Source organism: Suncus etruscus, chromosome 3 (genome assembly GCF_024139225.1).
Source record: "Suncus etruscus isolate mSunEtr1 chromosome 3, mSunEtr1.pri.cur, whole genome shotgun sequence".
Taxonomy (NCBI): Eukaryota; Metazoa; Chordata; class Mammalia; order Eulipotyphla; family Soricidae; genus Suncus; species Suncus etruscus.
Window position 1 is genome coordinate 9,471,143 of NC_064850.1, and position 70,961 is coordinate 9,542,103.

Here is a 70,961-nt window from a genome sequence, read left to right on the forward strand (position 1 = left end):
TCTTAATTCTTAACACTATGTGCAGGGTCCAGAAACCCCCCAGGGGGGACCCGGCCAGCAGGAATTAGCTGGGAAGGCTTCTCAGACGACTGCACTCCTATTTTGCTGAGTAGAAGAACAACCACACTGTAAAAAATCTGAGAGAGGTTAATAATAAAGACCCAAGGCAGCGTCTCACTGTTCAAGGGTGTCTTTATTGGCTACAGTTCCTTCTTAAATAGTGAAGGAGAAAAAGGGGCAGTACAAAGGTGATGTCAATCATACTTTTGGCGCGAAGGCTCATAAGGAAGTGGGCAGTGGGCTAGGGGCTGGATGACCTTTAAGCTATACTGAACGTGCTGTTTCAATGGAAACTTCTAGTGTCCTTCTAGCTGCATTCCTAATTGCTTGACTATCAGGAAATGGTGCAATATGTGCTTGCCTAAGTGATCTTGAACAGACAATATAGCATATACTTATTGATAACAGCCTAAATTACTCCGGAATGTGGTCTTAAGGAATGGGGCCTAGTTTCTGATAACTGGACCAGGCGGTTTTTTCTCTCCTCCGGGCTTATAGCTAAATTAAGTCCTGCAGCTACATTCTTTTCTCTTAGCTCAGAGATTTACAGCAAGACTGCATATTGCTTTTAGGTGAAAAGCTGGGCTATGGCAGAGAGAACAGCAAAATGTCCTCAAACAAGTCAGTTCCCAACATCTATGAAGTAACTGCTACTATTATCCCCATTTTAGAGCCAGAGAAATTAAAGAGATTCGGGATATTACTGGAGGTCACACAGCAAGTATAGTGACTCCCCTTGAATGGTGGTTAGTAGTGTGTGTAAAAAAATGAAATGTAAAGGTCTGGCGGTGGGAGGAAATTTTGTCAGTAACAGCACTCTGAGAAATACATAGACTTGCCAGACCAAAATGATTGCTCTAGAAAGTTAAGCCAGCTGCTCCTACGAGATCAATTGTTTTATTCCTAGAAAATGTTTTCCACTCCTGCAAATCTATATCTGACCTGCTGAGGCAATTGCTTGGTGAAATGAATCCAGAAAGCAGAGAAAATGCTTCATTACTCTAAATAGCAGCACTAAACCCATTATAGCCTCTGAACCGTCCCTTCTTGAGATTTGCTAATGTTTCTAAGTTCGTCATTTGGAGCTCAAGAACACGAATTGTTATGCCCTACTGATAACCTCATCTAGTGCAGAATGTGTAATTTTTTTGGACTGTCCTGAAATCTTCAACACAAGATCTTGCCTTTATATTTTATGATTATTAAACCAATGTGCTGTGTTTGTGATACTGGGAATTTTCTAGAATTTTCTGTAGAGCTAAAAGAGTAAATGGGGCCAGCGAGGTGGCGTTAGAGGTGAGGTGTCTGCCTTGCAAGCGCTAGCCAAGGAGCGTCCCATATGGTTCGCCCAAGCCAGGGGCAATTTTTGGGCGCTTAGCCAGGACTAACCCCTGAGCATCAAAAGGGTGTGGCCCGAAAACAAACAAACAAAAAAAAAAAGAGTAAAGACTTCGGGTCTTGGAATGTGGTTCAGAGGTACAGCCGATGTCTCTTTTGTATGAGGTTTGATCCTGTACACCACACACAAAATAAAGGAAGAAGAAAGACCTTTTTGATCCTTTTATTGCTAGATTCATATTTTTCTGGTCAAATGAAAAGGATCTAGTAAAAGTGCAAGTCTTCTTTATTTTTCCTTCCGGAGATTGGAAAATATAATTTGTAGGTATAATTGGGAACATGGCTGTCCTAGCCAATCTGTTTATTCCATCATGTGCAGATCAAGGCTCCAAGTTAGGATCTTGGAGTTGTCGCTCAGGGCCTTAGAGGAAGAATGTAGTGGCTTAGATTTGGGCTTCTGAGATTGTGACCCCTTTTCACCAGAGAAAGCTAAACTGGGCACACACTGCCAGAAGTCTCTGAGAAACCCTCTATTGTTGCCAAGGTTTTCGTGACCCTCACATTACGATATGACCACATATGGGGACCACAGCCTACAGTTTAAGAAACTAGGTTTTGGGGAGCAAAGGGAGACATGGGAAAGAGAAATAGTATACCAGGTAATGTGCTGCGTGTGATCAAGCCAGCCTTCATTCCCAAACCACATATGGTCCCCTGAGCACTGACAAGAATGATCCCTAAGCATAGAACCAATTGTAAAGTTTATCTTAGCCAGTGTGGTAAGGTGCTTACCATGGATCCCCACAACCACATGGCACCTCACACATCACCAGGATCCATGACTCCCAAGCACTGTTGGGTAGGACTCCACCCTCCTCCCACATCCTCTCACAACAGCAAAATGAGAGAATCTGCCTTGCAAACTTAACAATCATGAATTCAAACCTCCAGTGTCCCAGTTGCATCATACAGCACAGTTGTGACACTCTGCTGTTACAACCTGTTCACTCTACTGTCTGCAGTCCCCGGCACCACAAAGAGGGGTGTGACTTCCCAGAACTGTAATTAAAAGACAGGGGTTGAGGGATGGGACAGTGGGTAGAGTGTTTGCCTTGCATGTAGCAACCTGAATTCTATTCCCAGCATTCCAGATTGTAATCTCTGAGTACAGAGCTAGGATTAAGCCTTGAGCACAATCAGATGTGGCCCCAAAATAACAACATAGGGCTGGAGTGATCGCACAATGTGTATTGCGTTTGCCTTGCACACAGCCAACACGGGTTCAATTTCTGGCATCCCATATGGTCTCCTGAGTCTGTTGGGAGTAATTTCTGAGCGCAAAGCCAAGAGTAACCTCTGAGTGCTGCTGGACGTCACCTCCAAACCAATATATATGAATATGTGTGTATGTATATGTGTATATATATATATATAATTGTTATTGTTGGAGGCAAAAGTTCAGTTCCTGTTACTTCCTGGATCCATAAGTACCACCAAGCATCTTACCAAGAGTAGTCTCTGATCATCGTTAGTTGTAACCCAAAAACAAGATGTCTGAGCACCGTGGCTGAGATTTGCACATGTGAGCATGGTCGTGATTTATGGCCTTTGCTAAGAGTGACCCCTAGCAATCTTGTGTGCAAGCACTACAACTCAAGGAGAGCAAAATTCAGTGGCCGAGTGTGTGAGCTCTCCAATGACTGGCAAGCCACACAGCTAAAAAATATGTTAGCAAAAATAATGTGGAAGCACCACAACAGGAATTTGTGCAATCCTGATCATTGCAAATGCAGCAGCAACAATAAAGGATGAGAAAAGACTGATGGGAAGGGAATTTTAAAAAATAAAATGTTTTTCAAGTACAATATGTTGGCTGTGTTGTTTTAGCTAGCTTTGTCTTTCTCAGCCGGCCTCGGATAAGTTAAATGATGTGATAAATTCTATAAAAATCTTTTAAATTTCATTAGTTGTGTGAGCAGGACAGCTACTTGGTAGCATTGAAGGCTGCTAGTTGGAAGATAATGTTTCTTGGCCTGCGGAGAGAGTTTAAAAGGTTGAAGCACATGCCTTACTTCCATAAGTCATTCCTTGAGCTTGATCCTTAGGACCACACGGTTCCCTAAAATGCTTCCAGAAATAGCTTTTGTTGTTTCTGAGGACCTCTGGGTTCGAGCAACACCATGTTGGCTGACAAAGTATTAAATCATCAGGCCAAGCATGCCCCAGAATGCCTCCCTAATTCCTCTGAGCACTTGCTCAGGAGCCACACACTTCGAGTACCAGTCTCTATTGCAAGATATAGCATAGTTGGATAGGAAGGAAATGAAACCTGCATCTTAAATTAGCTTTGCTATCTGTCTGTTAATGATGTCACTTACAGCAAGTCACTTATTCTGTCTTAATCTTTGTTAGGTTTTTTTTTTTTTTGCAGGGGGGAGGGGTGTGTGAGCCACACCCAGTGGCTCTCAGGGTGACTCCTGGCTCTTTGCTCAGAAATCGCTCCTGGCAGACTCAGGGGACCAAGTGGGATGCTGGGGATCGAACCTGGGTCAGTCCCCAGATGGCCACGTGCAAGGCAAATGCCCTACCGCTGTGCTATTGCTCTGGCCCTTAATCTTTGGTTTTTTATTTTGTTTTTTTTGGGGGGGTTTTGGGGGGTTTTTTTGTTTGTTTGTTTTAGGGTCACACCCAGCAGCGCTCAGGGGTTACTCCTGGCTCTACGCTCAGAAATTGCTCCTGGCATGGGCCTGGAGAGATAGCACAGCGGCGTTTGCCTTGCAAGCAGCCGATCCAGGACCAAAGGTGGTTGGTTCAAATCCCGGTGTCCCATATGGTCCCCCGTGCCTGCCAGGAGCTATTTCTGAGCAGACAGCCAGGAGTAACCCCTGAGCACCGCCGGGTGTGACCCAAAAACCAAAATAAATAAATAAATAAATAAATAAATAAATAAATAAATAAATAAATAAGAAATGAAATATCATCATTAAAAAAAAAAAAGAAATTGCTCCTGGCAGGCTCAGGGGACCATATGGGATGCCGGGATTCAAACCACTGTCCTTCTGCATGAAAGGCAAATGCCTTACCTCCATGCTATCTCTCCAGCCCCTGGTTTGTTTTTTTGTTTTGTTTTTTTGGGTTTTTTTTTTTTTTTTTTTTTTGGTTTTTGGGTCACACTTGGCAGCGCTCAGAGGTTACTCCTGGCTCTACACTCAGAAATCGCTCCTGGCAGGCTCAGGGGACCATATGGGATGCCGGGATTCAAACCACTGTCCTTCTGCATGAAAGGCAAATGCCTTATCTCCATGCTATCTCTCCGGCCCCTGTTTTTTTTTTTTAAACAGGAAAAAAAATTTCTTTCACCAAGTGTTTCAATCAAATGATAATGTAACTACAAAGGCTTTCAGATTGCATAATGCCGTGTACAGACAGCTACCAGCCATCTGATTAACTCTGAGAAGGAAGCCCTTTGTACCAGGCTTTAAGAGGAGGGCCCCCCCAACCCCCCCCCCCCCCGCCTCAAACTGACCTGGATTTGCTAGGTCAAATCTGCTGCTTAGTAGCCCTTTGTCCTTGGCAGTTGTCTTTCTCTATCCCCATCTCTTTAAAAGAAGAAAAAAATTCTCATGGGAAGACCAGAGAACAGGCCTTGAACATGGTCAAAGCTGATGAAATCCCTCACACTGCGTCTAGTCCCTAACGACACTAGATATAGCCCAACTTCTTCCCTCCCTAAAATTTCTCACAGGAAACCTTGAGCCGACTCTTGGGATCAGGAAGCTGAAGTCCCTTCTTTGCATGTGGGGACTCTGGGGATCAATTCCCCAGCACATTATCCCCCAAGCATAGCTGCAAATGACCCAAAAGCAATTTTCTCTTAGGACTAAATAATCTAATTTACATAAAAGCAAACAGGAATGTCTGAGCGGTAAATGTTAAATAAATGTGATCAATAAAAAGTTAGAGTTGGTCTCAGAGATCCTTACACGAAGGAGACATCAATGGGACAATAATCATGGATGGATTCATCTATTTTTGTCCAGGTGTACTGATTCCTTCATATCAATTCGAACTTAGTGATTTATAACAGCCACCAGATAAATTATTCTATGCCTACTTCTGGGAAAACTTGTTTATGAGATTTCTCCCCACTTCCTCATATCCCTCGGGAACTCTGATTAAAAGATTTAGGAGAGCTATATATCTTTATGACCATAGATTAATCTGAGGATCTAAATGAAGATAAGGTGAATAAAGGAAGCAAATTTGCATACTTTTATTTTAGCCGCATAGCTAGAATTTTAATTGTGTCCTTGTTGAACAAGTTCCTCTAGTCCTGCCTTGCTGGTTTCTCCAGAACCAAGCTGAATTTGTGAATTGTCAGGCGAATCTTCCCACCTTCCTCAGGCTAATTGAAGTTTCCTATTAGCACAATTGTCCTTTCTGAGTCTCTGCAAAGGCACTTTTACTACTATAATTCTCTTTCCTTTGGGAATCTAATTATTTCATGGGAAATCCCCACAGTGCACCGGCATATCAGGCCCTAAAATTGCCCTGGGCACAAAGCCAACATCCGGGCTAGCTGGCTTTGTTATTGGACATTACAACATTCTATCAGGCAGTTTAGATATTAACAGTCCATGCTAGCACCCAATATAAATGATGTGTTTCATTTCTTCAGGGAAGTAATGTGTCTGCAATTACTGTTTGAAAAATGACTTGTGAGGGGTCGGAGCAATGTTGCAGTGGTAGGGCTTTCTGCCTTGCATGCCATTAATGTAGGATGGACCACAGTTTGAACCCCAGCATCCCATATAGTCCCCCGAACCAGGGGCAAGTTCTGAGTGCATATCAGGAGAAACCCCTGAGCATCACCGGGTGCAGCCAAAAAAAAAAAAAAAAAAAAAAAAAAAAAGAAGAAGAAGAAGAAAAACAGCTTGTGGTTCTGATCTTGCCTCATCCCCTCACCAAATCAAATACTACAGCTGTTGACTTTAAATCTTGGGGTACAGCAAGTAGGGCACTTGCCATGCACACAGCCTACCCAGATTGGATCCTCAACACCCTGAGCCATACCATGAGAGACCCCAAAGTGTAGGCCCAGGAATAAGCTACTACCAGTTGTGGCCAAAAACAAGCCTCCAAATAATAATAATTATTATTTTAATAAATAAAAACAAGAATCTTGAAAGGTTTGAGTTTCCAGAAGTCAATTCAAGGGCAGCCTTCATTTAGCAGAAAGCCCTGCAGAAAAGGATACCAGTCTTCTGAGGCTCAGATTTCCCTTTGGAAATAAACTTCAATTGAGTGTCAGACAGTGGGTATCCTTAACCTCTATTTCATATTCACTTCTCTTGCATTTTCACCTTCTCTGCAAGTGCATAGAAAACAATTACAGGAGCATCCTAGGGCATGCATTTCCCCTTCAGCCCTGGGGCCCATTTAGCTGTGTGATCAGTTAGTTTGGAGAACTGCTCCTGTAAGACTTTGCTAAAGCAAACTAATTCATCCAGTGATCACAGAAAAAGAGGTGAAATGGGTTTCCAGGAAAAGACTTGTGGGCTAAAGTGGCAAGATAGTGGTCTTTCAGACACTCATTTTCCAGAGCATAACAGGCTCTGGTGATGGTGCTTTCGAGTCCCTCTATTCTCATATAGAGCTTGGGCACTGGTAAAGCCAATCAGCAGAGCCTTGTTCATTCAGGTTGACAGATGGCAAAGTCTGGCTCTTCTCCCCACCTTGATGGAAGAACTAATGAAATCCATCCCTCATGCCTAAACTTGCCTGCCCCATGCTTGTATTTGTGACTGTGTAAGCTTGAGAAAGGTAAGTGTGGAATATGAACTCTAGAAAGGGAGCATCAGTCTAGCAAAGGATCCATCACATGACTCAACAAGGCGATCAGGAAAAGGTTAAAGTATCTGTGAGTTCCCAGGAACTGCACCCTCCTGTCATTGTCACTAGTAAAAGTTAACTGTCTGAACTTCCCAGAAATGGCTCAAAATGCAGGTAATCTATCACCCAGATACCATGGCAATAGTGACATCTTCCTGATTTAAATTCCCTAACTCCTGGTCCACTCAATCAGCGACCAGTTGGCCCCTGTCTCTTCCTCCTCCTGACCTCTCTTTATCACTCACTCCCTTTTCCCCAGATCTTGACAAGAGTCATAAAGTGACTCGTGTTCACAGCTCTCTTAACTGACAGAGCAGACTTTGACTTAGACTAGGCCAGCTTTCCAGAAGTAATCGGTGCATCCAGGCATGATTCCTTCCACTCCCAAGCTTTTGTGTGCCGCCTCTCCTTCATCCCACCTGTGGTGTGTCTGTACATCCATCTCCCCCCACTCTGACAAGGAAGACATACAAAGCCGGGTTGTCTTTTCCACACTGGCCTTTATTAGATTCACTTAGCAGGCTGGCTCCGGGCCTTCACATGTCTCAACCACCACCCCATGGATTTAGGGAGGTGCCATCATTCTGTGAAGGCCCAGAGTTCACCCCAGCTTTGGGAACCTGAGCTGCATCACACACCAAGAGGTTGGGGCAGACAGACAGGAGACCGATGGGTGTCACGGGAACCTGAGTTCCAGCAGGTGTGCTGAGCAGCTCCTGCCTATATGGCAACTTTGAGGAGGCGCTTGATGTCAGGCTCTATGTCAATGGTCTGGAAGGTTCTGCTGTAGCGCCGGAAGGGTTCCCCTTCAGGCCCAATGAGGAACTTTTCAAAGTTCCAGGCCACATCCGAGCGCCTCACGGGACTCCAAATGATATGCTTAGGATCCGTCATGAGGGAAAAGGGGTCATCGTAAGGGTAGGGGAGCTTGTCCTTCAGGTAGGCGAAGACAGGATGTTCATTCTGACCGTTCACCTCACACTTCTGGACAAGGTTAAAGGTAGGCTGGAATCCATTTCCGGGACGGACGTACTTGAGGCTGTTCAGGATCTCCTCGTTTTGACAGTTCTCCTGGGGAACAAACAGATGAAGAACATGGAAGAGGGAATTGGGAAATGACAGGCAGTTCTCTAACCTCCTACACTCCCTTCTCTGGACCATTCTCGCCCTCTCTCCTTCAGGAAACATAGTGTCACTACATCACATCCACCTCCAGTGTGTCAACATCCTCCTCCTACACCACCAACACCACCACACCCAGAAAACTTTCTACAGGTCTATAAACAGACTCTGAGGGTCTTCTTTGGTTTGGGGGAGCCACAACTGTGCTCAGAGTGTATGCCTGGCTCTGCTCTGAGGGATAACTCTTGGCAGGCTCAGGGGATCAATATGGGGGTGCCCAGATTGAATCCAGGTCAGCTGTATGCAAGGCAAATGCCTATTTAAATAACTTCTCTTACCGTTGGCCTATGTTTATACCTTCACTTTATTTCTTTATAAACTGAAAGATTAGTTGGTATTTGTTCTCCCTCTGACTCACTTTGCTTAACTTGATATCCTCCAGGAATTTTCCCTTTCACAGCTCATTGTTGGATAGGTTTTTCTAGGTCATTTCTATAAAATTTCCTAGTTCCTTGCATGGCTGTTAAGAAGACTGGCCAGATGCAGAAGGTCATCGGTTCGAATCCCGGCGTCCCATATGGTCCCCCGTGCCTGCCAGGAGCAATTTCTGAGCATGAAGCCAGGAGTAACCCCTGAGCACTGCCGGGTGTGACCCAAAAACCACACACACACACAAAAAAAAAAGAAGACTGGCCAGAGAGACAGTCTAGTAGGCAGGACACTTGCCTTGAATGTGGCCAGCCCAGGTTTGATCCCCAGCACCATCCTTCCCTGAGCCCATCAGGAGTTATTCCCAACTCCAGGACCAGAAGTAACCCCTGAGCATCACTAAGTGTAGCCCTCACACCTCAAAAAAGATGGAAAGATTATCCATTGGTTCTTAGCTTTTGTTTTATGTTTGGGGGGTCACACTCAAGGGCTACTCCTGGATCTGCACTCAAAAATTACTCAGTTCTCAGGGACCCATATGGGATGCTGCAGTTGAACCAGGACTGGCTACCTGTGTCCTACCTGCTGTACAATCTCTTTGGTCCTAATATTGGCTTCTTTGAGTTATTGCTTCTCTATTCAATCTACCTTGAACAGTTCTCAGGATAACAATCAGAAATTTGAATTCAAAATATTAGAGGAAAGAAATATTAGAAAGGAAAAGGGAGCTCAGTCATACTGCCTGACATCCCATCTTCCTACATACCTGCAAATCTCTCTCTCTCTCTCTCTCTCTCTCTCTCTCTCTCTCTCTCTCACACACACACACACACACACACACACACACACGCACGCTGAATATTGCCTTTGTGTGTGCTCTTTTCAGCTCTTCAAACTAATGGGGAAAATTAAGGACTAGAGGACTGAGATTTGTCACATATTGGTTTCATTATGATTTAGCCTAGCAAGTTCAAGTTGTAAGATTTACTGAAAAAAAAAAAAAAGGGCCTCATTGAGGAAATCTAGTTTTTACCAGTCGCAAAGGCAAATTAGACACAGCAATAATGCTGTGGAATTACACGGAGACGGGCAGGAACAAAGTAAATATGATAGATACCTGTTCTTCAACCTGTGGTCTGAGAAAATTTCCTGGTAATTTGCCAAAAGTCTCTTCTCCAACTCATGTATGTCATGATTATCATATGATATACATATATGTATATATATAGTTATATATACATATTATGTATATTACAGGTTTTCAACTGCTACTCCCAGACTAGAGTTGGTCCTTGGGTGCAAAAAAAGTTGAAAACCACTAGATGGTTAGTAACTGCTGATTCATATATATACATGGACTGGTAGCTGTTAATAGGTGCAAAAAAGGTTGAACCTTAATGGGATAGTTTAGGGTTTTAGGAAGATAAGGCCAAGGAACAGCAAAGTTGAGGAAGTTAGCAACTGAAAGTTAAGAGCTGTGGAAGTGGGGTGAAAGAGATAGCATGGAGATAGGGTTTTGGCCTTGCATGCAGAAAGATGGTGGTTTGAATCCCAGCATTCCATATGGTCCCCCGAGCCTGCCAGGAGTGATTTCTGAGCATAGAGCCAGGAGTAACCCCTGAGCGATGCCCTGTGTGATTTCTGAGCATAGAGCCAGGAGTAACCCCTGAGCGATGCCCTGTGTGACCCAAAAACAAAACAAACAAACAAACAAAAAGGCAAACAAAAAGAGTGTGGAAGTGTAGTTATCATGCCTTTCACATTGTCTAAACACACACTACGTTTCCTGCACTTTATAAGCTCATCTATGGATTCTCCAGCACTGAGCCTGTTATTTTTCTCTCCACTGTCATTCTTTTTTTTTTTTTTTATAAATTTTATTTATTTGTATGTGTGTGTGTGTGTGTGGTTTTGGGGTGTGTGTGTGTGTGTGTGTGTGTGTGTGTGTGTGTGTGTGTGGTTTTTGGGTCACACCCAGCAGTGCTCAGGGGTTATTCCTGGCTCCAGGTTCAGAAATTGCGGGGATTCGAACCGATGACCTCCTGCATGAAAGGCAAACGCCTTACCTCCATGCTATCTCTCTGGCCCCTCCACTGCCATTCTGTACTGAACCCACTCAGTGTTCTCATTCCCTGACCAGAGTATGGAAATCTTTTTTTTGTTTGTTTGTTTGTTTTGTTTTTGGGCCACACCTGTTTGACTCTCAGGGGTTACTCCTGGCTATGCACTCAGAAATCGCCCCTGGCTTGGGGGGACCATATGGAATGCCGGGGGATCGAACCTCGGTCCTTCCTTGGCTAGCGCTTGCAAGGCAGACACCTTACCTCTAGCGCCACCTTCCCGGCCCCGGAAATCTTTATTTTGATTCTTCACTATCCTTCAAGTCTGAGTCAGATACGGTTCCTGCCTCTGATCTACTAGAACAAATGTGTACAGTCAGTTCCATGGTGACACCTTGAACCAGACCTGATTTCTATTGGGCTTCTTATCTCAGCTTCTTATCTTATTGGTGATTGACTAGAAGGTTATGCCTTTCCTCTATCAACAAGCTAGCCTGAAGTTTTATCCTTTCTGCCTTTCCTGACTTGGCCAAAACCAGAAGGAGAACTAAAAGAATGAAGGAACAGTCAATGCATGCTGCTTGGATTTTTATCCTTCTTAGCTTTTATCTCTTTAAGTCTTGTCCTTGCCTGCTGCTTGCTTCTGTGAATTGAACTAAGGGGATTATAATTAGAGGGTTCATTTGAGGACACTCTACCTGCTAGTGCTATTAAAATCATAAGTGAAAAGAAAAGAATCCCTGGAAGATCACTTCAGGTCTGTGGACTGAAGAGCTCTACCTGACCCATGAAGCAGAGACAAAGCAGTGCCTGCAATATGCAGGAAAGACACATAGGAAGATTCTTGAGCCTTCCCCCAACTCACTCTCCACTTAGTGGATTAAAAAATAAAAAAACAGAGCAGAAATATTGGATGGGTAAGTCACTCATCTTGTGTATGGCTGACCTGGGTTCAATCCCTGGCACCCCATATGGTCCTCTGACCCTTGCTAGGAATGATCCCTGAGTGCAGAGTTAGGAGTAAAACCTGAGCAATATTGGGTGTAGTCAATAATCATAATCATAATCATATCATAGAATTCATGAGACAAATAAAATAGGGATCTGAGAGGTCACTCTATGGCCAAAGCTCCTGGTTTGCATGTGGGAGACCTGAGTTCAACCCTGGCATCATGTGGTCCCGAGTACTATTTGAGCAGCTCCTAAGTGCAGAGATGAACAACTACTCAGCATGGTTGGGTATGTCTTCAAACTCAAAATTAAATAAAAATAGGGGCCTGGAGAGATAGCACAGCGGTGTTTGCCTTGCAAGCGGCCGATCCAGGACCAAAGGTGGTTGGTTCGAATCCCAGTGTCCTATAGGGTCCCCTGTGCCTGCCAGGAGCTATTTCTGAGCAGACAGCCAGGAGTAACCCCTGAGTACCGCCGGTTGTGGCCCAAAAACCAAAAAAAAAAAAAAAAATTAAATTAAATAAAAGGAGCTGGAGAGATGGCCTAAAGGGCTAGAGTGCCTACAGTGCATCCTGCCTAAACTCAATTCCCAGTACAGTATGTCATAGTCTCCTGAAGAACACCTCTAAGCACAGAGTTTGAAGTTCTCCCCAAACAGTGCCAACTGTGGTCCCCACAAGCAAAAATAAAACAAAATCCTTCAATTTGGGGGCCAGTGTGTAGTACAATTGTTGATAGGGCATCTGTCTTACACAGAGCCAATCTAAGTTCAATCCCCATCACTCCATAAAATATCTTGACAGCCACCAAGAATGATCCCCGACTACATGTAGGGCAGGAGGAATCCATGACATCAGTGTGTGGCAAAAAGAAAAAAAAAGGGCTGGAGAGATAGCATGGAGGTAAGGCGTTTGCCTTTCATGCAAGAGGTCATCGGTTCGAATCCCAGCATCCCATATGGTCCCCCATGCCTGCCAGGAGCGATTTCTGAGCATGGAGCCAGGAGTAACCCCTGAGCACTGCCGGGTGTGACCCAAAAACCACAAAAAAAAAAAAAAAAAAAAAAAAAAAAGGAAAAAAAAAATCCTCCAATCTTAACAATAAGTTGCTTACACTTTCATAGTCCTTGATAGTATCTAAGTTACTTTTGTCTCCCTTCTGCCCTGAGTTTCATAACATTCCTACTAGGCAAGTGGCTATTATCTTCAATGTACAGATGCAGGAACTATAACAGAAAAAATAAATAAATAAATGAGTCTTCCTAGGGCACACTAACAGCAGACCCAACTCAAGCTAGAATTAAAGTCTTTTTTCTGAATCAGTTCAATTCAAGTTTGCATCTCAGTCTTTGCATTCATCTCAACAGCTATTTAATGTGCTAGGCACTGGGGCAACCCCTCTGGGACAGCACGGCAGTGACAGTATGGAAGACAAAAACCAGTAAAAAGCCCACATCCCTGGCTTGTAGTGGTAAGCACAGCAGTAGGGCATTTGCCTTGCATGCAACTGACCCAGGATGGACATGGATTCGATCCCTGGCATCCCATCTGGTCCTCCAAGCCAGGAGCGATTTCTGAGTGCAGAGCAAGGAGTTACCCCTGAGCTCTGCCGTGTGGCCTCCCAAAAATAAAACAAAACAAAGAGGCCACATCCTATTTGTTGAGTCAAGTGAGAATCAATAACCCTCCTCTCACTATTTAGACTTAGAGTAACAACACACAAGGTTCCCCCTCCACTTTGCCTCCTCAGCTACATTACTCCAACTCCCTGAGAACAACACCAGGGCCCCCCTTACCTGATGTCCAAACTGGTTGCAAGGGAAGCCGAGAACTACAAGGCGACGGGGAAAGCGGCATTGCAGCTCATTAAGTTGGGTGTAGTCCCGGATGGTCGTGCCTCAGAGGGAGGCCACATTTTCTATGAGCACGGCCCTGCCTCGAAAGGTATTGAAATCTATCTTCTCCCCATCCAGGCTGATGGCACTGAGGTCGTAAAAGGACTTGGCAATGTAAGCCATGGTGCCTCCCAGCAGCCCAGCAGGCCAAGTGGCAGGAGCACAAGACTGGAGTTATTATAAGGGTGGGGATGAAGGAGGAGTCTGGGGGTAGACGGGAGAGTCTTGAGCATCCCAGAATGACTTAGCAAAAACCCACTCACGCTGTTCCGACCTACAGGCTGCTCCTCTGTTTACACAGGACACCTGAACAAAGCCACCTCCTACCCCACCTTGCAGGTCCCAGAGCCAATCTGATATCTACCAGGGACCTGAATAATTGACTATTCGGGGGAAACTAGAGCCCCAAAGGTCATTGGGGAGGAAAAAAGGGAGGGAGGAAGGGAGACAGGACTGACGTCTACCTGCCCCAACAAGTCGCTTCCACTTGGCACAGACATTTATTGTGTGTTTGCTGGGTGCCAGGCTCTGGGGTGGTGCTATCTCCCAGGTGAGGAAGAGAATTGGGGTGTGTGACCCCACTACTTGGACTGCATGGCCAGTGTGAGATTTTCTCAAATAATCCCCTTTAGAGACGCAGCTAGCACCAGGCTCAAAGGGTGCAAATGGACTCTAGAAGTCTTTGTGTCTAATGTTTCTCGTCCTGGAGAGCATACTTGTCTTTTTCCTAGCTCTGGGCTACCTTTTACACTCTAAACCCCTACAATCCCCTGCCCTCACAGGGTAGCATAGACAGACCAACCTGTGTTTGCAGAAAAGAGCAAGGTAATCCCCAGGGCATGTGGGTTAACAAGTGGGGTTCAGTTGGCTACACCAGGCTTCTCTCACACAAAAGCTCAGTCCCAGAGATATTCCCAGAGGGCTCTGGGCTGGTCCTTTAAGAATGAGTTTTGTTTTGGTATTTTGTTTGGTTTGGTTTGGTTTGGTTTTTGGGCCACACTCACTGGCAGCATTCATGGTTACTCCTGACTCTGCTCAGAAATCGCTCTTGACAGGATCAGGAGACCCTATGGGATGCCGGGAAATGAACCCAGGTCCATCCTGGTCCCATGAAAGGATGACTGTTAGGCAATTGAAATTGAGGTCTCGATGACTCCAGAACCACCACACCCAGGTCTGCAGGGCCAATTGCAGAACCTCAGGTAGGCTGCTAAGGGCTCTTGTAAGCCTATAGAAATGGCTTCCTTCCACTCTTCCCAGTACTTGCCAACTCAATAGATCATTTCTTTGGCTTCCTAAGAAGTTCTCAGGGGCCTAGGGACCACTCCAGTACTACTTCGATTAGAAGGAAAGTTGCTGTGCTGGGTCACCCTTTCTGGGGTTGCTGTGGTGCCATCAGGGCAATGACAAACAGTAGTGCTCAGGAGACCATGTGGAGCTCAGGGCATGTACTCTAGTCCTTTGAGTTAGATCCCCAACCCAAGCACATCATTTTTCTCCTGGATTTTTTCATCCATGGAATTGGTCATTAAGTTCTGTCTGGTTTTGGAATCTGGACATAAAAAGTCACCAACAATGCAGACATTTCAGAAGTGCTCACAGGTCCTCTGGGAAATATCAACTAGAAACTGGGGTTCAGCTGGTCTTGAAAGCTTTATTAGTTGGGAAGCTTGGCACCCATTTCTTTGTCTTTTGAGGTCTGTGCCAGGGTTGTTGATATAACACATGGGTACTGGCATGTCTCCACTGGCTACACCCTAAACTTAAGTCTCCATTACCTAAGCAGGAATGGAATCTTTAGCTATTAGGAGTGGCAAACAAGGCAGAGACTGGTGCTCCCTGCTGAGACTGGGTGGATCTCCCAGAACTGCCAACAAATCTCTCTAACGAACCAGAGTCCACAGTATGTGACTGTGATAGCATCAAACTTTAACATGATTGATCTGTAAGCCTTGATTGTGTCCAGGCCTCTTGTTGGCTGCCATTTTGCAACCTGTCTCCAGCAAAATCATGGAAGTTCATGAGCTGAGCGGTGGATTTCGGTTCCCCTATGTACTATCTCTAGGTCACTCAGGCTCTCCCCTCTCACAATCGAATAGAATTGCTGAGGCACCTCGAAGATCTATCTCCTCAAACTCATCCCCTTTTTCAAGAGCTAGTCATTTTGAATCTCAACTAATTAAGTGCATGATTCCCATGGCTTTCCATAGGGACAGTAGTGAAACAGCATGGGCTTTGCACACAGAAAGCCTATATCAGTGGTTTTCAACTACAGCTGCAAATGAGAGTTGCTAGCAATTTAGCTTTTTCTAAAATGACACTCTTTTAGAAAAAGCTTTACCACCCTCTTCCCCCTCAGGAGAGTTCAATTCAGTTGTTGAAACCCTGATTTTGCTAGTTACTTGGGGGGGGGGGGGTCCCTGAGAAAATGCTATTTATTTTGCAATGCTATGAATAAACCCAAGGCTTCTCACATATAAGGCAAAACCATCATTGAGCTATCTCCAGCTTCTAACAGATGTTTTCTGTAAAAGGATTTATTATGGGTATGATTTACCACACATAAATCATATGTCTTACCATGCTATAGAACTTCAGGGGTAGACTAAAGTTATGTAGTTCAGAGTCACTGGTTCTCCTCGGGGTAGTTTCTCCAGAACCACCCATCACCAAAGAGCCCCTCAACCAAACCTCCCTTTCCCACCTTTGGATCGTTCCGGGAAGCGCCATCTTTTTTTCTCTGAGTATCAATTTCTTTTCACCTGTTTGTTTGCTTACTCTTCCACAAATGATTGAAATTATCCAGTAATTATCTTTCTCTTCCTTATTTCACTTACTGTAATTACTTCTAATGTTATCCATCTTTTCCCAAAAGGCATGATCTTATCCTTTTTAAAGTGAGAACGTACTTTTGACTCTGAGGCACCAGTTTCCTTATCTCTGGGACTTGGGAAATCCCCTCCCTTATCTCCCACAGCGGATCACCAGGAACGAGGAAATAGAGGTGTTCAAGTGTTTTGTAAGTAGTGAAGAAAAAAAAAAAAAAAAGCTCAGGCTCCACGTAGCCTGCCCAGTTTTCTTCCTTCTTCATTCTATCCTTTTCTAACCTCCCATTGATTTTGTAGCTCCAAGTATAGCATGAGACTCCTTTGCTCCCCAAGATTGCAGTCTGCCTTACTCCTTGAGGGGCTAGGACAAAGTAAATAATTTCACCATCTGGCCTTCTGTGTTCAAGAAGGCTTTCGGGGTTCCAACCCAGGTGGAGGAGAAATTCCTTGGCCTTAAAAAACCTCAGAGATATTCAGCCTCTTCCAAGGACAATCTTCAATCTTTACTTATTTCCATGAAAGTAACATTGTGTACAGTGCCTAGGACCTTTGTGGTACATCCGTCCTCCCTCTCACACTCCAACCTGGCAGCCACCGTTCTGCTGTCAGATCCAAGAGGTAGAGAGGAGTCCTGTTACACTTATTAGGTTATCTTACCTTATTACCATATTTTACCTAAAACAAAGATCATCCCTGGTTTCTTTGTGTGTTTGTTTACAACTTGGATTTACCCCCAAAATAGTTGGTCTTACTTGTAAACGTAGGTGGGACTGGCTCAAGAGAGCCTGAGCCATCTGTTAACTGTCCTAACTGCCTCACCAAGGAGTGGTCTCTGTACTCTATAAAAATGGCAGCTCTGGCAGGCAGCTTGTTCTCCATACAAGGTAGAAGACTGTCAGACTACATGTTTCACCCTCAATCTGGTTTGTATTATTTCATGTGCAACCCTGACTTAGATTTATTCACCTGGGCTTGGAGATATGGCATATGGGGGTGATTTTACAATCACTGGACTCCAACTCTCAGTCTTTCCTTCATCCTTTTCTTCTTTCCTCCTCCTCCTCCTTCTTCCTTTTTGGGCCATAGCTTCCAATGCTCAGGGCTACTCTCAACTCTCCTTTGAAGTCATTCTTGTACTTGGGAAACCAAACAGTGCTGGGAAACAAATCGTGGCCTCCTGCATATGTTAATGCTCCCAACTCAATGATTCTGTTGTCCCGGCTACACACGTACCTCAATTTAAAAGGGATAAAAAGAGGATCCATGTGTTGCTTCCACAATCATTCTGGGGCCTCCCCCACCCCCTGAAATCCAAGTTCCACAGTGGGCCCAGGCACAGCAAGTCACACAACAGCAAGTCACCTGTGGCTGGAAACTGTCTTTATTCTGTAAACATCTGGCTAAAATAGAGGAACTTGTTCACAGGCAGGAGCTGGAGCTGAGCCAGAGTTCAGCCCCACCAGGAGTGGGGCTGGAGGGCCCAGGCTAGATAGGATAATCTCCATCCAGGCAGCAGCAGGTACCATCAAGGTGCAGGCAGGCAGGAGGCCTGAGTCACTTCCTGACTACCTTCCCCTTGGAGAAGTCAAGGGCAAGAGGCTAAGCCAGGAACCTGATGGGTATAGTTACACTCTGTCCTCGATCCCGATCCCTGCTTTTCTCCAACCTTTCCCCTGCTGTAGATCCAGTGGATGGGGGACATTGGGCCCCACCCCTCGTGTTTTCCCTTTCAGAACCTCAGGGCACATTAAGGCTCCTTTCCTGCCCAGCCCAGGGAAGAAAGAAGGCTTCAGGGCTGATTCACAGGTGAGTGCCCATTTTCAAAGCTGCCCTTTCCCTAGGCCCTGGCTGTGGGCACAGAGGGATCCCAAAAACTGTATTCGCAGGGAACACCCCCCGCCATGACCAGCAAGGGTCTACAACTAGCTATGGACGCCCTGACCCTCACTCTGGGGAATCCCCTCTAACATCACTCTGGATCCTTTGCTCCCATTCCTGGCTCAGTAATTTCAGCTCTGGCCCCGCGCTGTTGAGAGTGAGGATCCGGAACCCTGAAGCCTTTTCCTATGTGGATTTTGGTCCTTAGGCTCCGTACCCTGGCTGACTGCTGGGGGTGAGGGATGTGTCTCAGCTCCAGCCCCGGTAAGGTACTGCAGGTCTCACACAGCCCTTTCAAAAAGTATGCTCCCACCTGGATTCCCCAACCTTAGAAAGGGGAGAAGTTGGGGAGAACATGGACATGTTCCTCCCTTCCAGGGGTCTCTTCTGAGCCCCTTGTTCCAGAGCACAGAGCTGTAGAGGATAAGTTCGACCTGGGAGAGCTGCAGTCAGGGCCAAGCCACCCCTGTTTGGAACTGAGGGGCAGGAGGTGCTCTTGGGCTTGGAGAGCAGCAAGCACAGTCCTTGAACCCTGCCTCAGGGTAGCTTTTAAAGCTGGAGACTGTATTTGAGGGCTCATGGGGGGGACCCCCTTATCAAGACATGGAAGAGCAGGGCCAGGGTGCCCAGCTGCATCGTCTCCCCCTAGGGTTGGCCACCTCCAGGCTGCACGTTTTCACCCTTCACCCCCTCAAGTCTTCCAGGCCCAAAGTCTCGACCTTCTTGGAGTGTGTGCTGGGCTCACCAGCGTTTCTGCCCTCTCTGGCCTCTTAACCTTTTGGGCTTCCCTGGCAGTGGCCAGGCCTGCCCTAGAGGAATCTTTTTTTGTTTTGTTTTGTTGAGGCATGTCAGAGGCACTCAGCTCCTCCCCTAGACTCTACCAAAAAGGTTTTAGAAACAATAGACCCTGAAACTCTGCCGCCCAGAAGGGAAGTACCTATGTACTCACTCCTTGGGAGGTAGATGGCAGAGGTGACTTGATCCCAGCCACCTGCCATTATTTATTTTTCCTCTCCAAGCATGGGTCCCCCCAAAAGCAAGTGGGCAGGCAGCCAAGCAGGACCAAAGCTGGGATGTGGGATAGCCCCAGGTTTTAAGGGTCCCCCTCTAGAGGTTCCTTCCTTCCTTTCTCCCTCCAGGTCCCAGATCATCGGCCATGATACGGAGGACAGAATGGGGAGAAGCACCCTGTCACCTTAGCTCCCACCCTGGTGTGAACAGGGCAGAGTCTTAGAGAGCCCCAAGAGACTAGTCAACTGGCTTGGATGAGGCAGGAAGGAGGGAAGGGAGGAGCTGGTCACCCAGCAGGATTCAGGATGTGGGCAAGGGGCGTGGACACAAACCAGCATCGAAAGAGAGAGAGAAAAAGACTGAGGAGGGGAGAAGAGAAGATGCACCCAGAAAAGACAGGCCTGGACACAGACACCGTCTGTGCAGCTCAGAACACTTGCCTCGCAGCACACATGGGGGAAGAGCAGGCTGAAGGACAGAATCGGGGCAAAGGCTGCTCAGGGGCCAGCAGAGCTGCTCTCAGGGGCGAGGCAAAGAGTAGCAGGGTCTCCAGTGAGGAAAGGACAGAGGGCAGAGGCCCGGCTCGCTCCGCCACAGGCTCTCCCTCACAGGAAGGACCCTCAGCACCAGCAGGTTTTAGAAGAGTTCGCTGGGCCCTCAGGTTTGCCCTCCTCCTCCTCGAGCTCCGCCAACGCCAGCTCATTGCTGGCCCGTGTCCGGACCCCCTCCAGCTCCTTGCGATGGGCCTGCAGTACCAGCTCCGTTAGCCGCGTGAAAGACTGGGGGACCAAGGACACAGGTTAGGCCAGTCTCCTCCAACTCTGAGCACCCTGGGAGTATCTGCCCGAGGGGTTGGCCGACTCCACGTGGCTTCCTCAGCTCTCCCCGCTCTGGGCTCTCCCACCAGGCCCAGTCTCACCTCTTTGATGTTTTGGTTGGTGCAGGCACTTGTTTCATAAAAGTCCATGCCGTACTCCTTCGCCAGCTGTTGGGGAGATGTGGCTCTGAGTGGGAAGGCCAGGGGATGGCCAGGAGGGTCACCAGTTGTTGTGTATGTAAACATTTCCATGGGATTATTATGTTACTGATCCTACCCTGATCAGTGATTGTGCCCTATCCTAGGGTGTGACCTGGCAGTCTGCTCCCACCATAGGGTGGTACCTGATTCTGCTCCCTCCTTAGGGTGGTACCTGATTATGATGTATAAAAGCAAGGGTGTGTGGAAGACTAGGGCTTTTTTCCAGGGGCTGATTCTGAGGCTTTTGGCTTCAGCCTTATGCACGGAATAAAGCTGTTACCTTCAGAAGCCTGACTGCCTGTTAGCTTTATACCCGCCACATTCACCTCAGAACCGCCAGCTGAACAAGGTGCCAGATGTGGGCTCCAAGCTGGAGGAGAAAGACCTCATCCTCCATCCCTCCATCAGTCAGCCCCATCAAGGGCTGACTCGCAACAACCAGTGATGCTCAGAGCAGTGTCCCAGGGGGAAACTGGAGCCGTCTATTACAGGCCAGTGGAGAAGGGCAGGAAATGCCCGGGATATACCCCCAATACCTTTCCACACACACAACTCACTCACACACTCACATGCCTGAATACTTACATACACGCTTGCGCACACACGTACACACACGCTCGCATACTAACAAACTCATGTGCATGCTTTCACATTCATGCCTGCACATATTTGTACGCTCATGTGCGCCCACACAGACACAAATGGCAAGACACAGAGGTGTTGGGAAGTGGCCGAGACTCACACTTGAGGGCCACTACTGCCACTTGCCTGCTGGAGACCTGGGACAAGGCACTGGATCTCTGGAGGCTACAGTTCTGTGGGGGGGTTCGGAGGCTGTGGAATGACTAAGCAGAGAAGCTCAGAGCCCACACTCAGCACAGGGCCACACACACACGTGCGCTCATGAAATATTGTTCTCCTGGTCGGGTTCGCCTCTCCTGTCCAATTTTTCAATTCTCATGTTTTCCTTTTTTGTATCAGAAAGAATCCATTTTATTTGAAGTGCTAATAGAATGCCATTGACTCAAGTGGGAGAAGGAATTGTTTTTTTTTCTTTCTTTCTTTGTTCTTTTTGTTTGTTTTAGAGCGCTCAGGGGCTACCTCTCCAGGTGTTTTGCTTGGGGGCACTAAAGCCCACAACCTATCTGCCTCCACCCTGGGGGAAAAGGATGGGGCTGGCTCTCAACCCCAGGGCCTTGCGTTTCCTTTCCAGTCTCCAGCTGGAGGGTCTTTCTGTCCTTGCACAAGTCCTTAGCACCCTCTTACTGTATCTGCCCCTGGGGGTTCCTCATGGCCTCTCGTCTTTCAAACCTTTCCTAGGCTAAGTGAGGAGAGTAGAGCTGGTAGATGATGAAAAAGGGGAGCAATACCTTGATGCTTTTATAAATTCGGCGACTTGGAGTTGTGCCTCTCTACACCAGGGGTCTCAAACTCAATTTACCTGGGGGCCGCAGGAGCTTACCGAATATTCGCAATAAAAAAATCGCATTAGTAAGAAAAAAAAATCGCAAAAAATTGCATTAAACATTTGCATACCCCAAAAGGAACTGCTCGGGTATGCAAATGTGTACTAGGATCTTTTTCTTACTAATGCGATTTTTATTGCGATTATTTGGTAAGTGAATAATCGTGAATACTGCAATATTTGAAGGCCAGCCGCGGGCCACAAAATGTACTGAGGGCCGCAAACGGCCCGTGGGCCACGAGTTTGTTCTACACTGTCACTAAAGAGCGAATAAACACAAAGTATGATCTTGGGGAGGGGGGATCTGGGTTTGGGTGAATTTCAGACCAAGAGGTCTTAGCTTGAGGTTGGACCCCAACTTGCCCAAGGGATTAAAAGCAAACTCTCAAAGTCAGCTCCTCTCCCAGGACTCTGGTTCTGTGGGAGGCAGGAGGGAGCTCACAGACTTCACAGGACCCCAGGACTGGCCCCACAAGGATCCCATCAGCTTTTCTCACTTACCTGCTGACCCTGCTCTCTCCCCACCTGCCGTTTCTGCTCTTCGTCAGCCTTGTTCCCTATAAGGATCTTCTGGACACCTTCGGGTGCATACTGGGGACAAAGGACAGGCAGAATGAGGAGCTGCTGCACCACCCAACTCCCATTCCACCCATCTCCCTAAGGCGCAGCCTACATAGGCCTCCAGCCCAGCACCAAGCCAATGAGCCCAGGGACAGATGGGGATGGCTGGGTTCACGTGCAGGTGACCCTAAGGACCAGGGCTACCCCCTGGGGTCCCAGCAAGGTGCCAAGGAGGCTGTGTAGGGCAGGAGACACTGTTGGTATCTGAGCTGGAGAGGACATTGAATTTGAGTCCAGCCTCTCATGAATAAATGAGAGTCGGGTCTCAGAGAGTTCAAATGTCTTGTCCAAGGCGCCATGGCAGTTGTGGGGCCAAGGACCGGAAGCCCAATCTCCTGCTCCTGAGCTTTTGGGAAGAAAGCTGTTTGCAGAGTTGCACTTTGGCCTGAAAGTAAAGAAATGACCTCAGAGGCCCAACAGAGCATGACAAGCAGAATGCTTCCCATGTCTTCCCAGTGTCTGACTCACCAGAGAGTGCTCTGTCAGCACTGAGGAAGGCACATTGCTTCCCAGCAGCATGGGATCACCCCCGCCTGCCTCTGCCCTTCTCATGTGGCCCTCCCATTGCCTCTCACTCTGAGGCGACTTCCCCACCCACCTCCGTCGTGGCTTCTCCTACCTCATCCACATCACTGACCCACTTCATGATGTGCTGGTAAGAGCGCTCGCTGCTGATGTCGTAGACTAAAAATATTCCCTGGAGAGGAGAGAGCGAGGGGGTGACAATAGGCCCAGTTCCGGAACATTCCCTGGCCAGAGGCAGGCATGGTTCCTTAAGTGCTGGTCCCACTTTTCCTTCTCTTAAATTTAGCCCCCCATCAGCCCCTCAAAAAAAAAACTCCTATTCTCTCATATTTCCCCCCAAACACACACTCTCTCTCTCTCTCTCTCTCTCTCTCTCTCTCTCTCTCTCTCTCTCTCTCTCTCTCTCTCTCTCTCTCTCTCTCTCTCTCTCTCTCTCTCTCATATACACACACACACACACACACACACACACACACACACCTGCTTCCTAGCTCCATCCTGGGGCTTTCTGTAAGGCCTGAAGACAAGGAAAACTTTGATCCAAGTCTTTTACTAATGGGAAGGTGGGGAGCCATCCTATCATGAGGGGAAAAGTGATCAACAAGAATCTGTGGACCACTGAAAGATTCTCCCAGGGCTCCCCTCTCTGGCAGGCCATCAAGGGCTCTCTTTCGGGGGGGATGGCTGCACTGATTTCTTCGACAGCCAGTTTGTGATGGTTTGGCGGCTCTTTCCCACCTAGAAAGCCTGAAGACGAAGCCTCACCTGGGCCCGACGATAGTACTGCTTTGTGATGGTCTGATAGCGCTCCTGGCCCGCCGTGTCCCTGGAGCAGAAACCGTCCCTCAGGAAAATATGGAAGCAGCGGAGAGGGGAGGAGCAGGAGCCCAGAGACCATGTGCGCTTACGGGGAAAACCAGGGTGCTTAAGTGAAACGCCAAGGGAATTGTAGGGCCCCTGGCAATGGGGGGGAGGCATGTCTGACTATAGGAGAGAGCCTGCTAGGCATAGTTAGTGGGGCCACTGGCCATGAGCACCAGGAAGCACAACTATCCCTTGACTGGGATGACACTCTAGCATGTCACCCTAGTGGCCAGCAGGCTCTAGTCTCAGTCACTGTGATACCTCTGAATACAGGCGCTTGACAAATGCTGTAGGCCGGGGCCACAGCAACCTCCTGTGGCTAAGGTCGGAACTTCACTGTGCTGTTCTGAGAAACTCAAAGGGCCAAAAATGATGGGGAGAAGCCCCCTCCTCCCTTTCAAGCCCCCTACACTGCAGCACAGCTCACAGGTAAAAATCTCTTACTCTGGGACCAGAGCCATAGCACAGTGATAGGGCATTTGCCTTGCATGCAAGACGGAAGGTGGTTCAAATTCCAGCATCCCAGATGGTCCCCCGAGCCTGCCAGGGGCAATTTCTGAGTGCAGAACCAGGAGTAACCCCTGAGTGCTGTCGGTGTGACCCAAAAACAAAACAAAACAAAAAATCTCTTACTCTCAGACAAACCCACAGTGGGTAATCTGATGGTTTCTCTCATTCCTGCCTTCTGATGACTGTGGTCAGTGCCATAAAATGGAAGGGACTGGAGAGTGTGGTTCCCAGGAGCAAGAGCGGGGCCCTGAAACTGCCTCTGTCCCTCTAGGTTGGTTATTCCAGGCCGAGCATCCCTAGTCTTTCTCACCTGGCATTGGCAGCTAGGGGGCAGCCCTGGGCCTCTTCTTCCCACTCACCAAATCTGTATGCGCACTTTGATGCCATCTACCTCTATGGTCTTCATCTTGAAGTCGACACCTGGAGAAAGCAGGAGAGCTACAGTTAGGGATCGCCACACCAGGCATTCATATTGGAAGGCATTTCCTGGGCTTAATCTTGCAGAAAAGAGGCACAGCGCAAAGAATCTTCCTCTACCAAAACCTGACCCTCGTGAAGTCTCTAGGGTTTGGGAACTGTGGCTTCAGGGGGTACTCAGGAAGTCTGGGGTATTTGCTAGCAATTCTTGGTTCAGTGCATGGGCCTGATGATGTGTTGCTGTTCTGGCCTTCTAGTGTGGGAATTATCTGGGTTACCCTGTCAGTGCCCATGGGCCCACTGATATTCAAAGCATTATGTGGTGCCATGAATGGAACCCCAGTCAGCTGCATATACCCTAACTACAGTATAATTATCTGGTCTCAGTCTCCCAGGTTTTGAATGGGTCTTTCCTTTTTTTTTTTTTTTTAGCTTTTGGGCCACACCCAGCAGCGCTCAGGGGTTACTCCTGGCTTTGCACTGAGAAGTTGCTCCTGGCAGGCTCAGAGGACCATATGGGATACCGGGAATTAACCTGGGTTCGTTGAACATACAAGCAAATGCCCTATCACTGTGCTATCACTCCAGCCCTTTCATTTTTTTTGTTGTTGCTATTTTTCGGGCCACACCCATTTGATGCTCAGGGGCTACTCCTGGCTAAGCACTCAGAAATTGCCCCTGGTTTGGGGGAACCATATGGGACGCCGGGTCCTTCCTTGGTTAGCGCTTGCAAAGCAGACACCTTACCTCTAGCGGCACCTCGCCGGCCCCAGCCCTTTCCTTTTTAATCTAAGAATTGCTCCAAGTGAAAAAACTGGGACCTGGGCCTGGAGAGATAGCACAGCGGCATTTGCCTTGCAAGCAGCCGATCCAGGTCCAAACGTGGTTGGTTCGAATCCTGGTGTCCCATATGGTCCCCCGTGCCTGCCAGGAGCTATTTCTGAGCAGACAGCCAGGAGTAACCCCTGAGCACCGCCGGGTGTGCCCCCCCCCAAAAAAAAAAGAAAAAGAAAAAAAGAAAAAACTGGGACCACAGGAGAAGGTAGTTTTATATAGGACCCATTCCATGGCTGCCTCATATAGTCCCCAAATGTGTCTCTGTACATGTGACATCTTCTACATTACACTTGGAGAGAGAAGAGTTTATCCCACCCAGAGCTCTGGTCCTTGTAGCCAGGATTTTTCTCTGCCATAGTAACACAGAGAAGGTTCCAGAGACTCCCGGAAGGGCAGTGCATGTGAAGCAGACACATAAACCCTGGAGCAAAGACAGGACTGATACACCCCAGGGTGTGCTGGAAGCTCAACACCAAGCTCAGCCCACTGAGGAAAAGGCTTGGGGGCTCTGGAATTGATGAAAGCATGTCTAGGTATGGCTCTGGGGACTGAAACACAGCTAGAACTGGAGCCACTGGCTTCTCTGAACCTCTGCTTCTGCCTCAACAAAATAGGGATATTATCCATCATTTTGGAGAAGGACCAAATATGTGGTAGATAGTCTAAACCATGGCTGTCTTCATGGCCCAGGACTCCTGGGCAGCAGTAAGTATCTGAAAGTGACTACCAGTGATTAGGGCAAAGGCAGGGAAGTGAGAAACATGGGATCAGTTTGAGGACCTGAGCTCCAAACTACAGGAAACAGAGAAAATTGGCAAAAATCACCCAGAACAAAAAGGTATTTGTAGAAACCTGCAGCAGGAGGGGCCAGCATCCTAAGCAATGCCCAGACGGGCACCTGAATGATAGCAGAGATAACAATGGAGTTCACAGTTCTTGCTGTTTTTCTGTTTCAGGTCACCTCTGGTCCACCTCCTCCTGACCCCCCTCCAATCAATCCCCTTCCCGTACTTAGTGACCTCAGTTCTGTAGTTGAAGTCCAAGGCTTTCTCATCATCAGATACTCTCCATTCCCATTGCTTTGTTTCTTTATATAATGCATGAATGAGATCATCTGGTATTTGCCCTTCTGCCCCTAACTTCTTTTGCTTAACATGATACCCTCAAGTTTCAGGCAAGTCATAGCAAACAGCAACACTTGACCTTTTCTTCAAAGGGCACAGTATTCCATTGTGTTTCTATACATCACTGTTTCTGTGGTGTGTGTATGTGTGTGTGTGTGTGTGTGTGTTTTGTGCCGTTCCTGTTCATTACTAGGTGTTAGTCCTGGCATGTTGGCACAGGGGTTGCCCCAACAGAGTTTGGGAGAACATGCAGTGCTAAGGATTGAACTTGGGCCATCACATGCAATGCATGTTGTACCATAAGATGCACCCCCCCCAAAAAAAGATAGGGGGAAATGTGCAACTTATGGAGCGAATGCCACTGGAAGCTGAAGCCTGAATGTAGGGGAGGAGAGCATCTACTAACCACTTGACATCTTCAGTGTGATGCCCCTTTTATTGCAGACATACCACATAGTCCGAGCAATTATGTTAATGCACTCTCTCCATCACATAGAGAGCTTTCATTTAAGACTATTTAATCGCTGCTACAACTTATTTTATATTAATAAAAATTAATATTTTATATTAATAAAAACGTATTTTAAAATGTTTGGTTTTTTTTATTATTTTCTGATGTAAAAAAAAGTTTTGACTTTTTTTATGTGTTTAACCAGCTGTGGACCGACATATTGTAAATATACTTTGGCCTCACAGCTGGTTGTTCCCAGCCTCCATTTCCTGATGGCATCTCATGTTGCACTGTTGGCTTTAGAATATTTTTTTCCTTGTTTTCCTCATCTAAAAACTATGTGAATCTTATGGCCAGGTGCATCTTACAGAGCAAAAAATATGGTATTTCCTGACCCTATTCTCAACCTCTCCTTCCACTCATCTGTCATTGGACACTCAGATTATTCCTATATCTATTATACTTCGCACTGCAATGAACAAAGGTATGCATCTATCTTTTTGCATTCTTGAAATCAATGTCAAGAAGTAGAATTAGGGGCCGGGAAGGTGGCGCTAGAGGTAAGGTGCCTGCCTTGCAAGCGTTAGCATAGGACCGACCGGTGTCCCATATGGTCCACACAAGCCAGGGGCGATTTCTGAGCGCATAGCCAGGAGTAACCCCTGAGCATCAAACGGGTGTGGCCCAAAAACCAAAAAAAAAAAAAAAAAGAAGTAGAATCAGTGGGTCACAGGAAGCTTTTTTATTTATTTTTGAGAAGTCGCCATTGTTTTCCATAGAAACTGAACCCTTAGCCAATGTTTTTATGTTCATCTCTGTCAGCTCTAACTGGGCTTGGTACTATGCCCCAGAGATTCATGAGCTGTTTCTAGTTGGTTAATTAAGTTGAGTAGGTTAATCAAACTGAATTCTGAGGAAGCCAGGAAGGTGGCTCAAAAAGACTGGCATACCTGTCAAACATGCAGAAGCCCAGGGTTCTGGCGACCTCCCACTACAGGGCTAAGCATCACCATCACCAAGAGTGGCCATTGGGTTCCCCTGGACACTATTTGGGGACCTTCACCCTTCAAAAATGCTGAACTCTCGAGTATTCCCTAGAAACTAGGCATTTTATCATTCTTAGCCAGTTTTCAGGTGGGAAATTATAGTAAAGACAGTGTTATAGACTGGAGTCAGCAGGTTGCAGGGCATAACCCCAGTACCCCAATACCCAGAAACCCCAATACCATCCTGATTCTACTGGTGTTAGTTCTTCAACAGGCTTACTCCCCTCTTTCCTCCTGTCCCAGTCCTCAACTCTACACAAATACAAATTAAAGTGAGTCTCATCCCTCTCACCAGAAATCAATCACCATTTAATTGGGAAAAAAAAAAGACAAGAAAAAATGGACGCTGTGAACTAAACTGACTTAGTTAGAAGAGAACCAATTCACACCTGCCTAAGCCGATTCATGTCTCTGGGGCTGGACCTCTGAAAAGAGTGATGCAGGCCTGAGAGAACCGTTCCAGGGGAATAAGAAAGTGAAGCTTACCACGAAGAGTGGTGAATACATTTAGAGAAATAACTATACCGACACTTATCATGACAATGGAAGTGAGTGAGAGAAGTAGAATGTCTGCCTTGAAAATAGGCAGGGGGTGGGGGAGGAGGGATTTGGAGGGCATTGGTGGTGGGAAGGTTGCACTGGTGAAGGGGGGAGTGTTCTTTATTTTTTATTTTTTTATTTTATTTTTATTTTTTTTTTTTTTGGTTTTTGGGCCACACCCAGCGGTGCTCAGGAGTTATTCCTGGCTGTCTGCTCAGAAATAGCTCCTGGCAGGCACGGGGGACCATATGGGACACCGAGATTTGAACCAACCACCTTTGGTCCTGGATCGGCTGCTTGCAAGGCAAACGCCGCTGTGCTATCTCTCCGGGCCCTTTATTTTTTATTTATATAACTGAAACCTAACTACAAATATGTTTGTAATCATAGTGCTTAAATAAAGATATTACAACAAAAATTGTTTCCTATATATGGATGGGCACAAAGACTATTATACTAGTGAAATGAGTCAGAGGGAGAGAGACACACAGAATAGTCTGTGGGATTTAAGAAAAATAAAAGTTAGTATGGTAATAATACCCAGAGACAATAGAAATGAGGGCTGGAAGGACCAGCCCACGATATGAAGCTTACCACAAAGAGTAAGTGCAGTTAGAGAAAGAACTACACTGACAACTATCATGACAATGATAGGTGAGTGAAAGAAGTAGAATGCCTGTCTCGAAGACAGGCAGGGAGTGGGGAGGAGGAAGATAGGGGACATTGGTGGTGGATAGGTGCACTGGTGAAGGGGGCGGTGTTCTTTTTTATGACTGAATCCAACTACAAACATGTTTATAAACACAGTGCTTAAATAAAGATATTATTTAAATAAAAAGAAGAGGGTGTGCTTACCTCCTCTCTAGACAAATAATTGTCAAGAATTTGCTTCCAAGGGATGGAGAGATAGTAGAGCAGGTATGGAGTTTGCCTTGCATGCAACCAACCCAGGTTTGATCCCCTGCACACCAAATGGTCTCTGGAGAAGCCCAGCAAGAGTGATAAGAGTGATCCCTAAGGAGCTGGAGCCATAGCACAGTGGGTAGAGCATTTGCCTTGCACGCGGCTGACCTGGTTTAACCCCAACATCCTATATGGTCCCCTGAGCACCATGAGGAGTAAATTTTTGAGCACAGAGCCAGGAGTAACCCCTGAGCACCGCCAGGTCTGGCCCAAAACAAAACAAAATAAAACAAAAATGATTCCTGAGCTGAGCCAGGAGTAGGCTCTGAACACACAAGGTATGCCCCTCAAAAAAGAAGAAAAATAAAAAGGAAATAAATTATTAATAATAATAATACAATAAAAAGGAAAAAGAAATTCTCAGTAGACTTGGGGGGGGTGCTTAGAAGTAAATTGTGTGTCCGCCTTACAAGCCTGAAGCCATAAGCTTCAACCCTGGTGCCACCCCAATGCACCAAGCATGCAAGTCAAGGTGACTGTTGTCTGAAAACCCAATACCATATCATGCTTTTTTTTTTTTTTTTTTGGTTTTTGGGCCACACCCGTTTGATGCTCAGGGTTTACTCCTGGCTGTGCGCTCAGAAATCACTCCTGGCTTGGGGGGACCATATGGGACTCCGGGCGATCGAACCACTGTCCATCCTACGCTAGCACTTGCAAAGCAGACACCTTACCTCTAGCGCCACCTTCCCAGCCCCATATCATGCATTTTATAACAGACCTAGTTCAACCTTCTGCAAGCCTTTCAGGGCTGTGCTGCAGGGTGCAAAGCAGTCCTAAGGGTGGGAGGGAGCTAATTTATGCCCGTTTCTAGAGAACTTGCCTCTGCCTTACAAGACTGTGTAAAGAGACAGAAAGAACAAGGCTCAGAGGAAGGGAACAAGCTCAGAGAGGTAAGACAGCCAGTCCAGCTTTGGGAAGGAACGCAGGTGGCCAGCAGGGGGCAGAGACTCCCAAGACTGGCACAGAACCTAGCTGCCCCTTTTCTTGGAGGAGTGGGAGGTGTGTATGCTACCTGGCACAGAGCCTGAACAGGGCAGCGGGTCTCTGCAGGATTTCAGAAGGGCTGGGCAGAGACAGAGACAACACCACCACCACCACCCACTCTCCAAGGGCTGCTCTGAAAGTGACTGTGAGAGGCGGGACTGAGAAGCAATTCCAGCCTTTCTCCTGTCCCCTATTTCCTTAGCTCTGTGTGGCCAGGGGCCACAGCAGGAAATTCCCCCACATCCCCCACCACCTTCCAGTCCAGGCCTTCCTGAACCCCAGGACAAACTTGCTGGAACACCTCAGAGAGATAAATTCTTCCCTTTGAGCTATTCATATGAACAGGTACATGATGGGAGGGAAAAGTAACAAAGAAAGATGAACAGCCAGAGAAGGATCAAATCTTTCTCCTCTAGGCTCAGGTCCCTCTGCCCCCCTCCCCTGCCCCTGTCCCTGTGATCCTGCTGACCTTCCCCCCCTGCTGAGCACAAAGGACAAAGTCAGTCTCTGGGCTCACCGTCCCTGTCCCTCATCCCTGTCTCCTGCAGCTTCCTGCTTCCTGCTTCCTCACCTCCTGAGGTTCACAGCTGCTCAGCAAAGGTTTCTGGAGAAACTACTCAGCTGTCATATGCCTCAAAGACACACACACACACACACACACACACACACACACACACACACACACACACACACCACAGAGAGTCTTCTAGTCCCAACTCCCTCTGCTTGTCTCCCCGGAGACTAGTCTTAGTCTTCGTCTCTCCCTTTGCTGCTTCTTTCACCCACCCCCAGGTTCTTCTCTTTCTGGCTTCTCTCAATCTATTTCTGGGTGTATGTAAAAGACTGAGCCTCAAACATGTTCTCTGCCATGAAGAGCACCCCTCATCTTCGCTCTAGGCATAAAGCAGCGTTTCTCTATAGGGGACACCTCTGGGCATGCCGGAACCTTCCAGAAGACAGAAGTAACATTGGGTGTGCCTTCTGTTTGTTCATTTTTTAGAAGGTCGATATGAGGGGAGGGTGAATTGATTTCTTTCCTGAAAAGAGGGGGGGCAGAAAGCCAGGTAAGTCTGGGCATCTGTGGGCTGGACCATCTCGAGGCAGATGCACAGCTGAGCATCCGACCATTGGCTGAACCCAAGAGACTACCTGGAGATGTGGATTTGGAGGTGGGTGGGCCCCACTGTTTCTCTCACCCTGCACCCTGCTCCTGCTTTGGTGTTAGGGAGCAGAAGTGCTGGGAGGTGGCAGCACACCCCGGCAGTGTGGGTGTGAACTCAGCGTCCCCACAAAGAGCCTGAGAAGGCAGGAACAAACTAACCAGCCCTATGCGATTCCAGCCAGAGTTCCCGAGACACCCACACACTCACTGGCCAGGCGCTGGGGACAGCTCCGTGCACTGGCTGGATGCATCTAAGCAAAGGCTCTGCTCCCAGAAGCAGGCTGAGTCCACCCTGTTCCCTGCAGAAAAACAAACCTAACAGGCATGGGAGTTGGTGAGCCAGAGTAAATCCTGCAGCAGCCCTGCTGGTTTCTCCCAAGGGAATCTGATCAACAGGGTGGGCTGCTGTCAGAGAATTCCCCCCTCCCCAAATTTACTCCCTACTGAAGGTGTAGGAGGGACTGGTCAGAGGGTAAAGCGAGAGACTGGCACATTTGCAGAGAAGTAGAGATACCTGTAGATGGCGTCATTGCAGGCTGGGGTGAGGCCATCGAAGCACATGGCACCCTCCCCCCCCCCCACCCCTTAGTGCCTGGATATACACACAGCACAGCACCATTTGTTTTCTGGAGCTGGGAGAACACCTTGGGATGCCTGATGGCTGATGCCGCCTGATGGTTTCCGAGACAAGACACCCCAATTCTGGGTCCAAGAGGGGGTACTTGTACATTCGCCCTGTGCCCTGCTCCTGGCTGCCTTCTATTTTGTCTTTTAGCCCCAAACAGAAGCAAATTACTAAAGGGTGGAGACTAACAGTTTGTATTTGAGGATGTTTGTTGTTTTGGAAATCTCTGCCATTGAGGGCCACAGCAGGTAGGGAGCTTGCACTGCAAGCAGCCTACCTGGGTTTGATTCATGGCATCCCAGATGGCTCCCAGAGCATCTCCAGGAGTGATTCCTGAGTACAGAGCCAGGAGTAAACTATGAGTACCACCAGGTGTGGCCCAAAACCAAAGACTGTGCAGAGGAAAGAGGGCCAGAACACTACCTCCAGAGGGCCAGAGAACTACAGCAGAGGGGTAGCCCAAGAAACAGAATTGGGGCAGGGGAGAAAATTCAATGAAATGGAAAACATCTGCATGCAGGTTCTGCATTCAGGGTGGGGTGCAGGTGCAAGCTGCAAGATCCCCTGAGGAGCCAGAGAGACAGCACAGACATGTAGAAGTTAGGGACATGTAAGGCAAGTAACTGGCCCAGATCAAATCTCGAGCACCACAGATGGTCCCCCAAACTCCACCAGGAGTAAACTCTGTGCATAGAGCCAGAAGCAAGCCAGGTGTGGCCACAAAACCAAAGGGAAAAAAAAAAAAACGAGAGAAAGAAAGAGGCATGACCATTATGGGGGGGTGTATATAGATAGTACAGAGGTTAAGACATTTATCTTGGGGCCGTTGAGGTGGCGGTAAGGTGTCTGCCTTGCAAGCGCTAGCCAAGGAAAGAACCACGACCGGACCATGGTTCAATCCCCTGGCGTTCCATATGGTCCCCCCAAGCCAGGGGCTATTTCTGAGCATCAAACATGTGTGGCCGAAAAACAAAACAAACAAACAAACAAACAAAAAAAGACATTTATCTTACATGCAGCCAGCCCACATTCGATCCTGGCACCCCAAATATTTCCCCAAGCACCAACAGGAGTGATTCATGAACAGAGATAGGAGTATGTCCTGAGCACCACCTGCTTCTCCCGTGCCCAAAAGAAAGAAAACCCCCATTGTGAGGCCAGAGGCTGATTCCAACTCCACCTGAATCACCAATCCTGGTGGTCTTTCTGGGTAGAGCCACCTGACACCACTCTGTCTCAGTTTCTGCATCCCAAAAATGAACATGATCATCCTCGATATCAGAGAATTCTTGGGAGGATTTTGAGACAAGGTGTAAAATCCCTAACATAGAACTGGCATTTAGAGCTTCACTAAATTTTACCTCTCTCTTGCTGCAGGGAGGATTAGATTAGGGCATCTGGAATGGCTGGAGAAAGATTAAAAGAAGGGGCGCCTTTAGGAAGAAGAAGGATATATGGTTAAAGAGGAGAGACAAATTGCCAGCACTAAGCAAACCATTTCGACAAAAAGCCAAAGGGCAGGAGCGGAGGCACTAGTGGTAAGGCGTCTGCCTTGCCCGCACTAGCCTAGGGCAGACCACGGTTTAATCCCCTGGTGTCCCATATGGTCCCCCAAGCCAGGAGTGATTTCTGAGCACATAGCCAGGAGTAACCCCTGACTGTCACTGGGTGTTGCCCCAAAGCAAACAAACAAAACAGTCCAAAGGGCTGGACTGTAGCTACTATAATGGATGAGGGCCTAGATTCCACCCCCCAGAACCACAAAACAAACACATACACACACAGAGAAACATAAAAGGGAGAGGGCCAGAGAAAGAGAAAAAGAGACAGTACTGTGGAGAGTGCTTGCCTTGTGCATTGCCAATTGGGTTTGGTCCTTGGCACCACATGTTGTCCCCTAAGCACCACCAGGAGTAAACCTTGAGCACAGCATTAAGTTAGTCCTGAAAAAAATAAGTCATGAAGTTTGCTTTTACATGGATGGATGAACATGGAGGCTATTATGCTGAGTGAAATGAGTCAGAGGGAGAGGAATAGACATAGAATAATGTCAATCATTTGTGGGGTATAAGAAAAACAAAAGATAATATGGTAAGAATGCCCAGAAACAATAGAGACAAAGGTCAGGAGGTCCAGCCCAGGTTAGAAAGCTTGCCACAAAGAGCGGTGAGTGGAGCTAGAGGAGGGAAGGGTCTGCTAGGACAATGATAGATGGAACTGATCACTCTGGACAAGAACTCTGAGCTAAAGTGGAGAAACTCACAGGCAAGGCATTGTTACCTTTATTAACAATGGTGCATTAACAATAATAATACCTCCATTAACAATAACCTCCATTAACAATAGTGCAAACCGGGCCCGGAGAGATAGCACAGCGGCGTTTGCCTTGCAAGCAGCCAATCCAGGACCAAAGGTGGTTGGTTCAAATCCCGGTGTCCCATATGGTCCCCCGTGCCTGCCAGGAGCTATTTCTGAGCAGACAGCCAGGAGTAACCCCTGAGCACTGCTGGGTGTGGCCCAAAAACAAAAACAAAAAAAAGAAGAAAAAAAAAACTATAGTGCAAACCACAGTATCAAAAAGAAAAGAGAAAGAAGAGAGAATTAGAGAAAGTAAGAGAGAGAAAAGCAATGTGCCTGCCCTAGAGCAAGGCAGGGGAGAGAGGATGGGAGGGTAGTAGGGAAATGGGCGATGCTGAAGGATGGTGTACATTGTATGACTTAAACCCAACAATGAGCAAATTTGTAGCCACGGTGCTTAAATTAAAAAGCAATTAAAATAAAAAAAAAAAAAGAGGAAGTCCTGAGCACAGCTGAGCGTATTGCCAAGCACTGTGCGGATTGGGGGGGCGGAGGGGGCAGCCCTCCAAGGGTTGACCTCAGGTGTGGCCTGCCAAGTGCCAGGTGCCACAAGCGTCAAGAAAGAGAGACAGCGTGAGAGACTGTGCCTTTTCATTAGTGATGAGATAGCCCCCAAGGAAAAACTTAATATACCTGAAACCTGAGGGAGACACCCAATCCCCAGAGCCCTGCAGGCTTCAGTTACCAAGACTGAAGGAGAGAAGGGAGGTGTCCCACCCCAAACCAGAAGTAAAGGATAGAGTATGAAGGCTGGGTGAGGGACATCCCCCAAAATGTCTCAAGTCCAAAGCAAAATGTAGGATAAGGTTAGACCCTGGGGGAAGGAGGTGCAGGTACATAACAACACAAGATTTCCCATCATCTCTTCACTCTTATTTCAAGACTCCCTTGTCTCAATGAAACACTTCTCAGGAGACTGTCAGTGGCATGGCCCACTAATTCAAAAGGTAAGTGAGGGCAAGAAGGAAAACAAATAACAGAGAGGGAGGGAAAAAAAAAAAAAAGGTATTGAAGCTGCAGAGAACTCAGAGCAGGGCTTCTCAACCATTCCCTTCCCACCTCACCCCCGTCCCTTCAGACCCTGTCCTATCACTGTCCTATCACTGTCCTATCACTATTCCTGTCCTAATCTCATAGCTTGGCTTCCTTGGATTATCCTAGGGGTCTGTCTGAGAAATGTTGTTCTAGACCATGGCACCCCATGTCCTATCTCTCAGTCAGGTGAATGTGGGGAGATGGCTATGCCCCCAGCCTGCCTCCCTCATTTCCTTAATGGCTGAAGACTCCGGGCTTACTGTCGCCAGGCACAGACAGCAGAGAGCCCTGTCTTCCTCTCACCCAGTGGCAGACTGGCCGGCCCTCCCTCCTGCTGGCATCACCCTTGGGAAAAAAAAAAAAAAGGTGCGCCAGGCTCTGAGCAAATGCCTGAGTCAGCCTAAACAATGCGGGAAGGATGAACGCGAGAACTCAGGGATTTAGAGGTGGGCCTATTCCTCAGCAAATGGGTTCTGCAGACTCTAATTCAGAGGGGCCCGAATCTATCTTGTCCGCTCCCTCTTTTCAGAAGCAGAGTTACTCAGCACCCTCCTGGAAAGCTACTTCTCTAAGCAAACAGAAAGCAGCCCCTCGTCCAACTGCATGGAGCCTGATATCACCCTCGGAACAATCGAGCACCTCTTAGGGAGGACCACTCACTTTGGGAAACTGCTCTGACTTCAAGGCCACGTTGTCACCTCCAAGTCACCGAGTCAAAGGAGCTGCCTCCCCCCTACACAGACTGGAGGTTTCAGAGTGGGGCCCTGTCATTCTCACCTCCATCCGGTCCAGACAGAGGCAGACATGTTCATGCAAAACATGCACTGACACTGGCACATATACACATGAAAACATGCAAATACATGCATTCACACCTGTAAACATATACATAAAGTTTCCATGTGGCAGGACAATGGGGATCAGTGTACCTGTCGAGCCTGTCACCTTTACACTATCTGGGGTCAATTTTTAGAAATTTGGGGCCCAAGAACCTGTAGATGTTTCCGCTAGTCAACACGAATTCCCAGTATGATGGAGAAAAATGGATCCCTAATGTCTGGGCCCTCTATGTAGAGCACTCCATGGCCATGAGGTGATCCTAGAAGGTTCTATCAGCCGTCAGGCTGGGCTAATGGGCATCCTCCGCTACCAATGGTGATGCCAAGCTAAAGGAAATGAAAAGTTTAGTCTGAGGGGCCAGAGAGATAGCATAAAGGTAGGACGTTTGCCTTGCATGCAGAAAGACGGTGGTTCAAATCCCGGCATCCCATATGGTCCCCAGAACCTGCCTGGAGCGATTTCTGAGCGTAGAGCCAGGAGTAACCCCTGATCGCTGTTGGGTATGACCCAAAAACCAAAAAAAGAAAAGAAAAGAAAAGTTTAGTCTGAGACAGTCACTCTTCCTCTCCATACTTATCAAAGAAGATCCCCAGTGTAGTAAAACTCCCCTTAGGGAAGATAAAGGACTCTAGGAGGGGCTGGAGGTAGGGTATTTGTCTTATCCAAGACCTAGGATTAGTACCCATATGGTTCCCTGATCATTGCCAGGGTTGATTCCTGAGTGCAGAGACAGGCGTAAGTCCTGAGCACCTCGGGGTACGGTCCCCAAACAAAAAAGTCCTCTAGGAAATACCTTCATTCTTCCCTGCAGACAAACTGTTCTCGATTGCCTACTATGTTCCAGGAACTGCCTTGTTATATCAGTTATTATTATTCATTAGATATATTCTAAGTCATAATAGAGAAAGAGCCTTGCCTTTGGAGAGCTGCAACTCTAGTGGGGAGGACAGCTACTAAGTAAGTAAACAAATCACTGCAGAGAGAAATCTGTGCTAGGAACACAGGCAGAATGACAAGGAATGAGCAGGTCATGTGCAAATTGCTTTAGCGTAGCTGGTTAGTGAAGATGCTTTATTTTATTTTTGAATGTGGGGGAAGTTCCACATTTAGCAGGGCTCAGGGGCTGCTATTCCTGGCTTTGAGCTCAGTACTGACCTTTGGTCATTTGGGAGACCATATGCGGTGCCCAACATTGGAGCCAGGTCAGCTGCATACAAAACAAAGACAGTCACTCCTGTACTTTCCGACCCCACCGGCAAAGACATTTTAAAGTGAGTGAACTCCAATCAAAACGACAAGACAAGAAGGTGCCAATAGGTTGGAGAGTAGAGGATCGGTTAATGCCTCTGTCAGGAAAGCATCAAAGAGAAAAGAAAAAGGGGCTAGCATAGCAAGCTCCCCACTCTCAGACTTCCTGGTGTCCTATCATGGTGTGTATGCGTGTGTGGTGTGTGTGTGTGCGCTACTGGAAGTTGATGAGCTCCTACACTGACTAGCTTGTGTGTCTACAGTACAGCATGACAGTGCTTACAGCAGGCACAGAACAAATGTTAAGAAAACATTTGTTCACTTCCTTCTGCCCTTCTCTGTCAGACATCCTCACCTTTCAGTGCCTCTTCCATAACGCCTTGTGCTCTGGCTTACCTCAGCTGTACACCCCTCATTCCTCCACCACCCCCTCCCCAGGGCCAGGCTGATAGGCAATAGAACATTCTTTCAGGAAGAGCTGGGACTGGGAGCCTTAGGAGCAAATCTCTCGGAGGACATGAGGTGTCCAGACACATTGGACCTCACACAAAACCCACAAAGCAATTTCCCGGCAAGGACAGAAGTGAACTTAGCCAGGATGATCATCTTCTGACACTGCCAGCTGGCACAGCCAGGCTCACACACAAAAAAATATGGGACTGGAGAGATAGCATGGAGACAGGGCGTTTGCCTTGCATGCAGAGGGACGGTGGTTCAAATCCCAGCATCCCATATGGTCCCCCAAGCCTGCTAGGAGCAATTTCTGAGCGTAGAGCCAGGAGGAACCCCTGAGTGCTGCCGGGTGGGACCCAAAAACCCAAAAAAACAATATAGATATATATGGCAGTGGCAAATCTCAGGTGCTTTTCACAGCACCTGCTCTCCCACCCTTTGTATTCTGGATTTCTCTACTCAGATTTCAAGGCGCTACTCAATGTCACTTTTTTTTGGGGGGGGAAGCCTTTACTCTCCTTTGCCCCACTCTAATTCTCGGTGTTTTCACAATGCTCCCACATCACAATCTGATCATATGGCCACAAGCTCCCAGGGCAAACAGTACCTAATTCATTGTGTGTTCTTGCTGCTCAGAGAAGGGCAGATCCTTCTTACATTAGAATAAATTAATGAAAGGGCCGGAGAGATAGCACAGCAGCATTTGCCTTGCATGCAGCAGACCCAGGATGGACCTGAGTTTGATTCCCCGCATCCCATGTAGTCCCCTGAGTCTGCCAGGAGTGATTTCTGAGTGCAGAGCCAGGAGTAACCCCTGAGCACTGCCAAGCGGGGAGAGACGGGGAGGAAGAGGTAGAGGAAGAGAAATAGGAGGAGGAGAAGAAATTAATGAACACAGGAAAGGGTACATGAGTGGACAAACAAATGGATACATGAGGTAAATAATCAGGAGATAAGTCAGTGGAAAGGAAGTGTACATCAGGAAGGAGCAATCATGATGTCACCTGTATGGGTCACCCTGTTCAGCCGACAGACAATCTGTTCTCTCAGAGGTCGTCTCAGAGACCAGTGCCCTGCACAGAGTTCTTTTTTTGTTTGTTTGTTTTTGTTTTTGTTTTTGGGTCACACCCAGCGGTGCTCAGGGGTTACTCCTGGCTGTCTGCTCAGAAATAGCTCCTGGCAGGCACGGGGGACCATATGGGACACCGGGATTCGAACCGACCACCTTTGGTCCTGGATTGGCTGCTTGCAAGGCAAACACCGCTGTGCTATCTCTCCGGGCCCTGCACAGAGTTCTTGACACACTGAATGTGAACAGTCAAACGAAGATAACACTTGGTCTCACCAGCCAAGGTGCTGCAGTGGACTCATCAGTACCACCGCTGACTCTCCCTGAGGGGATGGTGTCAAGAGTAGACAGTCCCTCAGCTGGGATAGTTGAGGCCCTGACCCCTGACCTTTTGCTCACAGAACAGAGGGCCTGCTGGGCATTCTGTGGAAGGGTCATCTGGGATGAACAAAGATAAAACCCCTAGTCAGGGTCGAGAATTCGGAAGCAAAGAGATAACTCAACCGAGGCCCAGCTGCATGCACGCCATTGCTGTTATAACATTGCTGTTCTAACAGAGGGGCTGGCTTTCCTCTTCAGCGGGAAAAACTAAATGTCCTGGAAGTTCTGTGGCTTCCTGGATGAAGCAATCGGATTGGCACAAGAGCCAAGGCAAAGCCAGAGGCCTGAGGAGAAAGCTGTCAGTTGCTCAGACCTGCGGGCCCTGATACTGGATTACATGAGGAGGCATTCTGAGAAGAGCTGGCAATGGGAGGACAAGAGTAATGGCCAAATATCGATTTTCCAGCTACAAAGCTCGTCTCCAGGCTGTCTGGGGAAGAAGGAGGAAGAAGGCATGGAGACTGTAGCTCGACAATGTAGGCGTCTGCAGAACTAAGGAGGTGGGCACAGGTGAAGTCAATCCTCCGAACACTGCAGAGCTACTGCCAGGGATCCTATTTTGGGGGGAGGCAAAGATATTGCTAGACTGGGACCATGAGACAGAGTGACAGCTGGCCCAGATCCACACCTTCGGTTACCCCATCCTCAAAGATACCTTGAGGTACCCCCTCTCCCCACTCTTTCCCACTCATACTTCTAGGTCAGACTCTGAGTCAGTCAGGGAAAGAGGCTCAAATTCTGCCCCAGGGCTCCCCTGAAGGTACCTTGTACCTGATTCCTAACTGTCTTATTCACTCACACCACAGGAACCAGAGCTCAATAAACAGTGCTCAGTGACAGTGCCCGAGAGGTGCTGAGAATGAACTCAAGGCTCCAGACTGAGCGTTTCTTCATCTTCAACTCTTCTAAGATGGAGAAATAAGACTCGTGATGACAGAAGCTACCACTGTATGAAGGGCCCTGCCAAGTGTTTCTAATAATTCTTTCACCTCTGGCATCTCCCCAAAGACCTTTGAGAAAGATTTTCTTTGAATCTTCAGTTTCCCATGGGGACATGGCACACAGATCCAAAAACCTCAAGATGGCTGACTTGCTTTCATGGCATCAACCTAGGTCCTTCCCTTCTACTCCATTCCACCCCCAGCTAGCTACTCATCTCCCTTCCTTTCAGTGGGGCTTGGGAACAAGGTGGAAAGAGACCTCCCACACTGCCCACGGGCTGAGGCCTCCCAGGAGATGGGGGCACCAACCTGGATTCAATCCAGACTGGCCCAGTGTCCCCACAGTCTCTGAAGAGGAACCCACAGACCCCGGACCATAGGGTCCAAACATTGGTTCCATTCTCAGTTCACTAGGTCTTCAACTCTTTCATTCTTCCACTGCCACGTCTGTCTTTCCTCCCTCCCTTCACTCCCCACAAACCTTGGCCTGGGGCAGCCAGAGCCAGTTCAAACATGACTTCCCCAGAAAGGTGACACCACAGCAGCACAATGCTCAAGAAAGCAGCCCTGCAGCATGGCAGTACAACCTGTCCAACTGGAACGCCCCAGGCTGCTGCCTCCTCAGAGTCCCGCCTTGCAGACAGACACAGAGACAGACCAGGAGAAAGATCTAGAAAACCCAACTCCACGACAGTCACTTCAGCTTCTATTCATGGCTTACATGTTCCTTTGAGCCACGCAGAGCCCACTACATAGAAATATCCCTGCAGGACCAGCCAGAGGTGCCATGGGGCTCTTTCAGGAAATGCCATGTCACTGGTAGCTGGAACCTGCCCACGTCAGGAGAGAGAGGAGGCTGGATGCCTGAGTAGATTTGGGTGTTGGTGCCACAGGAGGGGGTGGGAGCAGAAGAGAGACTAGGACATGCTGAGATGTCTCCTCTGTCCAGAGATTGCCACAGGGCTTGCAGGGCTTCCCTGCTTCATATCTTCAGACTCCTATGTAGCCAACATCCAGGCCACCATTGGCATTTTGTTATTTCCTCCGCACAAGGTTGGGCTGGGTTTTGCCTCTGTAAATCTGGTCTTTAGTGCCCACTGTACACCTAGCCCAAGATGTCCCCATTCATTTGACAGCACTGACAGAAGTGTCCCGTCCTGGGCTAGGACTGTGAAAACAAAGAGGAATAGATTTGGTCTCACCCACAAGGAGCCGAGAGGAGACAGACTGAGGAATGTTGTCACTCGTCCCCTAAAAAAATCTTCCTTCTGTTCCAGCCAGACCGCCCAGAGGCCCATGAACACCCACTGAATTCCCACCTCTGTGGTGTCTACTCTTCGCTCCATCTGCTTCTTCCCTGACAGAAACTGAGAAGCAGCTCACACTGGAAGGCCTTCCTCCCCCAGCCTTCCCAGCTGCCTCTCATGCTACCTTGTTATATAGAATCAGGTGACAACTGCAAGACACCCACCACCCTGCCATAATGATGGTCACCATTCATCTCCTGCATGGAAGAGCTCTTCCTCGAGTGCTCAGAGAGAGACCAGGTCGCTATGGCCTAGCTTCTTCTAGCCTGTCTTGCTTCCCCAACTAGACAACTGGCAGAAAAGGGTTGGACAGCAATATGTCTCCAGAATGCCTTGTAGTGAACAAGCAATTCATTTAGGTCAAGATGCGTTAGGCCAAGCACTGGAAAGCAGTGCAGTTGAGTCAGGGCTGCATGGACAAGGGAGGCTAGGCATTCAGACAGAGCTCAGATCTGCCCACCTATTGATGAGTGAGATGGGTGAGGCTGCCTGGGCCTGCCTCCCCTTGCTGAACCATCTCCTCCTCACTGCTCCCTGGAAGGCCCACTGCTGGCATTCACAGGCTTTCAGAGTAAATAGGATAAACACTACGGCACAGATGTGCCAGCAGCAGTAGATAGCAGCCCTCTCCAAGAAGCTGAACTCTGCCCTGGCGGTAATTGGTGAATGGCCTTGTCTTCCCCATTCACAAAGCAGCTCCAGCCCGTCTTCCATGAGGAGCGAGTGGCATGAGCTTGTATTATTCATCCCAGAGCCTCCCAGTCCTGGCGCAGAGCCTAGCAAGAAGGCACAGCTTTGGGGGGCCGGAGAGATAGATAGCACAGCGGCAGAGTGTTTGCCTTGCACACGGCCAACATGGGATGGACCCCGGTTCAAAGCCTGGCAGGAGCGATTTCTGAGCGCAGAGCCAGGATTAACCCCTGAGCACCACCAGGTGTGGCCTCCAAACAAACAAACAAACAAAAGAAGAAAAAGAAGGCACAGCTTTGAAGGGAAAGGACAAACTCGTGATATGACTGTGTGGGACCCTTTTTCTTGACTCCTTTATCTCCTTGATCCCTGACTTCCCTTCCACGTCTGAGGAAAACTTTCTGCCTCCCAGAAGGCAAAGTTTTTCTTGACAGTCCAACTCTCTCAGACTTGGTTGTCACTAAAAAGCACAAAGTCTTGGGGTGCTTTGGATGAGAGCAAATCAGGTGGGATCAGAATGCACAGAAGAGTGGATGCAAGCAGTAAGGTGGGGACAGGTATTCTGTCCTTTCCACTATTATCCAACCTGACCCCTAAATAGTGCTCTGCCTCCTAAGGAAAAGGGACCCTAGCACCAGAAACATAGAAAGGACTTAGGGCCTATAGACAAGGGCCCTGAGGGAAGTGGAGAGAGAGAGGCAGGATGCTCCTAATAATCCCCTCCCCACAGGCTGTGAGGAATGGCAGCCAAGGTGCTTTTACGTGGGTGCCAGGAAGGCGTTAGGATGGAAGGAGCAGAAGGAAGAGTCGCAAGGAAGGGCTGGGGAGAGGAAGCTTCCAAGGGCCATCTTGGTATTTCAGAAACATGGGTCCCTCCTTTATGGAGGAAAGGGACGTATCACCCGGGGAGGCTAACAACAGCCCTCCACCCAACCTTGAGCAAGAGCTCAAGAGCTTCTGAAAGGGGGTGAGGGTGGGGTGTGAAGCTCTTGGGTCAATTCTATGACTAGAAATGGAGTTGGTGGACTCTAGAGTGCAAACGGCTGCCTTCAGGCTAAGAGCCTGAAGTGTCCTGAGGTGACACCCACTATCTCAGAGCTCCAGATACCTGGTCCGGCCACCTGAATAGCCACTGCCAAGTTTCCTTGAGTGCTAACCTGCTGCCCTTTGTCCCCAAGATTGCAACTGACTCTCACCTCCTTCTGACTCCCTGCTCCCCCCACCTCCTACTCTCTTCCCAAATCACACCACCATCACCGACACACACACACACACACACACACACACACACACACACACACACACACACACACGAGTTTTAGTTTCACCCCCTATTCATCTTTCATCCAAAGATTAAAGGTGGACCTCCTAGGTCATGGCACTGCAGTTATCCCCATTTCACAGAGAGGGAAGTTGAGCTCCAGGGATATATGAAGGAAGCTATCTGCTTCCAAAGGTTTCTAGAGGCTGATAAGATAGCACAGTGGGTAGAGCATTTGCCTTGCACGTGGCTGATGCAAGTTTGATCCCTGACATCCATATGGTCCCCTTGAACCTACCAGGAGCAATTCAGGGGTGCAGAGCTAGGAAGAACCCCTGAGCACCTCTGCGTGTGCCCCCCCCCCCAATAAAAAACAAAAATAAAGGAAAGATTTCTAGAGTTTACAACAAAGATTTTAGGGGAAGTTGAGGGTTAGTATCTGGGGAGAGGGATCAGAAATGGGTGAAATTCTCTCACCTCGAACCTCCCAGAAAAGGGGGTTGGTTCCTCAGGATGAGAGAAAGAGAGGCCCTGTCAAAGAAGAGACACCCACTCTCCCTAGGAGGGGTCCCACACTGTCTTGCCCTGGGGCCCACCAGGCCTTGTGGTGTAAACAAGGACTCAGCACTACCAGAGTAATCTAGTCCAAGGGCTTCCTGCCTCTGACACCCAGCTCTGGAAAAATCTCCCCATTTTTCCCCCCTCCCTAACCTCCTCCTACACAAGCTCTGGGGAGACTCAGTGTAAAGCACTTCTCACGTGTGTGCCAGACCTGGGCTGGAGCCCAGCACCGTCAAAACAAACAAACAAACAAACACCCCAAACAAACCTGAGACTGACCGAGCTCTGCAGGGGGGCCCTCCCCATTAAGGCCACCTTCCTTTCCAACCCCCTCACCTCCTGAGAGGTGTCTCACCTTGTGTGTACTGGATGCGCCCTTAACAGCTGTCAGCTGCGCCCTGGGGCTACTCCTTCCTTTAGGCTGCAAGCTGGGGTGAGCCCCTGAACTGAGTGTGAACCCCCATCCCCACTCCAACCCCTTCCCAGGACAAGCTTGGCTTCCCTTCCCCCGCTCCATTAGGGGTCTGGGAGATGAGATGTCATTTCAGCCCCTCACCTAGGCTGGCTTGGGGTGCCCAGGCCTACTGCACCCTGCACCCGAATTCTCAGGCTTGCATGGTCTGGGGGGTGAAGGGCAAGAGCCAGGGGACCCCCAGGAGCTCCAGACACAGAGGCACCAAGCTGGCAGGCGGTCCCAGGCCGGCGCCCCTCTCCAGGATGGATGGAGGGAGGGAAGGAAGGAAGGCTGGCCCTGGTCTGGCCGTGGGGCGCCCCTGGCTGGGCCCGGGGGACCCCCTTACCGATGGTGGAGATGTGCGAGGAGTGGAACTCGTTGTCGGTGAAGCGGCACAGCAGGCAGGTCTTGCCCACGCCGGAGTCCCCGATGAGCAGCAGCCGGAACAGCACGTCGTACTGCTTCGCCATGGCGGGGCCGGGCCGGGGCGGGCGGCGGCTTCAGCCCCGCTCGGTCGCTGCCATCGCGCGCGCGGGCGCGGAGCCGGAGCCGGAGCCGAGCGGAGCCCCGAGGCGCGCGGGGAGACTGCGGGGAGAGAGGCGGGAGCGCACCCGCCCGCCCGCCCGCCGCCGGCCCTGCCCCTCTGCAACGCCCCGACCCACCGGTGGGGCGCGGCCTGGCTGGGAAGGGGTGCCACCACCACCCAGCCCCCCTGGGGACGGGCTTAGGGTGCCTCCTCCAAGGGGCTGCAGGTGATGGGGAGGGTCGGAGGATCCCAACTCTGCTTTGCCCATCTCCCATGGATGCCCAACTCTGCTTTGGGGGGGCTCAGCAGGGCTCCCCCATTCTAGCCAACTCGAGCTAAGTCCAGCAGTCAAGCACCCCAACCACCGAGGTGCTGCAGATGGATGGGGAGTGTCAGAGGCAGGCGCCCACCTGACCAAGGATGCCAAACTATGCTTTGGGGTACTCAGCAGGGCTCCCCCAATCCATGCTTCCAAACTAGGTAACTCTGGCTAACTCCAAAGTTCAAGCACCCCAACCACCAAGGTGCTGCAAATGGATGGGGAGAGTTGGAGGTAGGCTGCAACTCGCCCATGGATGCCCAATTCTGCCTTGGGGACTCTCAGCAGGCTTTCCCAATCCATGCCCCAATCTAGCCAACTCCAGCTAACTCCAGAGGCCCAAACACCCCAGCCTCTCCTACGGATTCTGGTTGAACCTGGTCACCACTTGGGATTCTGCCAGGATGTCCAGCTTCCCCCATCAGTCTGGGATCCCAGCACACACACACACACATACCCCTCTGCTGGCTCTGGGGGTACCCAGGAACAAGAGACTACGTGTTCTGGAATTCTCCCTCTGCCATGTCTGTGACTTATCTGGCACCCAGGGTGACTATGATGTTTGAGATTTTCCCTTCTTGTCTCAGTGCCCATGCGGTTTTTCTTTAAGTTGGGGCCACTGGGGGAAGGGTGTGAGGTGTGTGTGTGAAAAGAGACATTGCCAAGTAAACATCTCCTCATACAAAACCCTTGCAAGTCTGGTGCCTGGGGAGAAACTCTGGTTTGAATCGAAAGTGTGACATTCCATCCGGGGTTTGTAAGAAACTAATACAGTAAATTTTGGGGGATTATATCAAAGACACCCAAGGAGAAACTGGACTTTTCCAGACCTATTTCACCACTGCTGAGTAGGTTGGAAGTGAGAGAAGCAGGTAAAGGATCTCTGCTTTAATCCCAAGAACCAGATTTTGAGAGAAGTTGAACAAAGTAAAGTGTGTGTGTGTGTGTGTGTGTGTGTGTGTGTGTGTGTGTGTGTGTGTTATGTGATTGGCTTCCGTCTATTTATGGCATGTGAACGAGGAAAGTGGTAAGTCCTTGACTTAAACTCTACTTGATTCAAACAATTATAACTAGGTAAAGTTACTTGGTGAAAAATTTAAAACAAAAAAGAAAAACACCCTGATCCTAATAGCTACATCCAAAAATAAAAAAATGGATCCTGTGTATTCCATTACAGTTTTAGGGGAATTTCTCTTCTCTGAATTTACCATGGGCGTCAGGCATACTGAGGGTTCTGGAGTTGGACATCGTTGGGGCCAGCTCTCATTTTTCTCTGATTACCAGCTGTGAAACCTTGAGCATCTTGAGAACTCTGTGCCTCAGTTTCTCATCTGTAAAATAGGGATATTTTCTCAGGAATGGAACAAAGTGTGAGAGAAATGCCTGATACAAAGGCTAGAGCACAGACTTTACATGTGGGAGACATGGTTTCAACAGATCAACGTGGAACTGAGAGAGTACAGAGCTGAGTAGCCCCTGAGGGCCACTGGATGTAGCCCAGAAACCAAAAGGAAACAACAGAAGCATGCACTTGCTACAGTACTCTGTAATTGTGGCGACCAAAGTCACATCTTTGTGTGCCTATGTGGGGGCTAAATGAATCCCACAAGCATTCTTGGGCATGCCTTCCTAGAAGTCTCACAGTAATCTTTCTTTACACCATCACACAGCCCAGAGTTATGGAGCTCAAAGACAAAAAATTCCTCCTCCTCATGGACTTAGGCTTCTCATTTGCTTGCCGTGGCTCTGCACATTATATCCTCTCCAATGGATTTTTAGATGGGTTGAGTCTAGGGGCTCTTTGTTTTGGGGGGATAGGGCTTAGGGGCAGGATAAGAAAGTGAAACCTGAGGGCAGGTTCCTAGTCCCAAAGGGAACTTCACTTTGAAGGAAACTTTTCCTTGGCAATTCAGGGAAGGGAATGTACTTTTCTGAGTGAATCCAGACTAATAAATGCTACTCAAAAAAATCGATAATATTTTATCATACAAGGGGCCAGAGCCATGGCGCGCAGTAAGGCATCTGCCTTGCCCATCCTGGCCTAGGACAGACTATGGTTTGATCCCTTGGCATCCCATATGGTCCCCCAAGCCAGGACTGATTTCTGAGTGCATAGCTAGGAGGAACCCCTGAACATCACCGGGTGTGGCCCCAAAACAAAAACAAAGTATGTTGTCATACAAAAAAGGGAATAGAAGTTCATGCTTCTAAATCTCTAGATCTTTTTCTTTCTCTTTTCTTCTCCTCTCCTTTTATTCCTCTTCTTCTCTTTCTACTCCTCTCTTCTACTTCATTTACTTACATTCATCCTCCTTGTCTTCTACTCCTCTTCCTTCTTTTACTTCTCTTTCTCTTCCTCCCCTTCTTCATCCTTCCTCTTCTTTTTTCACATTCAGTGATGCTCAGGGCTTACTTTTGGTTCTGTACTCAGGGATCATTACTGGAAGAACTTGGGGGAACCTATGTGATGATGCCAGGGGTCGAAGCCCGGGTTGACCACATGCAAAGCAAATGCCTTACCTATTGTAATAACACTCTGGCCCCTTGTCTTATATTTTTATCCCAACTAAGTTGCTTTAAGATCAATCATACAGGGGCCGGAGAGATAGCATGGAGGTAAGGTATTTGCCTTTCATGCAGAAGGTCAGTGGTTCAAATCCCAGCATCCCATATGGTCCCCCGAACCTGCCAGGAGCGATTTCTGAGCATAGAGCCAGGATTAACCCCTGAGCGCTGCTGGGTGTGACCCAAAAACCAAAAAATAAATAAATAAATTATACATATTTATATGAGTAGTATATGTTTCTTTTTTCTTTTTTTTTTTCTTTTTGGTTTTTGGGTCACACCCGGCAGCATTCAGGGGTTACTCCTGGCTCTATGCTCAGAAATCACTTCTGGCAGTCTCGGGGACCATATGGGATGCTGAGATTTAAACCACCATCCTTCTGCAATCAAAGCAAACACCTCACCTCCATGCTATCTTTCCAGCTCTAAGTATAAGTTTCTATGTGTATGAGAGAGAGAGAGAGAGAGAGAGAGAGAGAGAGAAAGAGAGAGAGAGAACCCTAAGATTTGGTGATATTTTGTTAAATAACCACATAAACTAGCACCGAGAACAAAATTTGCATTTATTTTGGCAGGGAAGTTTATACCCAGCAGTGTTCAAAGGACTATGGTGTGCCAAGAACCAAACCCAGGGTTTCATACATGCAAGGCAGTGCTATTCCACTGAGCCACATATTTGGCAAAGCACAGTTTGCCAGATATTTATTTGGTTTGGGGGCTACACCTGCTAGTGCTCAGGCCTTTCTCCTGGCTCTGTGCTCAGGGATCACTCAGGCCAGGCATATACTGTGCCAGGGATTTGGACCCCATTTGTTTGTACGCCAGACAAGCTCTTTAACCCATCGTACTATCTTTCTGACCCTACAGTTCCCTTTGACCAATGCTTTTGCAAAGAAAGTCCTTAATTTTATTCCTTCCCTCTGTGGCCTCCTTTCAACTTGGAACCAGCTGACTGGGAGCCAGCTGAAGAACGGTTGCTGAATGTCTGTCCCTCAAGAAGTCTCCAAGAACCAGCCTGTCCAGTATATGAGACTGATGCATTCACCAGGGAGTCTAATCTATCATTGATTCCCCACCACCCACAGCCCATCCCCACTGAGCATGCTCCCAGTTTAAGCAGCCAACAGGAGCGCCGGTGGTGACTCTGCCATAGCAACAGCAAGATAACTAGGGGATGTGCCTGGCAGTTGGTGACCCACAGCAGAGATGCCACATAGCCAGATCATGAGATTCCTGAGCAGCAAAACCTTCCACTTCCTCCAGAGTCGACCTTGCTCTCAGCTGTGAGAGATGAAGTTGGCAGGATTCCCACCTTATCTCAGACTAAGCAAAAACAAGACGGTCTTCCTCACCAACATCACATGGTGATATCTTCTGTTCATTCACTTCTCCCTCTAAATCCAATAGAGAATGGAGGAAAGAGACCCTGAAATAACAATGGAAGATGGAAGAGGACAGCTGGCAGAGACACGTGAATCTGGAACTGGGAGCCACAAGAAACTATGCAGGGAGAACTAAGACAGTGAGTAGGGCACTTGCATTGCAGGTTCAACCCCTGGCTTCTCATATGTATACCCCAAACCCCTATATAGAAGTGAGCCCCACACACTGCTAGGTATGCCCTCAAAATAAACAAAAAATTTACCTAAAATATAATCTGTTTTGACATAGTCCCCACAGTACTCCTTCTGGTGGAAATTGGTCCCCTGGCCACCACCTCCAGGCTAGAATAACAGAATACTCTGCACACGGTGGCTAAGACAATTTGCACACACACACACACACACACTTCACAGCTCTGAGACGAGGTGTGCAAATCAGGTACTGGCAGAGTTGGTTTCTTCTGGATCTTTCTTCTTGAAGCTCCCTGCTCACATGGTCACTGTCTGTCTGTACTCTAATGTCTTGTCTTATAATGACATCTGTCACCTTGAACAGGATTCAATCATACAATCTTATTTTTCTTTCATTACCTCTCTAAAGTCTAGTGCCCAAATACAGACCCAGTGTGGGATAGTTGTGGTTGGACCCCATCATGTGGGTTTCAAGGTGACATGCCAGCCCTGACAGGAATCAATTCAGAACCTTTATCAGATACTTCCGGTGCACTGAACATTGTTAGCAATGGTTTTATTTTCCCAGAATAGGAAATGAAAGTTGTAGTATTGCTTTTTGTTTTGTTTTGTTCTGTTTTGTGCTCACACCGGGCCAGCACTCAGACTATTCAAGATTCGATATTCCAGAGTCACTCCTACCAATAGGTGGTGCTGGAGATAAAACCCAGGCCTCTGGCTCTGTGCTTCAGTCCTTTGAGCTATACTCGTTTAACTGAAGATATCTTTGCTAATTGAGAATTAAAAATATTTTAGAACACATTGTTTTATCCTTTCTTTTGGGAAAAACTTCTTAAGGCATTGACCTCCTGCTGGCAGAACAAAGAAATAATTTTTAAAATTTTTTTGTTTTTTTTCGGGCCATACCCATTTGGTGCTCCGGGGTTACTCCTGGCTAAGCACTCAGAAATTGTCCCTGGCTTGGGGGGACCATATGGGACGCCGGGGGAATCGAACCGAGGTCCTTCCTTGGCTAGCACTTGCAAGGCAGACACCTTACCTCTAGCACCACCTCGCCGGCCCCAATTTTTTTTTTTTTTGTTTTTTTTTGTTTTTTGTTTTTGGGCCACACCCAGCATTGCTCATGGGTTACTCCTGGCTATCTGCTCAGAAATAGCTCCTGGCAGGCATGGGGGACCATATGAGATGCCAGGATTCGAACCAACCACCTTAGGTCCTGATTCTGCTGCTTGCAAGGCAAACGCCGCTGTGCTATCTCTCAGGCCCCAAGAAATAAATTTTTAAAAAATGATTTTTAGAGCCGGAGAGATAGCATGGAGGTAGTGTGTTTGCCTTTCATGCAGATGGTCATTGGTTCAAATCCCAGCGTCCCATATGGTCCCCTGAGCCTGTCAGGAGCGATTTCTGAGCATGGAGCCAGGAGTAACCCCCGAGCACTGCCTGGTTTGACCCAAAAACCAAAAAAAAAAAAAAAAGAGAGAGAGAGAGAGAGAGAGAGAGAAGAGAGAAGAGAGAGAGAGATGAGAGAGGAGAGAGAGAGAGAGAGATTTTTAGGAGCCAGAGAGATAGTATGGAGGTAGGGCATTTGCCTTGCATGCAGAAGGATGGTGGTACAAATCCTGGCATCCCATATGGTTCCCCGAGCCTGCCAGGAGTGATTTCTGAGAACAGAGCCAGGAATAACCCCTGAACACTGCCTGATGTGACGCAAAAAAACAAAAACAAAACCAAAACAAAACCAAAAAAAAAAAAAAGGTTTTTAGAGGCCAGAACAATAGCACAATGGCCTTGCATATGGCCAACCTGGGTTCAATCTGTAGCATCCCATATGGTCCCCCAAGCCTGCCAGGATTTTGGTTTTTTTTTTTTTTTTTTTTTTTTTTGGTTTTTGGGCCACACCCGGCGGTGCTCAGGGGTTACTCCTGGCTGTCTGCTCAGAAATAGCTCCTGGCAGGCACGGGGGACCATATGGGACAATCACCTTTGGTCCTGGATCGGCTGCTTGCAAGGCAAACGCCTCTGTGCTATCTCTCCGGGCCCCTAGGATTATTTTTTGAGCACAGAGTCAAGAGTAACACCCGAGTCCCACCGGGTATGACCCTAAAACTAATATATATATATATTGAAAAGGGAAATCAGCCCCCCCCCCACCAACCTTGGTGGGTGCCCCGCCCTTTAGGGAAGTTGTCACGGCTTTGGCCCCACCCTTAAGGAAGTCGTCACTGCCTCGGCCCCACCTCTACCCCTACCTCACGAATCATTGGTGTTATTGTAGCGGAAGTCCAGCCCTCAAGGACTCTTCTTCCCCTCCCACTTCCCATCCTATATAAGGGGGTAACGAGGGACCCATGAGGTCTTTGATTCTGGTGGGAATTCATAGACCCTGACCATTCATAATGGTCAGTATTAAAAGCACTTTTTAAAGCATCTGCTGGAACTCATAAGCCTCTTCATTTCTTTGCGCCGGGCAGCTAAAATTAGGACTTCCGGACCTTTCATTTTGGCGAGCCAGCCAGGAGTCCTCACTCATTCTGCCCGGCACAAAGCTATGAAAAGGTGTCTGGTGAGTTCTGATGTGTGTATGTGTGTGTGTGAGCACGCTTTGCTTCGTGTCTGTCTTAGTCTGAGATTATGTTGTATTCTGTGTCCAGTGGGAAGCTAGCTTTGTGGTGGTTTGGCAAATGTTATGAGCTCTTTGCTCGATGTGGAAACCGAGTAGAAGCAGACTTTGTTTCATAGGGGGGTTAAAGTCCCCCCGGGTGACTAAGGAATCTTCCACCTGATGCGTTTCCAGGTGTGTGTGGTTCCCCGTCTGATGCGTATACCAGATGGGCAAGAGGTTGACGAACTTTGGCTGCTTAGGTCACGACCCTGGTGGTACCCCAGGGGTTTAGTAAGAGCAGCTGGAAGACGTTCCGAGCTGCTGAAGAGGTTGTCTGTCTGTGATTTTTGGAGCTCAAGAACTTGGTCATTGGCATAGTTGTCTGTCTAGGATTTATTGTGGAATGCAGAGATTACTTGAACGCATTTTGCTTGGTTATTTGTGGCGCCACGCTGTCTGTTTGTCTGTCTGTTTCTTGTCTGTGTGTTCTATGTTTTTTTTTTTTTTGTCTAACCACGGGACGCAAGCCCGACCCCCTCTCAAGGGCCGACCCCTGGGGAAAGGGGCCGACCGCCGGTGAGCCCGCGTCTCCCTCGCCCGTCAGTCGTCCCAGCAGCGAAACGCGCAACCCCCGCTGCCCGCGGCGCGGCGAGAGGGCGCCCGAAACCCGCCTAACCCGCTCCCCACCCAACCAGGAAGCTGGCGCATGCAAGGTCCACACTAGGGACTTGGCGGGGGGTGTTGGAAATTGCAAATCCCAGATTTCTCAAATGGCCATCGGGAATAAATTTTCCTGGAGAATTTCTGAACTTTGCAATTCCCCAACTATCCTGCCATGCGTTCAGGCCAAAAAGAGCAACTGGCCGTTTTTTTTCTAGCCGAAAAAGAAAAAAAAAATGCTTTTTAACTCACCACGTGGTGAAGAAATTCACCACGCCCCAGGGCAAACTATTGTCCTCCCAGCTCCACCTGGCTGAGGAATGTAGGTCATTTACATATCAAAGAAAAATCTAGCAAATGGTTTGGAAGTCAAAAAAAAAAATTTTTTTTAAGCATTTAAATTTCTAACTTAAAGGTTTTTTAAAAAAATTAATAAGAAAATGTTGCAAATTACTGTTGTTATTTTTGTTTGTTTTTCGGTGCACATGAAAATTTTTAGCAGCGAAACCACTGCAAAAAAATGAGTGGCGAAGCTTAAAAAAAAAAAAAAAAAGGGGGAGAAAAAAAGAAAGGAGCCGAATGGTAGGGCGTTTGCCTTGCATGCAGAAAAAAAAAGTGGTGTAAAAAAAAAATTAAAAATGTGTAATAAAAATGTGTATAATCAATCTAAATAATTATTAATATGTCTCTAGCTTAAAAAAAATGTAAATGTTTTTAAGCATGTTCTATCAAAAGTAGTAAGCATTCATTCTTTCTGGTTTTCAACATTAATTTGTGTAACGTAAATTCCTGGTGTTTTCTGTTTAGAAAACTAAGTGAATTTCTATATTTAGAATTAAGCATAATTAAAATATTATTTTGCAATTTTTCATTATATGTTACCAAGAACATTAATATTTGTATCACAGGAGGTTTTATAAAATTGGTCATGGTTTTATTTAAAAATGTATAAAATGTTTCGTTGCAAAAAAAAAAAAAAAAAATTCTAAAATTATCTAAGTAATTTAAGTAATATTTGCTTTTTCTCTTCTCCCAGAACCTTTTAGTACCATTTATGTCATGGCATCATGTTGCTTTGCACAGAATACAAGCAAATGGCTTTTCTCTCTGCATGGGGAGTAGTCCTCATGCAAACAGAAAATCAAAAAAATTAGTAAGGGAACCCCAAAGCCCTCTTTCAGAGGAATAATTGGAGTTGAGGCGGTGTGACAAGCAGGCACCGGCGAGAAACTGAAATAAATGGCCTGAGTAAGGAAATTGAAGATTTTCCTAGAAGATCATCACAGCCTGTGGGCCCTGCTCTCCCCCTCTATCTCAGGAGAAGAGAATTCGAGGTCAGTCTCTTCCAAACCTGGAGAGGAGTGGAACAGACAAGTCACCTCTAAAAATTCCTGCAGAGGGTGAGATGCCCAGCCAGAAGAACCTCATGCTGAACCGACCAACTCATCAGCCAAACCTGAGTGACTGTGAAAAACCTGCAGTTTCCACAACCTATCCTCAGAAAAGCTCTGTAAGTAATGGGGGTGCCCCAGATGGAGATTTCTCCAACAGTGCTGTATATGTGCAAAGGAAAAAGCCAAGTTATTCAAATACCGGGTAAGGTACAAGGTAAAGGTGGAGAGAAAAACCATTTTTGGTAGCTAATTAAAATTCTAGTGGGCCTAATTTAAAACCCACTTCTTTGAAGTAACTTATGTAAAAATGCTCTTACTAGTTGTATTAAACCAAATCATAAATTGTAAATGCAAATGTTAGTCTAACTGAAGTAACTCAAAACTGTGTTTATTCATAATGCTATAATGCTTTGTTTTCTGTTGATTAATTTGTGCTATCATTACAGACAATAAGAACAGCTGTGCCATTCAAGTTGTGCTATTTACTGCTCCAAGGCCTGAGTGGGTTAAGTAATATTCCCCTGTATAATTAATCTAATCCTTTTCAGGTGTTAAAACTGCAAAAGTGAACCAGTTAACTGCTCCTTTAGGAAAATATGAGATTTCACCCTATCTAGAGATTGAAACTGCAGTCCCCTGTCAGCCTGAAGTAGCTACAGAAGATTGATCTCCGACCACGTTCCCTCTAATAACTTCTAGGTGCAGGAAAGGCAACTGAAGTTTAGGGCTCTCTACCCCAACAGCTGTTTAAGTTGCAGAAATGAAGAAAAGAAAGCAGAAACCTCCTTATTTTCGTTGTGGAATTCACAGCCTATGTGAAAAGAACTGCTGTCAAGGTGGACTGCATGCTTCCTGGGTTCACGCCTTCCATCTAAAACCTGAAAAGTGAAGCACACTGAGGATCCTCTCAAGATACGGGTCCGGCGGGCACACTTCAGCCCTAATGCACTCACTAACTCTGAAAATGCTCTCCCTGGCACTTGCTAAGGAAGGGCTCGAACTGCTTACCTCCGGTCCTCTACTTCCCATGTGTGTGTTTGGGGGGCCAGAATGGGTGTGTAAAGCAAAACCTCAGCCTTTGCCTCCCTCTTGGGGGTGGGGGAAATTGGCCTCTGGCTGTCCCTGTCTCACTAGGTAATCTAACCTTTGCTTCTTCTACCTGTACTTATGTCAAAAGGTAATCCCGTTTAGCTTTAAATCTTCTGTTTGCTATTCATAACAGCACCAAATCTGTAAACCTGGGTCAGGTAGAAGGTACTCAGTGCTCAAAAGTCCTGCCTGATCCCTCTAGCCCAGGGTATTTACCTCCGAAACGGATATAAATATGTGGTAAAAATTTGGCTTATGCATCCCAGCATTAGTGCTCCCCAACATTAACATCATCCCAGGAACAGAGCCCATCCCTCTGCCTAGCATACATTTCTTAGGCACTCCTAGGTCTGAGCACTCTACTGGTAGGGCTCAGAAGTTGCAGGAAAATTGGTAACTGGAAAAGCAAAACTAGCAGGGCTAAACAGAAATAACAAACTCTCACAAAAGTTAATTTCAAATGTGTAAAACAAAATCAAGCACCATCAAGAGTAGCTGGCCAAGATACAAAGCTATTAAATGGTCCCTTATGGTCTTTATGGAATGGAATTCTCCCCTATCTAATACTCCTACTGGGGCCCCTCCTAAGCCTTTTTACTTCTGGTAGCCATTGGCCCATGCAGGGTTAGCTCATGCAAATAATTATAACCAGTAATATCAAAAAGTAAAGGCCCCAAAATCACATTGGCTTCTAGGATTAGAAGCCTCCAGTACAAGAAGTGGGGATTGAAAAGGGAAATCAGCCCCCCCCCCACCAACCTTGGTGGGTGCCCCGCCCTTTAGGGAAGTTGTCACGGCTTTGGCCCCACCCTTAAGGAAGTCGTCACTGCCTCGGCCCCACCTCTACCCCTACCTCACGAATCATTGGTGTTATTGTAGCGGAAGTCCAGCCCTCAAGGACTCTTCTTCCCCTCCCACTTCCCATCCTATATAAGGGGGTAACGAGGGACCCATGAGGTCTTTGATTCTGGTGGGAATTCATAGACCCTGACCATTCATAATGGTCAGTATTAAAAGCACTTTTTAAAGCATCTGCTGGAACTCATAAGCCTCTTCATTTCTTTGCGCCGGGCAGCTAAAATTAGGACTTCCGGACCTTTCAATATATTATGTATTATATATACATATTATATGTATATAATATATATATTATATACATTATATAAATATATAAATATATATAAGTATATATATATAAGTATATAAATATATAAATATATTATATACATTATATAAATCTATGTATATATACATACATTTTTAACTTTTTGTTTTCTTTTTTTCCCCTTGGATAGAAACTATTTATTGAGTGCCCAACTTGAGGGGTGGGGGTTAGGGGCAGATACTGAACTAGCAGAGGCAAGGGGAGGTGGAAATGAGGGAGACACATTCCTGGGTGGGCCCAGACCCTCCATTCGTCTTTGATCTTACTTTCTAGATGCAAATACAGATACCAACACATGCCAACAACTTCTCCAGTGGGGGGAAAGAGCCAAGGGGTGGGGTGCAGGGTGCTACCACTAAGGCCCATCTACCCACCCCAGGGCAGCAGAGATCAGGGTGGGGTTTTAACTTTTTTTAATTGATTGAGGTTCTGCGATTTACAATATTGTTAACGATAGTTTCCCATGCACATAAACTCAACTTCATCAACACTCATCCTCAATTTACCTCCCTTCCTCCCTCAAAGACCCCAATTCCCTCCCTGTCAACCCCACTCCCCACTACCAACTCAGCCGCGTGGATCAGGTTTCCTGTTATGTTGCCTTTGCCCTTACATGCTACCTTGCTGTGTACCTTTAAGTCCCATAGTGCTGCGGACCTTTTATTCTGATAAGATAAAAAGTCCCTAAGCAAACCTTAGTGGGTTCTTTTTCCCACTGGGAATCAAGCGGGAGCACGAAGAGGGCGAATATGAAATATGAATTATGAAATATGAAATAAATGAAACCACACAGAACTACATGGTGAAAGAGGCCAGAGAGAGAGAGAGAGGCCAGAGGCTTTATTGGGCCTTATATAGACGGATTTTTGGGCGTAGCCAGGGAGAAAGGAAAAGGGGATGAACCAATGAGATCAAGGCTAGAATTAGCATATGAAGAAACAGGTAAAGAGAAACCAGATACCTTTAAGAAAATGGGGGGAGAGAAAGGGATCACAAAGAAGCTCAGCAGGAGACTTTTGGCGGGCTTTGATACTGTATTTTCTTTGTTAGAAAGAAATACTGAGGCCTGATTTCTAATAATGGTCAAAAATAAAGAGAGAGAGAGTCACAGCCACGTTTAGAATTATAGCCAAACAATCCACGCAAAGGGTCTACTGATTTGACTACTCTAAGCGGGCCTTTTTGGCAAATAATTCTTTTTCAGGAGTGCACTACACCTAAGAAGGCTAAAAAAACACTTCTGATGTGTGCCCTTCCTGAGTGGGGTGTAACACCATAGACAAGTGAGATCATTCTGTCGTGATCCCTTTCCTTCTGAATGTCTTCATTCATCATGATATTCTCTAGTCTCATCCACACTGGGGACAATTGCATGATTTTGTTCTCTCTTAGAGCTGCATCGTATTCCATTGTGTATTGTGAGTCCCCAAGAGATGCTCTGGCACAGGCACTTCTGGCATTTCCTTTCAAAAGTTTTTAAATTAGGAGCTGGAAAGAGGCCAAAGTGACTGAAGTGCTTGTTTTGTGTGCAGGGGACCACGTTTGATCTTTGGCATCACATAATTCCCTGAGTAAAATAATTCCTCAGATTCCTCAGTGTGAACAACAGTGTTTAATTGACATCAATTTTGTATTTGCTGGTAAAATATATTTTGCCATAATAAACTCAGAGTAGTCCATGCTCTCAGTAAAATTCTATGTAATAATGAGTCATGTGTGATATAATTTGTTTTTGTTTTTGTTTTTGGGCCACACCCGGCAGCTCTCTGGCCCTCTGCTCAGAAGTTGCTCCTGGCAGGCACTGGGGACCATGTGGGATGCTGGGATTCGAAACAACGCCTGTCCTGGGTTGGCCGCTTGCAAGGCAAACTCCCTACTGCTGTGCTGTCTCTCCAGTGCGATATAATTTTTGTTTGTTTGTTTTTTTATTTTTCGGGCCACACCCATTAGATGCTCAGGGGTTACTCCTGGCTACGCGCTCAGAAATTGCCCCTGGCTTGGGGGGACCATATGGGACCGTGGTCCTTTCCTTGGCTAGCGCTTGCAAGGCAGACACCTTACCTCTAGCGCCACCTCACCGGCTCTCGATATAATTTTTATGAACATTTGATAAAAATTAAAGTTGTGCAAGTATTTATAATAGATTATTAATTTTGTTGAACTTCATAGTTTCTCTATTTGCCATGAAGTCATTGTTCCAAAAAGGCAAGTCACTTAAAAAAATGTATTGCAGGGGCCGGGTGGTGGCGCTGGAGGTAAGGTGCCTGCCTTGCCTGCGCTAGCCTAGGACGGACCGCGGTTCGATCCCCCGGCGTCCCATATCGTCCCCCAAGAAGCCAGGAGCAACTTCTGAGCGCATAGCCAAGAGTAACCCCTGAGCGTCACAGGGTGTGACCCAAAAAACAAAACAAAAAAAAACAAAAACAAAAACAAAACAAAAACAAAAACAAATGTATTGCAGCGCTGTGATTTACAAAGTGTCTCATAGTTGCGCTTCAGGCCTACAATGTTCCAACAGCATTTTCTTCACCAGTGGTAACTCACTTTTGAGTCACCTGAAACTTTTTATGTTTCATCTTGTGTATTATAGAAAATAAAAACTAAAAACATAATTTTCAAACTAACATGTAAGTATTTAGAAATTATGAGGGCTGGAGAAATAATACAGCAGGTAGGCACTTGCCTTGCATGCAGCCAACCTTGAGTTCTTTCCCTGGCATCCCACATGGCCCTCAAGCCCACCGGGAGCTCTATCTGAGTGCAGAATCAGAAGTAAGCCCTGTCATCAGGGAGGGTAAGAGGGAAACTGTTGTCATTGGTGGTGGAAAATGTGCACTGATGAAAGTTGTTACGCATTAAATGATTGTAACTTCACCGTGAACAACTTTATCTGTGGAATAAAAAACCTGTAGTATGAACAACCTTGTAAACATGGTGTTTAAATAAAATACAACAAAACAAAACAAAACAAAAAAGAAATTATAACAAAAAAAAAAAAAAAAAGGAAATAAGCCCTGAGCATAGTTAGGTATGGTCCAAAAAACAAAACAAAACAAACAAGAAATTATTATCAACAGGTATGTATTTATTATTTTGGGGAGGGTCTCACCTGGTGGCACTCAGGGGTTCCTCCTGGCTCTATGCTCAGAAATAGCCCCTGGCAGACTTGGGGGACCATATGGAATGCCAGGAATCAAACCACCTTTCGTCATGGGTTGGCAACATGCAAGGCAAATGCCCTATCTCTGTACTATCTTTTCAGTCCCATAAGTATGTATTTATTATCAAAAGTATTGCTGAACACAAAAATCACATATTAAAAGGCCATATTTATTAAACAGTTTAATTATGCTCTTAATCTCCCCCTGCATTTTGTATGTTATGGGGTTTTTGTTTGTTTTGGGCACATACCTGTCAGTGCTCAGGACTCCCTCCTGGCTCTGTGCTCCAGGGTCACTCTTGGTGGGACTGAGAGGCCATATAGATATCAAATCCACCTTGATCTCATTGCAAGTACTATATCTCCAGGCCTCATGCTAGGTCTTTTGGTTTCTTTTGTTTTTGGATCACAGCCAGTGGTGCTAAGGGGCTACTCCTGGCTCAGTGCTCGGGGGATGCTCCTAAAAGTAGTTGGGGGAAGCACATGTCATTGGGGATCAAACCCAAGGCTCCTACCTGCAAAGTATATGCTCCAGGTCATAAAACTACCTCCCCAATCCATTGATTATATTTATTACTGTTTATAAATGTATTTTTATTTTGGAACCACACCTGGCAATGCTCAGGGATTACTGCACTCAGGAGTTACTCTTCCTGGCAGTGCTCAAAGAACCATATGGGATGCTGGAAATCAAACCCATGTCGGCCAAATCTCTACTATTGCTCTGGCCCAAGTTTATATTTATTTTTATTTTGTTTACGTAAATAGATTTTAGATTTATATGGTTTGTTCTTTTTTTTTTTGTTTTTGGTTTTTTTTTTTTATTTTTGGGGCCACACCTGTTTGATGCTCAGCGTTACTTCTGGTTAAGCACTCAGAAATTGCCCTTGGCTTGGGGGGACCATATGGGAATCGAACCTCTGTCCTTCCTTGGCTAGCACTTGCAAGGCAGACACCTTACCTCTAGCGCCCCTTCATTGGCCCCGGTTTGTTCTTATTTTTATAAATTGGTGGGCTACAGTGGCAGTGGTCAGGAGACCATGTGTTGTCAGGGACTGCACACCAATATCCAGCATGCCAGGATGTGTCCTATCCATTTCCCTGGCTTTGATTTCTATTTTTAATAGTTAGAGAACCTTTGAAGAGAAGATAATGTTTGTCATCATCTTCTACAGTCCGTTACTCAGTAACTCCAAGCTTTATAACAATGACTAGAAGTCAGATTATTTGCTCACTCAACACCTATTATGTGTCAGAGAATAAGCGATGAATAGTGCTAAAGTACCTGCTCTTAGAGTTTATGTTGTAATGGGGTGAAGACATAAAGTAAACAGAATAAATATATAAAAATGGCTTGACTGCCAGTGAGAAGTGCTATGGAGAAAATTTCTCTCTCTCTCTCTCTCTCTCTCTCTCTCTCTCTCTCTCTCTCTCTCTCTCTCTCTCTCTCTCTCTCTCTCTTTTGTGGGAGGTTGGGGAAGTGAGGTGTGCTGGGCCCACAACTAACAGAGGCTTACTCCTGGCCCTGCACTCAGGGATCCCTTCTGGAGGTGCTTTGGGGGGCGGTCTTCTGGAGTACCAGAAATCAAGCCCAGGTCAGCTGCATGCAAGGCAAGCCACATGCCAGGCAAGTGTTTCTATCACTCCAACCTCGAAATTTTAGTTTTTCCTCAGGAGAGTGAAGAAGAGTGTGACTGCGGATGCAGGATGTAATTCGGTTTCATGTGGTGGTTTCACACAATAGCACCTGGAGTTAGAAGAACTTGGAGTCAGATCAGAGACCCTGAGTAAAACTCTGGACTTAAGGTGCCAGCCATGTTCTAGGAAGAGGCAAAATGTCGTAGGGCAGGAGCTCAGGTCCAAATGCTGAGGCTGGAGTGGGCTTATAGCTCAGTTCTTGAGCACTTACCTTGCAGATATGAGGACCTGAGGTGTATTTAGCATTGGGATACTACTAAGCACTGGAATAACACTACAACTAATGATGATGATCGAGGGGATTACAGGTAAATAAGTTCATGATGCTCTATAGTTAAAGCATCAGAAAAATGAAGACATAGTTGGAGCCGGAGAGATAGCATAGAGGTAGGGCATTTGCCTTGCACACAGAAGGACGGTGGTTCAAATCCCGGCATCTTCTATGGTCCCCCGAGCCTGCCAGGAGCGATTTCTGAGTGTAGAGCCAGGATTAACCCCTGAGCGCTGCTGGGTGTGACCCAAAAACCAAAAAAAAAAAAAAAAAAAAAGAAAAAAGAAAGAAAAGAAAAGAAAAGAAATAGTAAAGGTCAGTTATAATCAAAACTGACGTGAAATTCATTTCAAGGAGAAGGGGAAGATCACCACTGGATATGACCCCCCCAAAACAAACAAAAACAAAATATATACAGTATATGTTGAAATACATTTGTTATGAAATATAAAAGTGAAGTCCCTTCCCAGGCCAGGGAGATGGAACAGGAGACGATGAACTTGCCTTGCATGCAGGCAACCTCAATTCTATCCTCCCTGGCATCATCTATAGCTCCCCAAGGACCACTAATGGGGTGATTCCTGAGCACAGAGCCAGGGAGAACCCCTGAGCACTGCCAGGTTGGTCTAAACACAAACATTCCCCCCAAAGAAAAATAAATGGGTTTCTGGAAGGCAATTGGCATGCTGAAGAAGAGGTGGCAGTCTTGCATTTTAGGGGCACGAAAGAGAATTTTGGAGGTACATCCTGGGGAGGGGGGACATGAAAAAGGAGGGAGGAGTTAGTTGGCCCTTGGAGGTGGCCAGGACAAGAGGGAGAGAAAGCAGAGTAGGAGGTGACAGATGCTGGTAGGAAAGTGAAGGAAAATTAATTGCCCTATCATATTAATAAGTGAGTTCTTTCATTTTTCCAAACTTTCCAACATACTCATTATTATACAAGATATTAATAGAAACACTTCATACCAACAGATGGGCTCCTGTGACTAATAAGGAGAGCGGCTTCAAGGCCTACCCTAGGGCTAGAAGCGACCTCTAGTGGTTCGCTTAAGCCACTCATTTTTCTTTTTTTGAGGGGGTCTTGAAAGTCAAGTCTAAAGTAGCACTGAGGGATGTATGGTGGGGTGGGCGTGAGGGGTTATGTGGATGACCCTTCACAATTTCTCCTGCATTCTCAGGAGTGATTGGCAGCCACTGCATGATACATGGTTGGGCAAGCAGTACTAGGGGCCAACGCACACATACATACATAACACACACACACACACACACACACACCCTTCCATGTACAGCAACACTCAGGGTTGCCAGGGTTATATTGAGGTGGAGGGGTATGGGGCATTGAGAATAAAACTCAGGGTGTCCTCCAGGGCCGGAGTGATGGCACAGCGGTAAGGCATTTGCCTTGTATGTGGCAGATCTAGGACGGACTTGGGTTCCATCCCTGGCATCCCATATGGTCCCCCTGAGCCTGCCAGGAGTGATTTCTGAGTGCAGAGTCAGGCATAGCCCCGAAGGGCCACTGGATGTGGCCCAAAACGAATAAATAAAGAAATGTATTTAAACAAACAAACTCAGGGCCTCCAGAAATCAAGACATGCCCTTCAGTCCTTCAATATCTGTCCGTAGCCCCTGTCCACCTTTAAAGCATTTTTTGAGGGGTGGGGTACACCCGATGGTACTCAGAGGTTGTTCCTCCTCAACACACAGAAATCATTCTTGTGTGACTCAGGGGTCCATATGGGTTGCTGGGGATTAAACCTGGTCAGCCATGTGCAGAACAAGTGCCTTACCTGCTGTACTATCTCTCTGGTCCTAAAACTTTTTTTATTTATTTTTTTGGGCCACACCCAGCGATGCTCAGGGGTTACTCCTGGCTGTCTGCTCAGAAATAGCTCCTGGCAGGCACGGGGGACCATATGGGACACCAGGATTCGAACCAACCACCTTTGGTCCTGGATTGGCTGCTTGCAAGGCAAACGCCGCTGTGCTATTTCTCCGGGCCCCCTAAAACTTATTTTTAAAGAAACAATTAGGGGCCGGAGAGATGGCACAGCGGTAAGGCATTTGCCTTGCCTGAGGCCAACCTGCGACCAACCTGGTTCGATTTCTGGCATCCCATATGGTCCCCTAACTTTTCCAGGAGTTATTTCTGAGCACAGAGCCAGAAGTAACCCCTGAGCATCACCGGGTGTGGCCCAAAAACCAAGCAATCAATTAATCAATAAACTGCTTTTAAAATAAAAAAGAAACAATTAAAAGTCACTTTAACTCAGGGGAAAAAAATAGTCTTTTCAATAAATAAACCCAATCCATCTACAGCCCAAGCTGTAGTCACTATTACTTATCACCAGGCAGGTTTTTTTCTATAAATACAAGAGTCTCTGTCGAACCTTCAGTATTTGTTCTTATTTTGCTTCTTGTTTTACTTCACAGAGGAAGGACCAGCAGGACACTGCTGAAGCTTCAAGGCTGAACCGTCTCTCCCTTCTCTGCTTGACTTAAATTTTAGTCATCGATTAGTTTCCTCTGCCTGGAACACCCCGCACCCTGGTTTAATGAACTTATTTCCTGGCTTTCCAGCCTACCCCAAAGCTCCCACTCCCTCAGTCTCACAAAGCTCTCTGCTTGCTCCCTGGTGCCATCTTTCCCCAAAGAAAGTCAATTCCACGATGATTGCCTAATCATTATCTAGGGGGGTAGCACGAGGCTTGTGTCTGCATCGATCCACGTCTTCTCAGCACTTAGCTCGGTGCCCATCTCTAAGGCTTTCTCAATAAATATTTATCGAGTGAATGGATGCCATTCTGCAGTAGACTCTTACGCTGCCCCTCGTAAAGCCTTTCAGATCCTGTGGGAGGAGACTGCATTGCAAGAATGACTTGCTGATCCCTGAAGGTGATTTCCATTCGCTTTTAGGTGTGTCTGGAATGGATGGAACAACTTGTCACAAAACCCAATCTTCCAGGTCCAGGTACCTTAGTTTTTGCCCTATAAGACGCACCTGACCATAAGATGCACATAGTTTTTAGCTGCTCTCTTACCCTGCACTCAGTCTTCAGCTCCAGGCAGCATTTCCTTTATAAGACGCACTTATTGGGGATGGGGGGGGGGGAAGGTGTGTCTTATGGTATAAAAAATATGGTACTTTTCAAGGCTCAGTTCACTCTGGGGTTGCCCATGCTGACTAAGTTTTTCCCCTTTTACTTTAGGCACACTTGCTCCATTTGAGGTGCCATCCAATGCCTAACTAGATGTGCATCATTCCTTTCCTATACGAGGTTCCTTTCTCCAAAATAAAAAAAAGATTTTTTTTTGGATCATACCCAGCAGCACTCAGGGGCTACTTCTGGCTCTACGCTCAGAAATCACCCCTGGAAGGCTCGGGGGACCATATGGGATGCCAGGATTCGAACCACAGTCCTTCTGCATGTAAGGCAAACGCCCTACTGCTGTGCTATCTCTCTGGCCCCATAAAATTATTTTTTATGAAATAATTAATTATTTCTCCAGGGCCAGAGAGATAGCACAACAGTAGGGCTTTTGCCTTGCATGCAGCTGACCAGGGAGGGACTCGGTTCGAATCCCAGCATCCCATATGGTTCCCTAGCCTGCCAGGGGTGATTTCTGAGTACAGAGCCAGGAGTAACCCCTGAGTACCTCAGGGTGTGGCCCCAAAACCAACCAATCAATAAATAAATTAAGTTAAAAATAATTATTTCTTCAAAATAAAATTATTTTCCATAAAATTATTAAACAAATTAGAAATAAATTAAACTATTAAGTATTAATGACTGGGGCTGGAGAGATAGCGTGGAAGTGGTGTGTTTGCCTTGCATGCAGAAGGACAGTGGCTCAAATCCCAGCATCCCATATGGTCTCCCATGCTTTCCAGGAGCGATTTCTGAGCCTAAAGCCAGGAGTAACTCCTGACCGTTGTTGGGTGTGACCCAATAACAAAAAACAACAACAAAAAAAATGAATGACTAATTATTACAAATTAGAAATAAATAAAAGCAACTTTTACAAAGAAGATTGAATGCTTAGCGATGGCTTAGAGCTTATCAGACAGCACTCCCCCTTTGTTTCCCCTTAAAAATAAACTAAACACAAGGAAATGAAAGTAAGATGTTAAGTACAGAGGAAACAGAGGCCAGCCACATCTAATTCCAACCCACTTCAGAGTGTGTCACTTGTTTTGAGAGGCAGTAATATTCTGTCACCTGAGCCTTAACCCACCGCACTTGGCTAAAATGGGCAGAGTGATAGTGTTTCCCCCAGTGAGTCCTAATCTAGGCCATTGCAGCTTCAGTCTTAGAATCTTCCGGAATGACACCAGCAACTTAGAATTGGGCGGGGCTGGGGGTAAAATATTGTGCCAGGTTCCTCCAGGTCCGAGACATGTGACTGGAAGGAGTTGAGGGGAAGCTGAGTAAGATACTCTGAGTGGATATTGAATTTATCTCCAAGTCTCACCGAAGAGTGTCTAATTTTTATGATTGTTTCATTTTGGAATCACACCAAGTGGTGCTCAGAATTTGTTCCTGGAATTTGCTCAGTGGGGAGTGGAGCCCTTCTGTCAATGCTGGGGTAACCATGAGGTACCATGGTCTGGATCCAGAGATCCTGCATGGAAAGCATATACTCCAGCTCATTGAGTTATTGCCACAGCCCTCAAATTTTATTATTATTATTTTGTTATTAAATTTTATTTATTTGGGGGGCTTGAGCAATGGTTGAGCTGTAGAGCATTTGCCTTGCACGCAGCTGACCCAGGATGAACCGCAGTTCAATCCCCCAGCGTCCCATATGGTCCCCCAAGCCAGGAGCGATTTCTTTTTTTTGTTTGTTTGTTTGTTTTGGTTTTTGGTTTTGGTTTTTGGTTTCTGGGTCACACCTGGCAATGATCAGGGGTTACTCCTGGCTCTACACTCAGAAATCGCTCCTGACAGGCTCGGGGGACCATATGGGATGCCGGGATTTGAACCATCGTCGTTCTGCATGCAAAGCAAACACCTTACCTCTATGCTATCTCTCCGGCCCCAGGAGCGATTTCTTTCTTTCTCTTTTTCTTTCTTTTCATTCTTCTTTCTTTCTTTCTTTCTTTCTTTCTTTCTTTCTTTTCTTCTTTCTTTTCTTTCTTCTTTCTTTCTTTCTTCTTTCTTTCTTCTTTCTTTCTTTCTTCTTCTTTCTTTCTCTCCTTTCTTTCTCTCTCTCCTTTCTTCCTCCTTCTCTCTCTCCCTCCCTTTCTCTCTCTCTCTCTCTTCTCTCCCTTCCTCCCTTCCTTCCTTCTCTCCCTCCCTCCCTCCCTCCCTCTCTCCCTTCCTTCCTTCCCTCCCTCCCTCCCTCCTCCTTCCTTCCTTCCATCCTTCCCTCCCTCCCTCCCTCCCTCTTTCTGTCTCTGTCTCTCTCTTTCTTTTTCTTTTCTTTTTTTTTTTTTTTTTTTTTGGTAACGCTGGCAGTGCTCAGGGGTTCCTCCTGGCTCTATGCTCAGAAATCGCTCTTGGCAGGCTCAGGGGACCATATGGGATGCCGGGATTCAAACCAATGACCTTCTGCATGAAAGGCAAATGCTTTACCTCCATGCTATCTCTCCGGCCCCCAGGAGCGATTTCTAAGCACATAGCCAGAAGTAACCCCTGAGCGTCACTGGGTGTGGCTCAAAAACAAAACAAAATTTTTGTTTTGTTTTGTTTTGGTTTTTTTTGGGGGCCACACCCAGCGGTGCTCAGGGGTTACTCCTGGCTGTCTGCTCAGAAATAGCTCCTGGCAGGCACGGGGGACCCTATGGGACACCAGGATTCAAACCAACCACCTTTGGTCCTGGATCAGCTGCTTGCAAGGCAAATGCTGCTGTGCTATCTCTCCGGGCACAAAAACAAAACTTTTAATTTATTTTTGAGCAGTGGTAGGAATCAAACTCAGAACCTCATACATTCACCTAGGGGCAAGTATAAATTAGAGCTGCTATTGGAGCAGATTATTTGTGTGTGTGATGCCTGGGGTGGCAACCAGGGTTTCACACATAAAAATCAAGAGCTACATTTTTGGCCCTTATTGTCTTTTTTTTTTTTGTTGTTGTTGTTTGTTTTTGGGTCATACTCAGAAGCGCTCAGGGCTTACTCCTGGCTCTATGCTCAGAAATTGCTCCTGGCAGGCACTGGGGACCATATGGGATGCTGGGATTCGAACCACGGTCCTTCTGCATGCAATGCAAATGCTCTACCTCCATGCTATCTCTCTGACCTCCCTTACCAACTTTTTTGTTTTGTTTTAGGGTCACACCCAGTGGGCTCAGGGGTTACTCCTGGCTCTGCACTCAGAAATTGCTCCTGGCAGATTAGGGGACCATATGGGATGCCGGGATTCAAACCATCATTCATCCTGGATCAGCTGCATGTAAGTCGAATGCTCTACCACTGTGCTAATTCTCCAGCCCCCGTACCCCCTTACTATCTTTTTTGATTTGTTTTTGGGCCACACCAGCAGTTTCCAGGGTTTACTTGTGGCTCTGTGCTCAGTGATCACTGGTGGTAGTGCTCAGGGACCTGAGTGCCAGGGATCAAATATGGGTCCTATACAAGGTAAATTCCATAGGCCTGTTTCTCTGGTCTTCCCTAAACCTTGTTATCTTTTGGGGGGGGATAAACACACTCAGAGGTGCTCAGGGCCTACTCCTTGCTCTGCACTTAGGGATCACTCCTGGCAGACTTGGGTAACCATCAGGAATGCCTGGGATAGAACCAGGATCATATAACTATAGGATCTTAAAACAAAAAGGGTGAAACCCAGTTTCTGGGAAAAATTCTCCCATGTCTAGAAATCTGCCCTCCTTTTCCTATAATCAAAGATTATTATAGACATTTTTGTTGTTTATGCTTTGAGAATACACCTAACAATGCTTGGGAATTACTTCCAGTTCAATGCTTAGGGTCATTCCTGGTGGTCCTGTGGTGATGCAAATCTTGTGCTGAACCCATTGATCTACTTTGCCAGCCCTCTTTTAATTTTACAAAAACTGGACCCAACTATAAGAAGAGGTTACTCTGCTTTATGTCTGGGCCACTGATTCTTTTCTTTTCTTTTTGCTTTAGTTTTTGGGTTCACACCCGGCAGCGCTCAGGGGTTCCTCCTGGCTCTATGCTCAGAAATCACTCCTGGCAGGCCTGGGGGACCATATGGGATGCTGGGATTGGAACCACCATCCTTCTACATGAAAGGCAAACGCCCTACTTCCATGCTATCTCTCTGGCCCCTGAACCAGGGTTTCATGAAGCATGTGATCCTGTAATTTCCCCTCATGCCACTGGTCTTAAATCCTCTTATACAGTCATTGTGTTTATTCACTTAATTGGGTCTATTCCACGAGACTGTAAGTTTCCACATAGTAACCATGTTTGCTTTTTTAGGTTTTGTAATTACTAGGGTTTAGTACAGCTCCTGACATGAGGTAGCTTCTACACACACACACATACACACACACACACACACACACACACACACACACGAATAAATGATGATTTCATCAGCTGTTTCACCTAGACAAGTTTCTTCAACCCTCTATAGTACTGCAACCCCCAAGGCCAGAGCAGAAAATGGCAATGCCCCATCTTCTGAGATGACAATTTATTGAAAAGCTGCTGATTTCTTCAGAGTATCTCTCTCCTCACCAAAAAAAAGTACACTATAATTCTATTAGTGTGACGTTTCTAGGAGGGCTGTCCGAGATGCTTTCCAAGTACACTCCCTGAACTTTTGAGGCACCTACATTGACAAACGGCTCCCGCTAACAATCCAGTGGAAGTCAGCAGAACATTGAAAAGAGTAACAGAGCCATCTCCAGCCATTTCAAATTCTTTCTTTTTTTTACTTTTCTAAATATTTTTTATTTTGACCAAAGGGGCTTAAAAATCTTTCCCAGTAATATTTTAGGTACATTAGTGATATTGAATCATGGACATTCCCACCACCAATAGAATTTCAAAAATTCAAATAGAATTTCAATGTCTAAATTGAAATTCAACTAGATTATTTGCCTTCCTGGCCGACCAAGAAGACAGTTTCCTGCACCAACTCTTCTGCCCGATGGGGGGGCGTCATCCTCCCAGCAGCAACACCCTAAAAACGTGTAGGTAGGAGAGAGAGAGAGGGAGAGAGCAAAAGAGAGATTCGCGCACGCACTCTTTTTGACCCCGTCCGCTCTCCGTAGCCACCCGAGCCCGCTCGAGTTTCAAGACGCCTTGTTGTTGGCCGCGCAGCCCGGCCGCCGCCGCTCTCCTTCCCTCCCAATCATGGCGTCTCCGAGTTCCTTCGCCCCCTGGAGTCCCCCCGCGTCCTCCCCTGCGGGGTCCGAGCCGCTGTACAGCCTGAGGCCCGAGCACGCGCGGGAGCGATTGCGGACACGACGTGGAAACAGTCACGTCCCGAGAACAGTGAGATGACAGCGCCCGGGGTGGAAGGTGGAGGCGCCGCGCGGGGGCTTCTGGGAGTGGGAGTCCGGCGCGCGGGGCCGCTAGGGGCCAGAGCGCGCCGGGGAACTACAAACTCCACAATACACCGCGGCGCCTCCTCTTCCCCCCTCCCCTCGGAGAAGTTCCCTGGCGGTCCCTGGTCGTGGTCTGGGCTTGGAGGGTTTGTGCAACCAGATTGGGGAAGGGGAGGAAAGGGAAGGGTCGTGGTTGGTTGCTCGGAGGTGGGCTGGCAGGAGCTGGATGGAAGAATTG

General features: G+C 47.1%; 3 protein-coding genes across 4 annotated transcripts in view; 1 reads left to right on the top strand and 2 right to left on the bottom strand.

Annotated features, from left to right (window-relative positions):
* Positions 1-7,951: 7,951 nt before the first annotated feature.
* On the bottom strand, positions 7,952-14,009 carry GPX2 (glutathione peroxidase 2). The gene is made up of 2 exons (XM_049770550.1): positions 13,648-14,009; positions 7,952-8,361 (listed from the first exon to the last, which is right to left on the bottom strand). The coding sequence occupies exons 1-2, from the start codon at positions 13,867-13,869 to the stop codon at positions 8,011-8,013; spliced, it is 573 nt and encodes a 190-aa protein (XP_049626507.1). The 5' UTR covers positions 13,870-14,009; the 3' UTR covers positions 7,952-8,010.
* A 5,395-nt stretch (positions 14,010-19,404) lies between these two features.
* RAB15 (RAB15, member RAS oncogene family) lies at positions 19,405-45,790 on the bottom strand. 2 transcript variants are annotated; one of them, XM_049770496.1, is made up of 7 exons: positions 45,563-45,790; positions 24,826-24,886; positions 23,858-23,918; positions 23,187-23,264; positions 22,448-22,537; positions 20,383-20,448; positions 19,405-20,242 (listed from the first exon to the last, which is right to left on the bottom strand). In XM_049770496.1, the coding sequence occupies exons 1-7, from the start codon at positions 45,684-45,686 to the stop codon at positions 20,084-20,086; spliced, it is 639 nt and encodes a 212-aa protein (XP_049626453.1). In that variant the 5' UTR covers positions 45,687-45,790; the 3' UTR covers positions 19,405-20,083. The 2 variants fall into 2 exon arrangements, with proteins under 2 accessions (XP_049626453.1, XP_049626454.1); XM_049770497.1 differs by having other exon boundaries at positions 24,777-24,886; positions 45,563-45,702.
* Positions 45,791-70,461: 24,671 nt separating this feature from the next.
* FNTB (farnesyltransferase, CAAX box, beta) overlaps positions 70,462-70,961 on the top strand; it is a 90,787-nt gene continuing 90,287 nt past the window's right edge. The window contains 3 exon segments of the mRNA XM_049770546.1: positions 70,462-70,636; positions 70,638-70,670; position 70,869. Coding sequence (XP_049626503.1) covers positions 70,530-70,636; positions 70,638-70,670; position 70,869 — 141 coding nt within the window. The 5' untranslated portion in view covers positions 70,462-70,529.

Coding starts and splice junctions, on each gene's coding strand:
- RAB15 (XM_049770496.1), bottom strand. CDS start 45,686: ATGGCGAAGCAGTACGACGTGCTGTTCCGGCTGCTGCTCATCGGGGAC. Junction 23,265..23,857: donor AGTACTATCGTCGGGCCCAG/GTGAGGCTTCGT, acceptor TCTCCTCTCCAG/GGAATATTTTTAGTCTACGA. Junction 20,243..20,382: donor CCAACCAAAACATCAAAGAG/GTGAGACTGGGC, acceptor TTGGTCCCCCAG/TCTTTCACGCGGCTAACGGA.